Source organism: Salvelinus fontinalis, chromosome 6, assembly GCF_029448725.1.
Source record: "Salvelinus fontinalis isolate EN_2023a chromosome 6, ASM2944872v1, whole genome shotgun sequence".
Taxonomy (NCBI): Eukaryota; Metazoa; Chordata; class Actinopteri; order Salmoniformes; family Salmonidae; genus Salvelinus; species Salvelinus fontinalis.
Window position 1 is genome coordinate 32,144,547 of NC_074670.1, and position 60,948 is coordinate 32,205,494.

Here is a 60,948-nt window from a genome sequence, read left to right on the forward strand (position 1 = left end):
GTTGATAAATATTAGGTAACTCTACCTGTGTGTGTGTGTGTGCGTGTGTGCGCGCGTGTGTGTGTGTGTGTACGTGTCTGTGTGCCTGTGTGTGAACAGGGCTGCAGACAGGCCGTCTGGCCGGTGGTGAGAAGTAACAGAGCCTTGGAGCAGAGTGCCTGTCCCCCAGCCATGCAAACCCTGAGACACACTCAAGACAAGTTAATCCCAGCACAGCTTATCTGCATTCACCCAGCTTCTTCACTCTTGCTCTCTCACTCTATCCCTGTTTTTCACTCACTTTCCCTCCATCTTCCTCTCGCTGTATCTCCCTCGTCCTTCATCCACCCCACCTTTCTCTCCCTCATCCCCTTCCTCACTCGTTCACTAACCCCATTTACCTTTCTCTTCCTCTCACCCGTCTTCACCCGTCCTCTTCTCTCTGACCTACAAGTGTCTCTCCATTCCTTTCTCTCTCATTGTGAATTCCAAATAGATCCCTAACCACTCCTCTCTAGGCACTCCTGTACATCTGAAGGGATTTGATAGGTTTAAGTATACATAAATATGGTACTTGCTTCACCATGCCTTCTGATTGGTTGAATGGATTTGTTTTGCCCTCACCCATCCAATCACATCAGATCTACAGCCAGGAAGGGCTAGGGGCTTATTCCTCTCTTTCCTTATCATCCTTCCCACACACTCTTTACTTTCTCACGCTTTTTATAACTTTTTTTGTTAGCGTACCTGTGATACATATCACATACCCCTCTCTCTCTCTCTCTCTCTCTGTCTCTGTCTCTGTCTCTCTTTCTTTCTCACACACACACACACACACACACACACACACACACACACACACACACACACACACACACACACACACACACACACACACACACACACACACACACACACACACACACACACACTCAGATTTCAGGTTAAACCCTGAAGTGTTATTTTAAGTGAAGATCAGCCAGTTGACTCCGGTGAACTTTCGCGCCTCAACATAGAGGAAGCACCAGTCAGTCAGCCGTGCTGAGCGGGACTAGAGGGAAGGACTGGAGAAGGATGGCTGCATTAGTTTCAGGGCCCTCGTGTCTGTTTCGGCTCCTCCAAAGCGAGGTCACCCGGCCCGCTGACCTATCCTATTGCGCAGAGTTCTGCCTGTCAGCGCAGCCAGCTATGGATGCTCTTCGTCTCCACCCCCCAGAATCCAGACCCTCTCACACGATCCCAGAGCTGGATGCCTGAGGATTAGTGGGCGTGCTGAGTGGCAGATCTGTTCTGTTTCTCTGATGGGCTAAGTACCTGGGAGTAGTGGGAGTGTGTGGCTGTGTCTGTCTGTCGGTGTGTATAAGTGAGAATTCACACACTCACTGAGAAAGTTTGTCTGTGTTTATAGGTGTGTCTAATGGTGGGTCTACGTGTGTGTCTTTACATGGATGTGTGTGCATGAGTGTGTGTGCATGTTTACCTGTATGTGCATGTATGTGCATGAATGTGTGTGTGTGTGTGTGTGTTTACATGTACCTGTATGTGCATGAAAGTGTGGGTGTGTGTGTGTGTACATTTGGCTGATTTGTGCTGGAGTAATAAATACGCTGAGGCTTTGGGGGGGTGTAAACACATCTGCTGTTCCAGAGGGTGGAACGCACCCCTCCAGGCCAGCGTGAGGGGAGTTAGGAAGACAGAGTGTGTTCAACGCCAAGTGTGTTTCCACCTCTCTGCTTTACAGTCTGTTTGTAAGCCCCATGATGTGTATGTCCTCCCACAGAAACGCTTCCCACAGGGAAACGTATTTCCTCTATGTTAAATGAAATATTTACACATGCTTCTGAGGATCACCAGAGGTTGTTTTTTCATATTATACACAACATCAATATGAAGTTGTTGAATTAAATCTCCACTATTAATTAAGGTGTTATGTGTTGCTTATGCATGTGTTGTTGTGCAACGGACTAGGTATCCCCCTTTCCCTTTCCCTTTCCTATTACTGCAGTGTCCATGTTTGTGTTTACACATCATAAATCGCATGTGTTGATATTCAAACTAGTGAGGATCAGGTTTGGATCTCACAGGCACGTTGTTTGTGTGACATCATTTGTACTGACACAGGTTTGTACCTGTTGAGTTGAAGTAGTTCTTCAAAGGCCAATTAAAATCTTACTACAGGGTTTAGACGAATCATCATTGGCCTCTTTTTTGGTAAAACTCTTCAGTCTTCAAGTAGAACTTCTAGGCAGTGCCGGCTCCAGGTATAAGCGACATAAGAGGTCGCTTAGGAACTCAGTCAGGGTCTCAACTTACTATTGAGTGTAAGAATAGTAAAACACACCAGCTGCAATTTGAAACGGGGTTGTGCATCAGATGTTGTTCTATTACGTCAGTCACTGTCACTCAACTAGACATCTAAGCTAAACGTGTAAAATAGCAGGAAATTACCATTAAAACCGCAAACAATTCTCTCCACTACATGGCAAAATGGGTAGAATTGCAGGAAATTTGCTGTGACTGCAATTTCTTTCTCTCTGCCACATAGCAAAGTGAAAATGGTCAAAAAGAAACAAAAATAGCTTGTTAACAAAAGCAATTTCTCAAGCAAGAATTTTGCTAGGACTGTCTGGGAGTGGTCTGAGTAAGGAAGGGAAAAATGAAAATGAGCGGTAATTGGCAGAGATGTTTGTCACTCTTTCTTATTGGTCTATTAACCAATATACCACCTGGTGATGTCACCAGGCAAGCCAAAACTCCATCTGTAACGGCAGCCTTCCTCCTCTTCGTCTGAAGAGGAGGTGTAGCAGGGATCGGACCAAGACGCAGCGTAGTTTGTGCTCAACATATTTAATTAAGACGAATAAACGTGAACACTTACAAATACAAAATAACAAATGTGGCAAACCGATACAGTCCTATCTGGTGCAGAGAAAACACAAAGACAGGAAACAACCACCCACAAAATCCCAACACAAAACAAGCCACCTAAATATGATTCCCAATCAGAGACAACACAAAACACCTGCCTCTGATTGAGAACCATATTAGGCCAAACATAGAAACAGACAAACTAGACACACAACATAGAATGCCCACCCAGCTCACGTCCTGACCAACACTAAAACAAGTAAAACACACAGAACTATGGTCAGAACGTGACACCATCCCACCAAAACAGACAGGAATTTCAGGGGGTCTTTTCAAACAGCTCTTATGTTAAAAGGTTCACAATTTCACAGTATTATTCCAAACTCATAGAGTGGAAATGTACAGTATATAAAACATAGGAAAACCATGTTTTTCATTGCACTGGGCCTTGCACTCTACGCCCATGGCAAAATGTGTAGAATTGCAGGAAATTAACTTTACAACTTAAATTTCTCTCACCACCGTCGAGAGGTGGGCCACTGAAATGTTTTGGTGCGAGATGGGGGGCCCCAACCAAATCTTGCTTAGGGCCCCCAAAAGACTAGTGCCGGCCCTGCTTGTTGGTCAAAGAGGTCTTGTTTAGACTGGATTCTTGTTTGGTGTTGGGAAAGGTTAGGTTTAGGTTAAGGTTAGGACTAATGCTATGAGGCTTCGAAAGTGTGGGGTACATGTGATTATATGATGCAATTGTAACGTTTCACTTATAGGCACTATTTAACGTGGGACTACAGTGTATTGATACAATCATGAATACCGTGCCCAGCACATGGATAAACCTTTGCATTTCAACCAATGTGGAAGAGTATAGTCATGATAAAGATGAACTCATGTTCCAGTTATCGTTCATTGCTGTTAGTGTAAGAGTCAAACACACCAGTAAGTTCCTGAGGCGTTTTCTGAGAACTCTCAGGTCAATTACCCAACGGTATATAAACCAATGCATCAGCTGATTTCAGCGTCCATCCAACTCCGCTTTCTCCCTTCCTCATTCTTCCTCGTTCTTATCATATTTACAAAATTGAGCTAGTAAACATTTAAATTTTCTCCTGCTTCCTGACCAAATCCTATAAGCATTTACAGGGTGAACAAGTCAGAAGGTTTTCAAAGGCCTGTTCCACTTAGAGGGGGGTCATAAATTTGTCTGTGTGTGTTTCCTGTGTGTGTTTATGTGCGTGTTTGTGTGTGTGTGTGTGCTTGTGTGTGTTTATGGGAATGATTACATGTGACGTATCTTCTCCTATGAAGTAGATGGGTTGTCAAGCAGAATGAGAAGGTAAAGGGATCCGTGGCTTGGTTTTGGAATGTGCCTTGGCTCCTCCTCCCCATCCCATAACTACTCCCTGACTGCCAGACTCAGCTGACTGGGTTACCTGTGTGCTGCCCACATAGGTACTCTGCAGACTTTGGAAAGAACTAATTGTGACTAGCAGTGCTTGGGTCTATGTGGATACAGCTTTAGTGTCTGTGTGTGCGTGAGTGAGTGTGTGTGTTTGTGGTGTGTGTGTGTGTGTGTTTGTGTGTGTGTGTGTGTGTGTGTGTGTGTGTGTGTATGTAGGTTGTGTAGTGTTTATGGAGTCTTTTCAGTATCTGCCAGACCATCTCTAAGGATCATCCCTCTGTTACCATGGAAACACGCTGCTCTTAGTTATAATTCAATGTCAATTTGCACAGAATTTTGCAGACATAAACTCTGTACAAATGACTTACAGTCATGTATAGATGACATTATGTTGATACCAGACAACAGATAAACAAGTAGCAGAGTATTCTTCTATGCAATGTAGTGCACAATGTAAACCATCCTCAACTTGAGAGAGAGAGTGTGCGTGTGTATGTGTGCGTTTGTGTGTGAGTTTGCACACCTGTCCCATTAGCGTTTTCTCCCTGTGTGGTTTAATCAGATGAAAGAGGTTGATAACCTCTATGCTAATGCTAATTAGCCACAGTGGTCTGTAACGAACAGGGGAAAGCCCCCCGATTGCGTTACACACCTCCCTCTCTCTCTGATGAGCTGATGACTATCGTGCAGACGGGCTAAAGTTGATTAGATCCTCACGTCTAATGCACGCACGCACACACACACACACACACACACACACACACACACACACACACACACACACACACACACACACACACACACACACACACACACACACACACACACACACACTGGATGGCTGCCCTGTTTCTTGAGTGTTGTGTTATATTAGGTTAGGTAAGGGAGTGCTGGGTGTTCTCACCCACAGGTGTTTGTATTTGTGTTCTAGTCCTTTAAACTTGTATTTGACACTGACATTAACATCCAACAAGCTCTCACAGTCTCACTGCAGAAATAGACGTTTTGGCACTTTTATCCAAAGGTCAAATTTCGAAGTTAAGGTTAAGGGTTAAGGTTTTGGATAGCGTTAAAACATTAAGTTTAGGCATTCATTCCGAATTGTTAAGTTAAGGGTTAAGGTTTGTGATCGGACTTAAGGTTTGTGATCGGAGTGACTACCACTGGGATTGAACACGCAACTTTTGGATCAGGAGTCAATGGATTAGAACCATCTTCCACCCCTGTCCACAACACCCTAGTAAAACCCAAGCCTACTTGATGGAGCCTACTTGATGGTAATAGCGCTCACAGTTGCCCCTAGTGCCGGTTTTGAAGGAACTTAGTCAAGTCAAACTTGATCTATCTGGCTGTAACATCAGTCCTTTCCTTCAGGGCTCACTGACGCCAATCTCTTCATTCAGGTGTCTACTGTTTAAAGGTGCTAAGTGGGTTCCCATTCTCACCCAAATCCCTCCAAATCTCCCCCTCAGTACCCAGCAGGCTTGGAGAGTGCCAGGCCAGTCCCCACAGGTGCAGCCTGGAGAATATGACAGGCTCTCTTCAGCCGGGCTTAACTCCTCCTGTGTGGCTTTCACTGTGGATGAGCCTCCACTCTGTCTCCCCCTGGGGCTAAAACTGTAGTTACACCATCAACTCAGGTACTTACCTCTTTTTCTTCTCTGTTTAAATCCACTCAAACAAAAACTAAAGTGATGTGTTAATGTCTTCAGTGGCGCCCATATTTGGGCTTCGTTTGGATGTCTTTGAAGTGAGCGGTGCACCACAAGGCAGCAACCCCACTACAGCAACTCCATTCATAACTACCTGATCTGTTAACACCCGGCAGACACGTTCTCTCCATTGATAGGTTGGGCACACCAAGGCATTTTGGGAGCGATCAAAGGTAAGTTGGCAAGTTGGCAGTCTGCGGTTTTCTACAGGTGCGTTCTGGGGAGGTATTAATGGTTGGTGTTGGTGTTGAGTGCAGTGGTGATGTAGACTTGTCTGAGGCATGATGACAGTTGTTCGCCAGACAAATTGATATTTCAAACATTTCAGGAATGGAATAAACTCTGTTCCTTAGCCTGAGTTCCACCCAGGCTCACAGCTTGCTGGTGAACCTGAGTAACAGCAGATGGCGGGTGGAAGTAGAATAGAAGTTATGTCTACATGTACTGTATGTTCATTCGGCAAAAGTGACAAGAGGAAAGCAGTCGTCTAACAAACAGCGTTCTCCTTCCCGTGGCGTAAATGAGAGAAAGTGTGAGACGTTACGTATGTTGTTGTTAGGGGATTTTAAGAGTAAGCGGTTGTTGTGTTTGCTATTGCTGTTTTCCTTAGGAAAGGAAAGTGCTCTGTGTCAATAGCGTGTCATGAGCTGTTGGCAAGTTCCCACTCCGGAGCTTTTGTACTTAAATGATCAGTTTCTCATCCATCTGGACTGGACCTGAAGTTTGACAAAGTTATCAACAATACATTCTCTCTACTGCCAGACAGGAAGTGTGCGTGATTGACATCCTGTCAGCCTCAGATAATCTAGAATATAGGGACTCAAAGTAATAGACAATTGCAAGAGCATACCACCAACGATTACCCAAGGCCTATAGCTATTTATTAATTTGTGAGGAGTATCACTACCCGGAATTCAATCATTGTGTCTAAGAATCATGAACCAGAATTTACTCCAACCTTACTCAATGTGCGGGATATTTTATTTTATTTGACAATTGAAAATACATGAAGAAGCCACAACAGGCAACAAATACATGTATCAAAATTACCAAGGATTATATACACAAAAAGTCACAAGGCATTGTATTTGGTATTTTATTAGGATCCCCACTAGCTGTTGCAAAAGCAGCAGCTACTCTTACTGGGGTGCACACAAAACATGAAACATAATACAGAATGACATAATACAGAACATCAATAGACAACAATAGCTCAAGGTTTGTTATAAAAAGAAGAAGTGATGCAGTCAGTCTCTTCTCATCTCTTAGCCAAGAGAGCCTGGCATGCATAGTATTTATATCAGCCCTCTGATTACAATGAAGAGCAAGACGTGCCGCTCTGTTCTGGGCCAGCTGCAGCTTAACTAGGTCTTTCCTTGCAGCAGCACTGGACCACACGACTGGACGGTAATCAAGATTAGACAAAACTAGAGCCTGCAAAACTTGCTTTTTGGAGTGTGGTGTCAAAAAAGCATCTCTTTATTACGGCCAGAACATAATAAATTATAATTTTTCAACAACAGGTTATGGTCAATAATATCAAAGACTGCACTGAAATCTAACAGTACAGCTCCCACAATCTTCTTATTATCAATTTCTTTCAACCAATCATCAGTCATCGGTGTCAGTGCAGCATATGTTGAGTGCCCTTCTCTATAAGCATGCTAAAAGTCCGTTGTTCATTTGTTTACAGAGAAACAGCATTGTATTTGGTCAAACACCATTTTTTCCAACAGTTTGCTAAGAGCTGGCAGCAAGCTTATAGGTCTGCTGTTAGAACCAGTAAAGGCCGCTTTACCACTCTTGGGTAGCGGAATAACTTTGGCTTCCCTCCAGGCCTGAGGACAAAGACTTTCCTCTAGGCTCAGATTAAAAATATGACAGATAGGATTGGCTATACAGTTAGCTACCATCCTCAGTAGCTTTCCATCTAAGTTGTCAATGCCTGGAGGTTTGTCATTATTGATCGATAACATTATGGTCTTCTATAGAGAGCAATATTTATGGCAACTTTTTGTAGTCACTAACTCCGCCATGGTTCGCTGGACAAAGCCTATGGAAAAATAAATTGAGTTTTTGTAGGGTTTTTGGATAAACGCCAAAAATAAGGTCTGTGGTAAACACAGGATTAGGAAATCTTATACGTTTTGTTCTATGAGATAATCTTCATCAGCTAATGTTACTTTTGTGAATTTGTAAGCATTTTGTAAATTTAAAAAAGCACATAAAGGCATCATAATTTATAAAGGTCATGTTAACTGCTTGGTATTATGTCATAGACCAAAATTGATAAGATCTACTAAACCTGTGTATTTTTGGCGTTTATCCCAAAACCCTATTCTTTCCCCACTAATATTTCCCATAGGAATGGATGAATGAACCAGAGGTAACTCATTTCCTGGTTTTAGGACTACAAGCTGGGGAGCTCTATTGGTAGGCAAATGGCTGCAGGGCAAAACAAGTGACATGGGCGCTCTGTGCCATACATTCAATCATACACAATGTCTACAGATTTACATATAATTTACTAAAGAGTCATACCAGTCTGGGTTTAAAACTGCCATTCTCCACAATTCTCCTTCCCAAAATAACATTTAAAGAAGATTTCCTAGCATACAAAGTGTTTCATTACTCTTTATTAATACTTCTCTCTCTCTCTCTCTCTCCCTCTCCCTCTCCCTCTCCCTCTCCCTCTCCCTCTCCCTCTCCCTCTCACTCTCCCTCTCCCTCTCCCTCTCCCTCTCCCTCTCCCTCTCTCACTCACACACAGTCCAGTCCTCTAGGAGACCTGCTGATGACATCACCAGACGGAGCCAGCTGTAATCTGAGGTTGTTCTGTGTGGATGGCACGGCACAGTGTCAGACTTGAGCCTTGGCCGCCCCACCGTGGAGCTGGATCGTGGCTGCTCGTTCTGGCGCTGCCAGACCAGGGCCCAACTGTTTGTGGAGCCAGACTGGAGATTAGACTGACTGCTGCACTTCTCTGGGTTTCCACTTGTTTTTTCTTCATTCAACTTGTCTGTTGCCCTCCCCCTCTCTTTTCTCGTCTCCTCCTCTCTCGCAGCTTGCCCTCCGTGATTTCCAGGCAGGCACCCGTCCGCCTTTTTTGGGTTCTCTTATCGAGGAGCTGGATGCTGAAGTATCGTCATCATCTACAGCTGGGGGGGCAAACGTGCACAGGGGGGGTATGTGTGTGCAGGAGAGTGAAGTGGCAACGGTTAACTTGAAAGGGCACACAAACCCAGATATGGCTGTCGCCAGTGTTGTCATGTCTTGGAAACTCCATCACAACACTACTGTAACCTTATCACAACATTACTATAATGTACAGTAATGGTCTAGAAACATATTGAGCCAGCAGAAAAAACTTTTTTGAAGGAAGAAAAAACGGTATATGTGTGTGTGCCTGTGCATGTGTGATAAGGAGAGAGGAGGTGGTGCCATGTTGATCCTCTACTCAGCAGGACTATGTTCCCATGCCGGCCACATGTTTCTATGAGCCTGTTGTGTGCGTGTGTGTGTATTTGTATGCATGTGTGCACATGGACCAGTGTATACGTGTTTGCTTTTGCGTGTGTGTGAAAAGGATGAAAGTGGTCCTCAAAGAAAGCAAGTGGTAGGTTTTCTGACGAAAACATCAGCTAATACTCCTAAGGTCCTTGGAGCATTTATTGTTAGTTTGGTTATACTTTGTTTCCCATTCAGGTGTCACACCTGGTTACCTCATTAACTCCCACCACCATCAACCTCCATACTATGTTATCCATACTGACAGCAGGTGGTTCAGGCCGTGAATGCTGATGTGGTATATCAAACCGTATAAAACTGTTATTTTTTACTGCTCTAAATACGTTGATAACCAGTTTATAATAGCAATAAGGCACCTCAGAGGTTTGTGGTATATGGCCAACATACCACGGCTAAGGGCTGTATCAAGGCAATCTGCGCTGCGTCGTGCATAAGAACAGCCCTTAGCCGTGGTATATTGGCCATATACCACACCCCTCAGGCCTTATTGCTTAAGTATATATATATATATATATATATATATATATGTGTGTGTGTGTGTGTGTGTGTGTGTGTGTGTGTGTGTGTGTGTGTGTGTGTGTGTGTGTGTGTGTGTGTGTGTGTGTGTGTGTGTGTGTGTGTGTGTGTGTGTACGAGTGTGTGTACGGGTGTATGTATGTGTGTAGGGGGTTGGACGTTGGTCCCTTGAGAGGGACATCCTGATGTTATTGTTAGTGAAATCTAATCTGTCTGTGTGTGTCCTATTGGGGCAGCATTGTGCTGAGCTCTGGGCTTCAGCAGCCTCTTTCTCCATTAATGCTACATTAGCCAAATTAGAGCCCTAATTGGGGAAGCGAGGAAAGCTCAGCACTCTTAAAGGGATGCAGACGCTGGGATCTAAGTGGAGAGGCTGACTTAAAGGGGAGGTTTTGGTGTGGGGGGGTCATTAAAGAGGTGGGCCTTACCTTTAGGGTGATTAATACATGGGTGGTTCTGATAGTTCTGATGGAGGTCAAATCAAATCAATTCACATTTTATTTTTCACATACACATGGTTAGCAGATGGTAATGCAAGTGTAACAAAATGCTTGTGCTTCTAATGCAAGTGCAGTAATATCTAACAATAATATCTAACGGTAATATCTAACAAGTAATCTAACAATTCCCCAACAACTACCTAATACACAAATCTAAAGGGGTGAATGAGAATATGCATTATTTAGAGTGTATTGTAAAAAGTGACTAATGATTAATTTATTAAAGTGTCCAGTACTTGGGTCTCAATGTAGGCAGCAGCCTCTCTGAGTTAGTGATTGCTGTTTAGCAGTCTGATGGCCTTGAGATAGAAGCTGTTTTTCAGTCTCACGGTCCCAGCTTTGATACACCTGTACTGGCCTCGCCTTCTGGATGGTAGTGGTGTGAACAGGTAGTGGCTCGGGTGGTTGATGATCTTTTTGGCCTTGACATCGGGTGCTGTAGGTGTCATGGAGGGCAGGTAGTTTTCCCCCGGTGATGCGTTGTGCAGACCGCACAACCCTCTGGAGAGCCTTGCGGTTGAGGGTGGTGCAATTGCCGTACCAGGCGGTGATACAGCCCGACAGGATTCTCTCGATTGTGCATCTATAAAAGTTTGTCAGGGTTTTGGGTGACAAGCAACATTTATTCAGCCTGATGTTGAAGAGGCGCTGTTGCACCTTCTTCACCACACTGTCTGTGTGAGTGGACCATTTCAGTTTGTCTATGATGTGTATGCCGAGGAACTTAAAACTTTCCACCTTCTCCACTGCTGTCCCTTCGATGTCGATAGGGGGGTGCTCCCTCTGCTGTTTCCTGAAGTCCACAATCATCACCGTTGTTTTGTTGACATTGAGTGAGAGGTTGTTTTCCTGACACCACACTCCGAGTGCCCTCACCTCCTCCCTGTAGGCTGTCTCGTCGTTGTTGGTAATCAAGCTAATTACTATTGTGTCGTGTGCAAACTTGACTGAGTTGGAGGTGTGCATGGCCACACAGTCGTGTGTGAACAGGGAGTACAGGAGTGGGCTGAGCATGCACCCTTGTGGGACCCCAGTGTTGAGGGTCAGTGAAGTGGAGATGTTGTTTCCTACCTTCACCACCTAGGGGTGGCCCGTCAGAAAGTCCAGGACACAATTGCACAGGGTGGGGTTGAGACCCATGGCCTCCAGCTTGATGATAAGCTTGGAGGGTACTATGGTGTTGAATGCTGAGTTGTAGTCAATGAACAGCACTCTTACATAGGTATTCCTTTCATCCAGATGGGATAGGGCAGTGTGCAGTGTGATGGCGATTGCATCGTCTGTGGACCTATTGGGGCGGTAAGCAAACTGAAGTGGGTCTAGGGTGGCCGGTAAGGTGGAGGTGATATGATCCTCTCAAAGTCTCTCAAAGCACTTCATGCTGACAGAAGTGAGTGCTACGGGGGGGGGGGGGGGGGGGGGGGGGTAATCGTTTAGATCAGTTATCTTTTCCTTCTGGGGTACAGGAACAATGGTAGCCATCTTGAAGCATGTGGGGACAACAGACTGGGATAGGGAGCGATTGATTATGTCCATAAACACACCAGCCAGCTGGTCTGTGCATGCTTTGAGGACGTGGCTAGGGACGCCATCTGGGCCAGCAGCCTTGCGAGTGTTAACACATTTAAATGTTTTACTCACGTTAGCCACAGAGAAGGAGAGGCAGGGCAGTCCTTGTTAGCAGGCCGCAACCGTGGCACTGTATTATCCTCAAAGCGGGCAAAGAAGGTGTTTAGTTTGTCTGGTAGCGTGACGTCGGTATCTGTGACGTGGCTGAATTTCTTTTTGTAGTCCGTGATTTCCTGTACACCCTGCCACATACGTCGTTGAATTGCGACTCCACCTTGTCCCTGTACACCCCAGTGGCTTCCTGACAGACTAATTTTCGCGGGTCCTTCCTGTGTGGTACAGGACGGCCATGGTGGGGGTGTGGTCTGGGGCATTCTTCTGAAACATTTCCACTACGTCCTCCTCCAGCCAGACGGGCCCAAGTCAGCTAAATTTAGATTGTTTAGGACACCCGCTATGGTCCTCCACTACTGGGGCCAAGCCTCCTACTACTAGCCTTTACTGCTGGACTGTTTCCTGTCCAAACAGTGGGGCATCCAGGTATTGTGCAGTGGGACAGCAGCAGGGTGAGTTAGTAGCTAGGGGTGGATGCTGTGTTCCTGGAGAGGGCTGTAGAGACAGTCAATCACCATGTGTGGTCATGCGCTCTGGTAGTAACAGGAATGATCCAGTCAGCTGTTTATTTGTTTAGTGGCTGTTGTCCTATTGGTGATTCTAATGAGAAAGAGCAGTCTATTCTTTAACATGTATATGACTATGTTATAGGGTTGCTAAGGTATCTACAGCTGCGCTCAAACCAGTCCTTACATATCTCCATACATTACCAGTACATCTGCGCTCTGGTCCTGAGCAAAACCCCACATTTCCATCATGACATCCATTGATGAGAGGCTAAAAGGATTATGTGCGCATGGGGCTAGTCATATTAAGATTGGAACATGTACCCCCCCCCCCCCCCACTGGCCTGTAGAATGGGGAGGTGTTAACTCCAATGTGGTTCAATAGGCGCTCCATTAGGCCAATCCGTGGTCCCCTAGGCATAATGACAGAACCTATGGGACATTATCTCCAGGCACGTCCCCCTGTTGTGGGACAAGGTTTTGGCTTGTAGCTGATTGATCAATAGTTGTGATGAGCATTCTGACTTCATCTAGAGCTCTCTCAGGGAGCTGACACAAAATGATCCATGATCAGACAATATTGATGCAAGAGTGTAAGAGGCTGATCTCTCACAGTGTAAGGTAAGGATGAGAATTTGATTTTCATCATTGATTGGTAATTCCTGACCTGTGTCTGTAAATGCCACTGTCGCGTGAACTGATTGAGATGGTGGGTGGTCTCGAGAATAAAGACACGGTTTCCATCCCTCCTGCATGCTGCCTCTGTCTGGTCTTAACATTCCTATACTTGACGTTCCATTCACTTTCCGAACAATCTAAATGGCGCGTTACACTATCATCATATATCATCGATATCCTATCAACGCATGTTAGAGAGATCCACCTGTGCTTAAGAATATAGCAACATATTAAGCTACTGTATGAGTTTTTCCGAACCATGTGACTTTACCTTTTTTTTGGGACCCTAGTTAAAGCTTATAACTAAAGCCTAGAAATGTTCCTGGTCAGGAAAAAAGCCAGACCCTGGTCATGTGACATTTATATCCATAGATACAGTAAAAGGCGTATCTACTGGCTCTACTCAGGAAGTCTCTCTTAGAGGCCCAATGGTGGCTGGACTGTGGTTTGCCTTCGGCTGAAATGCTGTCCCCTGAAACCCTGTAGATTTCCAGAAGAACCATGAAGCCTCACTGCATAAGTGGGTTACAGAGCCTGTAATTTGTAAGCAATAGAAGTTGTCCTGGATAAGGGCACATATATATTGTCCAGTAATGTTTTTAAATGGGGAGGGAGGAGGAATCGAGAGAAGCCTCTCCACTTCAATCCTGGTAAACGAGGACAAACAGGATTATCTCAGAGAGTTAGTGGGCTGGGGAGGGGGCAAGAGTGGTGAGGTGGGGAGGGTTGGTGGGTGAGTTGGGACTTTCAACAGCTCTCTCATCATGGGACTTGATGTTGCCAAAGAACAGAGAAGGAGTGGTTAGACTAGAGTAACTATTCTCCTAGTGGGTAACATGGTACGTCCCCATTGGTGGATGGGGATAGCAAGATGAACACTGTTGGTGGGTCAAGAGAGTAAATAGTTGCATGTATTCAGGGGGCACTGCAGCGAGACTAGAGGCTAGAGCAGAGCCGCCCAAACTGGGGCTCGCGGGCCAAACTTGGCCCACTCTTAATGACATTTTTTTTACTTAGTCAGGGTCAATTGACTGTTGAGAGTTAGAAAAGTAGAAGACACAAGATGCAATTTAGAAATCTGGAAGTGCATAATCAGTTTTCCACTTGTTATTTCAGTCACTGACAGTCACTCATTTATCCCGGCCAACCAAATCTCACTTAGGACCCCACAAAAGGAAGTTTCTGTGCCACAACGATTTAAATGTTTTATTCTGGTATTTAGAATGTGTTGTTAGGTGTCAAGTTATATGGCTACAATTTGACTATGTTTTGATTTTATGATTGCTTACTAAAAAGCTATTGTTTAAAGACCCTAAAAATCTATTGTTTACCTTTTCTATTTCTAAATAGATGTCCATTTGTTCGCCCCGCGGCACACCACTCAGATTATATTTTGGCCCACCAAACCCAAAAGTTTGGGCACCTCTGCGCTGAAGGGTAGAGTAGGCTATATAGGGCTAATGGAGAGAGAGACTAGAGGTGGGTACTGGGTACTATCAATAGTGGAAAACACATCACTGATTATAGACCTATTTCATCAATGAACGTACCAATGAAGACATTGCTTATTGTCAGAAACGCATTGTTGCGCTGCCATTGAATCCAGATTGTAATATCCATGTGTGCTGTACCAGCTACTACGTGCTAACAATTTCACTAACAATTTACAATTCAAAGAAAAAAAGCTCCTGCACACTGAACATGTGAGATATCACTTTTTTTTTTTTTTGCGTACATCTCTGCCTCGCGGTCTTCATCAGAGCTAGCTTGCATACGCAGTGTGTGTGCGCTCCATTGGACCTGATTTCTCTGATATCACTGTCTTCATCTGCCATGTTTTCTGCCAGATGCCTCCTCTTCCCGCACACACACTCATCCCCTGACATTCCTGGTGTTCCCGCTCAATTCCGAAAGGTTGCGAAAATGGCTTAGCTCTTCATGTCCAGCAGCGGTAAAGGTAGAGCTATATTTCACTCATGGGGCTTGTAATCGAATAACTCAATCCCTATAAAAGCAATTGTAAGGTTATTATCTTCTTAGGGCCCCATTTGTGCCGAGTGGCACTTAGGAGAGGGGAGTCGGGAGACTAATCTCATATTTGGAGTTTTTAGTCATCAGATTGGCCCTTATGCCGCTCATGGCCAATGTCATTGTACTACTCTGCTATTGCTGGTTTTATCCAGTGTGATGATGAGGATGGGGGTCAAACTGACCTCTCCCACTCTGGTGTTTGTGTGCGTGTGTGAGAGAGGAAGTGTAGCTCGTCAATGAGGTCACTATTGAGTTTGTGGCGGTGCTGCTGGTGTGTGAGGTAATTTAGCACTTTGTCACCATTTTTGGAGCAATGTACTGTATGCAGCAGAGGAAGAAGGGAAAATGAACATTTACTACAACATAATCTAAGGAGAACCTCAAGAGAACATTACCCAATGTTCATCAAACAGGCTTACTTGATGGGAACGCCTGAGTTCCATTGAGTTCCAATATATATCTCGGTGAGTCTTTAGTTTCTGCTTCCTGCTGTTAACAGGGAAGTGTTGGGTTGGTTTGGTGGCAGTAGTTCCAGGAGCATCTGCTCTGCTCTTCCCAAGGTCAAGCTGTCAGAAGGCTGCTCAGACGATGGATGTCAATAGTGTCAGACTAAATAAACGTGGGGCAGCCAGGCTTATTTGTGTGGTGTTAACAGGCCAGCGAAACCCCAAAGATCCCTCGCAAGGGCCAGGGCCGCCACCCAACATGCAGGTAAAACTCAGGGATGGCCAATTCCCACACTGAAGAATTTGCTGGCAAAATATACACTCTGGACAAACACACATATATACACAACCTTGAGCTTGCGTGTGCGTGTGCGCGCGCACACACACACACACACACACACACACACACACACACACACACACACACACACACACACACACACACACACACACACACACACACACACACACACACACACACACACACACACACACACACACAGAGCCACTGGAAAAAGATCATGAGTGGTCCAGCCACTATTGATCTTTGAACATAGGATCATACAGTCTGGCTCTATAGGCTTACCCGCTTTTAATTCCCTCACAGAATAGATAGACTGACTTTGGCTCTATACATATCTGGATCAATGCAAATCTACTTATGCTCAAGCGGTTCAATTTTAAATGAATTCCATTAGCCATAAGTAAAAGTTTTCTTGGGTAATGTGATTAGGGGCTCCTCACCGATGGAGTTTCTCTGCAAGCGGTGAAACGTCCCCTCTCGCTCTCTTTCTCTTTTACAGAATCTCTTTTGCCATCTCCTCTTGCCAGTGATCGGCAATGGACAAGGAAGTGACGATAACGCCGAGAGAGAGTAACAGCCACACACACCCAACCGCACACACACACACTTTTATATACTCCCCTTCTCAAACCACACGCTGTATTTTATCACATGTCAACTCTGTCGTTGATCTGGCATCATAGAAGCTCATCACAGACACCAATGGTTTATGTATGAAACCCTTGTCAATAAATGACCTGTTTCTGTTATGTTTTGCATATTTGTTGCATCTCAGTACATCATGCAATGGGAGTATCCTGTTGTATAAACTGTTCTGGTGTAGCGCAGAGGTCAGATAATGTCAGTTCTCCCAGTGGTCTCTGTTTCAGATGGTTCTTTATGTTCAGATTTCCAGTTAACATTTCATCTCACTTTGTGCTTCAGTGTGTCCAGCAAAGGTAATGAGATTGTCTTTGTGCTTTACTTTACAGTAATGTGGTTGACTGGATCAGTGTGTTATTGTCATGCACTGAGGCTGGGTGATGTTTTGGGGTGTTAGCGATCTCATCTTTAGCACCAGCTGGCTAACTGGACTTCTCTCTATGCTCGGCACTTTGTTGTATTGACAGTCAGACAAGGCGGTTCACTTATTTCAGCAGTGCTACTTTTTTGTAGAGCCCTTTCAGTATGTCAATTATAAGGGTGAATTTGATCAGCTTTGTGTACATGTTATTGTTATTTTTCAGTCTCATCACAAAACAGGCTGTCAGCCTATGAGACACCATACTTTGCCATATGAACATATGGGACCATTGATTTATTGCTCTGAGAATTTACAACTGCACGTCAGTATATCTATCTATAGTTACAATGAACAAAAATATGAATGTAACATGTAAAGTGTTGGTCTCATGTTTCATGAGCTGAAAATAAATTTTCCAGACATTTTCCATAAGCACAAAAAGCTTACAGTGCATTTGGAAAGTATTCAGACCACTTTTTCCACATTTTGTTACGTTACAGCCTTATTCTAAAATGGATGAAATCGTTTTCCCCCCCTCATAAATCTACAATACCATCATGACAAAGTGAAAACAGGTTTTTAGAAATTGGTGCAAATTTATAAACAATTAAAAAAAGAAATACCTTATTTACATACGTTTTCAGACCCTTTGCTATGAGACTCGAAATTGAGCTCAGGTGCATCCTGTTTCCATTGATCATCCTTGAGATGTTTCTACAACTTGATTGGAGTCCACCTGCGGTAAATTATATTGATTGAACATGATTTGGTAAGGCACACACCTGTCTATATAAGGTCCCACAGTTGACAGTGCATTTCAGGGCAAAAACTAACCCCTAGTTATCCCTAACTATAAAACTAACACCATCCTTAATTCTTACCCTAAACTTAACCCCTAAGCCTAAAATTGCCTTTTGGGGACTTTTGGAACCAAAAATGTTAGTCAAGTCCTAACTTTTTTTGTTAGCGTACCTGTGATACATATCACATCTCTCTCTCTCTCTCTCTCTCTCTCTCTCTCTCTCTCTCTCTCTCTCTCTCTCTCTCTCTCTCTCTCTCTCTCTCTCTCTCTCTGTCTCTGTCTCTCTGTCTCTGTCTCTGTCTCTCTGTCTCTGTCTCTGTCTCTGTCTCTGTCTCTGTCTCTGTCTCTGTCTCTGTCTCTGTCTCTGTCTCTGTCTCTGTCTCTCTCTCTCTCTCTCTCTCTCTCTCTCTCTCTTTCTCTCTCTCTGTCTGATGCAATCAAACCAGTGCTATGGGGTTCACCCTCAGGCACTGCCCTGACATGGACAAACTAGAGATGCCAAGGGATACAATCAACCAGTGAGCGTTGTCCCCGACAACAGGCGGAATGAAAACAAACATGAACTGGCCTTCGGAAACAGCCAAGCAGCCATCCAGCCCGGAGAGAGAGAGGGAAAGAGAGGTTGTTGTGGTGGTCATGACAGCTGATGTCAATCCACTGTAGAACTATCGTTTAACACGGCATCATTTACAGTAGAGAGCTGGTTGGCTATGGTTATAAACCTATCTATTCTAAATAGTGATTTGTGTAATGACAATTTAAAGTGTCCTAAGCTGACACAATCTGTCACCTTCAGCGCCTTGTGTGTGAGAAAAGTACTTTACAAATTAAAAGTATTATTATTATTAATATATATTAAACCATTACAATGATAGTGTATAACAAGCCGTAAGACAAAAGGTTCATGTACAGTATAACTATTTTACAGTAAAACTGCTGGTTGTCAGTACTCCACAGGGCATCTCTCTCACTGTGTACTGGGCTGACGGGAGCTCATAGTAGAGCTCTGAAATACTGCAGTAAAACTTTAACAAGCTGCTGACAGGCCGCTGAATCAGAGGCAGAATCAAGAAAAACGTGGAGATGGATTTAAGTATGCCTCTTGTCATTAGCCTCAACATAATCAAATCATTTTACTCTTTCAGAACTTCTCAGACTGCTGTGATGATGACGAACGCTGTGGAGAATGGTTGACTTTGGCTCTCTCCGTGCCAGGAGAGCTGGCTATTGTATTTAAGAATAATGTGGGCCTAGTTGCCAAATAAGTTCACTTAAATAGCTCTTAATTTAAGTTACCTGTTGTTAAACACTCACTAATATGTTGGCAGATACTTGGAAAATCCTAAGGTTTAATGTCTCTAAATTCAATTTCGATACATGCCACTCAAATAATTGAAACAGTGAAAAGGAAGCAGATACATTAGTAGCCATTAAAGAAGCACGGACAGCAAAATGTGAGTGTTTCTTATATATCTGGTAATTGTCACGTTTAGCCCTAAGCCATACAGAGGTGACTGTGTGCTAAAGTAATAGTTCATTCCAATAGCAATGACTCTTAGACATTTTCAGACCTCCAAAGTGTTCTACTGTCAAGACAAATCCATGTCCTTTGCCGTGGATAGTGTGGGACATCCACTCATCTTGACGTAAGACCTCGTTAGAAACATGACAAGAGCTTTTTCTTGCTCTTACAACCTTTGAGTTTTCCCTGCCATCCTACTCTGCGTATCCTATGGTCGCCCCCTAGAGTTCAAAGTCCAATGTTGCAACTGCTGTTCAGAGGTAGACAATAAGATGTGCTGCTGTGTTGCACATACGTTGGGAAACAGTATAAAGGTCTGTGCAACAATGCCTATGGGTTTGGATAACCAGAGGGGAATGTAGACGTAGCGAAAGGAGAGACAGAGGTGTGTGTGTGAGAGAGAGTAGGACTTTGTACATGTGCTAGAAGTGTGTGTGTGGACAGTATGTGTGCTATACAGTGTGTACTGTCCCTGTTTTGAGTATAAGTGTGTGTATGTGTGCGTGTGTGTGTATGTGAGAGAGTGAGAGAGTGAGTAGATGAAGTCTCTGGTCCAGCTGCATGTGTTTGTTTGTCTTTGGTCTGAGGGCGCAGGGACCGGCCCAGCCCAGTGACAGACGTGTGCAATCCTAGCTCTCTCCCGCCTTGGGCTCTGAGAGAAATATGGTTCCGTGTAACTACCAGTTCCCATGAATCCAAGCTGTGTGTCCCAGGCTGGCAAGGGAAGCACAGCCCAGCCCAGCGCATCAATTCATCAACGCCACCGCCCTCCCAATCACATGTGGCTATCTCCTTCCAGTGTACCAGCGATGTGTGTGTGTGCATGTGTGTGTATGTGTGTGAAAGCTGAAAACACAGCCCCTTTGTCTGTGTTCGCTTGCATATCTCCTCTTGACTCCCTGACTCTCAGTGTCATTATTACAGTGGTGAAAGTGATGGCTGAGTGTTTAGCTGTTGTCTGTTTATTTATATTTTTCTACAGTGCTTTTACAGAGCTGCAGAGACAGTGACAGTTTCAGTGTGTTATTTTTTTACTGCTCGTGGAGTTGGTGGATGGAGTTGTGTGCTACATTGCTAGACACTCATAGTGTCAAAATAAATGTAATGACGGTTTTCTCATTGCATTTTATTGCAATCCCACTGTCAGTGATGGAGTTAAAGTGTCAATTGATGTGACACGACACCTTGTGGTTTATTTATTTGAGGCTGGGAGAGAAGGAAGGTGTGTTCAGTATGGCAGGTATGAAACAAACTGTATAGTGTTTTGTACTCCAGACTCCATGTTATGTTTATGCCGTTGTACAGACCCTTATGTAATGGATATGACTAAAATTAATTAAGATGAGGTGACAAAATAGCTGCTGTTAGAGGTAGCCTTTTGTGACTTTAGTAGAGTAGGGGACAGACATAAAAATCCTATTAAATGACTATTATAATAATAATAATAGTAATAATAAATAATACATAATATAGTATTCTAATTCCTAATTCTATGGGGACAGGTGATGAAGTGAGGAACAGCTGCACTGAAAATGCTTTTTTTTAAATCATCAAGCTTCCTATAAAGGACCCCTACTAAGTTCATTTCATGCAATTATATTTTGCACTTTAGATGTCCATTTTCCAACTACCCAATATCTTTTGTAAACAGTCAACTCTGCACAATTTCGATTTGAAACACACTTTCCAGATTAAACTCGGAACTACAGGGAAAGAGTTAATTGGTTTTCCTTTTGATAAATGTAGGAAAGGCCTTGCTCCTTTAGGAATGTTTGTATTGACTGTTTTTCTCCTCAGTTTAAGCCCTCATAATTTGTACTAATTAACTCTGAATTAATTGTCAGTGTCACCGCTAACTACAGATTTACATTTGTGTTAGATGGAAGCAGAAATCAATTTGTTCTCTTTATGGTGTAAGGCATTTTTATTTATTGTACTGTGTCAGGCACTTGTAGGCTTAGGCCTTGCATTTTTGGTAGGCTAACAATTAATTGTGCCAATAACAAACCAAATACTTTATAAATTAATTCAGATTTTTTTTTTAATCTATGACATTTAAATAAATAATTATGCTTTTTAAAATGTATTTTTTTTAATAACAAACTAAGATTTTATGACACTAATGATTAATCTAGCTTCCATTTCAAGTACAGAAAAACTACCTCCACAATTCTGAAAGCCTTTCTAAAATAAGTTTGTCAGTCTCGCTCTCTCTCTCTCATTCTGCTTACACTCAAAACAATCATCAGTATGATAAATATGCGCAGTGAATAGATATCGTAAAATTGCATTGGTTCCGGGAATGGCAAGCAAACATAATCCGTTCCGCTTCATCATCCGTCCAAAATGACAACGATAACCGTCAGGCAAGGGTCGAACCGGAAAAAGACTCATTTGGAGGGCTGACTGCTGCTCGTGCTCCCCGGCTGCTTGGGGCTCGTGCCTTGCCGTGGGACTGCTGGCCGGCGAAACTAAATAAAGATGTGTACTGACAGCCTAATGAACGGATGGGCCCTCTTGGTTTAACCTTGATGAATGGTTGGCCCAGGTGTTTTCAATAACGACAATAAGCACTGCAAGCCACAGACCCACTGATACTGGTATAATGCATTATTAGACCATTAGAGGCAGGGGAAGGGAGACCACTTATGCACTAGCCTATCAATAATGCTGTGTCCCAGTCTGCATTTAGGCCTGGGGAATTAGTCATACTGATATTCTATTTAATAAAAAATCACAAGAAGAGGCATAAAGAATCTCATTACATTTTAACAGGGTTACAGTAACCCAGGAGGACCGCAAGTTTAATTTTCATAAGAGCATCCATTCCTCAATTATGTCAAGCAGAGAAAATGTAAATGGCAAATGGAATGCTAACAATATCTCTACCAGCGCATTGGCAGATAGGCGAGCCGGGGTTTGGAGAGCCGCACAGGGAGGGGAGTAGGAGTGTGAGTGTGAGTGTGAGTGTGAGTGTGAGTGTGAGTGTGTGAGTATGTGTGTGTGTGTGTGTGTGTGTGTGTGTGTGTGTGTGTGTGTGTGTGTGTGTGTGTGTGTGTGTGTGTGTGTGTGTGTGTGTGTGTGTGTGTGTGTGTGTGTGTGTGCGCGCGCGCGTGTATGTGTGTGCGAGAGAAAGCGAGATTCTGCCAATACTGTCTTCCCTCTCTCCCACTCTGACACAGACCGTCAGAGACAGTGATATCTCTGGTTATTTCTGCTCTACTGTATGTAGCCCTCTAATCAGAGAACATCCCAAACACCTGCAGCCTGACAATATCTCCATGTGCTAGTTATAGAACCAACAGATTGTAACACCAATACAAGTGTTGATGTAAGCAAGAGCACCGAAATGAATACCATTACTAGTTCACCATCCTTTCAACTTTAAAGATAGGATAGATAGGATAGATAGGATAGATAGTTTTACATTTTAGAGACTCAATGTGATACTACATGCTACGTACCCCACTCCGCTGTGTGACACACTGGCACCTCTATGGCACCTCTATCAGGAACACAGACTGACGTACTAACAGTGTAAGAACTGTACTGCATAGAAACATGTTTACCTAAATACCTCCACCTCTGATATGAGTGAAAGGTGTCACTCTTCACTTTCGCCCAGCACACACACACACACGCACGCACACCCACGCAGGAACACACACACACGCACGTATATGCACACACACACACCATCACACACACTCCAAAGTGTCAGTAGCGGTATTGGCATGTGGCTATCAGCGCCTTGTGCTGGGGCCTCTGTAATAATAAACTGCTAATTGAACGGCTGCTCTGAGCGGCCTGTTAGCAGGGAGCCTGGCTGCCGCTGAAAGATTACTGCAGCACACAGCCGGCCCGCCAACGTGCTGAAAGAGGCTATTAGACCTCGCCTCTGTACCTGGGAGTGTTAATAGAAACTCTCTCTCTTTCACACTCACACTCATGCACGCACACTGGTTCTCAGGGAATACACTGGTAAACAGGCCTACTGTGAGTCACAGCAAACATGCATAGAATAACCTGTAGGATAGACACTTGCTTGACAGAACACAAACTCCATGCACGGAGAGTACATTTAGCATAAAAAAGTATACCAGAAATGAACACAACTTTGACTGAAAAACTCTTTCAGATCCAAGTCTGCGTGAAAAGGTCTGGCATGCATCACCTGTGGAAGAACAGTAAAAATCCCTCTCCTCGTCCCTTAGCCTGCGCCCTAGATCTTACATCTAAGATCTACATCGCCCCTGGAGAACAGGCCCTTATGTGGCGGCATGAAGCCATGCAGAAAGCTCCTCATCATTTTATGTGCGCACAGGCAGGACAGATTAAAACATTAGGGTGTTGACAAGTGACAGAGAAACCTCCTCAAGTGTGTAAGCTGCTCTGAAGAAGTCACACTCCATGGGGTCTCAGCGATCAGCCAGGACTCTTCACCTTAATTAAACTAATTGGCTTTCCAGATTGCTTTCCCAATAGTCGATCAGGTACGTCTTTCTGAGTAAGAGGCTTAGTGGAAATATTTCTGGTAATGAGAGAGAGAGGGCACAGCCCGGGGAGAAGAGGGTAGGGTTTGATCAGGTGTTTGAGGGAGACAGAGGGAGACAGAGACAGTGCAGTGTGTGCGAGTGTGTGTGCGCAGGTTAAATCTTTGACTTATCCTGGAATCCATACTCTTTCAACACCATAACGTTGCTAAATAAAATTGATGAGCATATTGATGTATGCTTCAATGTCCAGCACCTGCTAGAAGCTATTGAATGTGCATATGTTCAACCCTCTTACATACTATAGCTACCACAAAGCCATACTCATTTTTGACAATGTCTCTATTTGACGGACAGATAGACTCAGAGTACTGGCTGATTGTGTCTCCATTAGCTAGCAGGGCCCAACTGGGTCAGTGGGGAGAGAGGGGGATGCAGAGGGGAGGCAGGGGCCCCTTGGTACTGTGTAGAGTCTAAAAGAGAGTCTAGTGTATTGGGCTAATTACATTACAGTCCCTACTCAATGCCAGTTAAGTCTGTCTGTCTGTGTGTGTGTGTGTGTGTGTGTGTGTGTGTGTGTGTGTGTGTGTGTGTGTGTGTGTGTGTGTGTGTGTGTGTGTGTGTGTGTGTGTGTGTGTGTGTGTGTGTGTGTGTGTGTGTGTGTGTGTGTGTGTGTGTGTGTGTGTGTGTGCGCGCGCGCGTGTGTGTCCACATAGTATAAATGATACATGTGTAACTACTATCTCCTATCTCAATGAGCTGGATGGATTCTATAGGTCTGGCTGATTGTGTACTGGCTGATTGTGTCTCCGTTAGCTAGCAGGGCCCAACTGGGTCAGTGGGGAGAGAGGGGGATGCAGAGGGGAGGCAGGGGCCCCTTGGTACTGTGTAGAGTCTAAAAGAGAGTCTAGTGTATTGGGCTAATTACATTACAGTCCCTACTCAATGCCAGTTAAGTCTGTGTGTGTGTGTGTGTGTGTGTGTGTGTGTGTGTGTGTGTGTGTGTGTGTGTGTGTGTGTGTGTGTGTGTGTGTGTGTGTGTGTGTGTGTGTGTGTGTGTGTGTGTGTGTGTGTGTGTGTGTGTGTGTGTGCGCGCGTGTGTGTATGTGTCCACATAGTATAAATGATACATGTGTAACTACTATCTCCTATCTCAATGAGCTGGATGGATTCTATAGGTCTACAATTGCATCAAACAGCAGCGTCATCATCCGTTTATAACAGAGCTATGCTAGCACTGGGGGGCTCAGGGCCCGTGTTAATATGTAGAACATAAGTTATGTGCTTTTTCTCCGGGGCGCTCAAAAGCTAATCCTGTAGGCTGCCCTGCTCTGCTTCGCTTCATTTCTCTCCACGCCCTGCCAAGGCCCGGCCCAGTGGCGTAGGCCCATCATATGACTGCATGCTCTGCACATCGGCCTAATCATATGGAAGAGATGATCACAGGGCAGGAAATCGCAGCGCAGGGCCAAAGGAAACAATCTTTCTGCACAGTTTAAAGCCAATCATGTCCTTTCTCTCAACTTGAAGCTGCTGGCCTTCTCTCACCCTTTCTCTTTCTTTCCATCTTTCTTTCTCTCCTTCTCTCTCTGGGATTCAAATCTATGTGATTCTTGGTCTTCCCTATACTTTTTGTTCTTCTCCATTTGAATTAGCTCTCTGTCTGCTTGTTGATCAGACCTGGGGCTTCAACCTTTTTCTTTCCCAGGGACCCCCTCCTAGGCAAACCGGCAACCCATCATGCGTTAGCAAAAAAAAAAAATGTCACGTCTTGTCTTATCATCAGGTGAATGATAATGGCAAGGGGAAGAAATCAACATTTTAAAATTATTTGGTATATTGTTTTTCATTAACTCCCCACATTATAATTGGAAGAGTACGTGTAAACGCTGACACAGCCTATTAGCTTGAAAGGTAAGTCCAAAAACATTTTCACTAAGAGCAACTGTTTAGCTGATTAAACAAATGTTAGCCATGTGTTGGCAAAATGTATGTCTAAGTCAAGAAAGACAGAGGCACTTGCTGCACTGGTAGCCTATTTGCTGGTGGTTTTTCAACCACGGACCCCCGGTTGAATAACCCTGACATAGACAAATATGGTTTATTGTATGTATATATGCTCCACTGTAAAATAATTACCAACCAAAAATGTATATGTCTCTCATGTCCTTTCCATGATACTAGGAAAGAGGCAAACAGGAAAGAAACCTCACATTTAATCCTCCCAGTTAACAACCTTGTTTTATAGACCTTCACATTTTTATTTACTTTTTATTGTATTTCACCTTTATTTAAACAGGTAGACCAGTTGAGAACAAGTTCTCATTTACAACTGCGACCTGGCAAAAATAAAGCAAAGCTGTGCGACAAAAACAACAACACAGAGTTACACATAAACAAACGTACAGTCAATAACACAATAGTAGAAAAATCTATGTACAGTGTGTGCAAATGTAGAAGAGTAGGGAGGTAAGGCAATAAATAGGCCATAGAGGTGAAATAATTACAATTTAGCATTAACACTGGAGTGATAGATGTGCAGATGATGATGTGCAAATAGAGATACTGGGGTGCAAAAGAGCAAGAGGATAAATAACAATATGGGGATGAGGTAGTTGGGTGTGCTATTTACAGATTGGCTGTGTACAGGTACAGTGATCGATAAGCTGCTCTGACAGCTGATGCTTAAGTTAGAGAGGGAGATGTAAGACTCCAGCTTCAGTGATTTTTGCAATTCGTTCCAGTCATTGGCAGCAGAGAACTGGAAGGCGGCCAAAGGAAGTGTTGGATTTGGGGAAGACCAGTGAAATATACCTGCTGGAGCGTGTGCTACGGGTGGGTGTTGCTATGGTGTCCAGTGAGCTGAGATAAGGCGGGGCTTTAACTAGCAAAGACTTATAGATGACCTGGAGCCACTGGGTTTGGTGACAAATGTGTGGTGAAGGCCAGCCAACGAGAGCATACAGGTTGCAGTGGTGGGTAGTATATGGGGCTTTGGTGACAAAATGGATGGCACTGTGATAGACTACATCCAGTTTGCTGAGTAGAGTTTTGGAGGCTATTTTGTAAATGACATCACTGAAGTCAAGGATCGGTAGAACAGTCAGTTTTACGAGGTTATGTTTGGCAATATGAGTGAAGGAGGCTTTGTTGCGAAGTAGGAAGCCAATTCTAGATTTATTTTGGGATTGGAGATGCTTAATGTGAGTCTGGAAGGAGAGTTTACAGTCTAACCAGACACCTAGGTATTTGTAGTTGTCCACATATTCTAAGTCAGAACCGTCCAGAGTAGTGATGCTAGTCGGGCGGGAGGGTGCGGGCAGCAATTGGTTGAAGAGCATGCACTTAGTTTTACTAGCATTTAAAAGCAGTTGGAGGCCATGGAAGGAGTGTTGTATGGCATTGAAGCTTGTTTGGAGGTTTGTTAGCACAGTGTCCAAAGAAGGGCCAGATGTATACAGAATGGTGTCATCTGCATAGAGGTGGATCAGAGAATCACCAGCAGCAATAGCGACATCATTGATACATACAGAGAAAAGAGTCGGCCCGAGAATTGAACCCTGTAGCACCCCCATAGAGACTGCCAGAGGTCCGGACAACAGGCTCTTCGATTTGACACACTGAACTCATCTGAGAAGTAGTTGGTGAACCAGGTGAGGCAGTCATTTGAGAAGCCAAGGCTATTGAGTCTGCCGATAAGAATGCAGTGATTGACAGAGTCAAAAGCCTTGGCCATGTCGATGAAGACGGCTGCACAGTACTGTCTTTTATCGATGGCGGTTACGATATCAATTAGGACCTTGAGCGTGGCTGAGGTGCACCCGTGACCGGCTCGGAAACCAGATTGCATAGTGGAGAAGGTACGGTGGGATTCGAAATGGTCGGTGATCTGTTTGTTAACTTGGCTTTTGAAGATTTTAGAAAGGCAAGGCAGTGGGCCTCCCGGGTGGCGCAGTGGTCTAGGGCACTGCATCGCAGTGCAAACTGCGCCACCAGAGTCTCTGGGTTCGCGCCCAGGCTCTGTCGCAGCCGGCCGCGACCGGGAGGTCCGTGGGGCGACGCACAATTGGCATAGCGTCGTCCGGGGTAGGGAGGGTTTGGCCGGTAGGGATATCCTTGTCTCATCGCGCTCCAGCAACTCCTGTGGCGGGCCGGGCGCAGTGCGCACCAACCAAGGGGGCCAGGTACACGGTGTTTCCTCCAACACATTGGTGCGGCTGGCTTCCGGGTTGGAGGCGCGCTGTGTTAAGAAGCAGTACGGCTGGTTGGGTTGTCCTTCGGAGGACGCATGGCTTTCGACCTTCGTCTCTCCCGAGCCCGTACGGGAGTTGTAGCGATGAGACAAGGTAGTAATTACTAGCGATTGGATACCACGAAAATTGGGGAGAAAATGGGATAAAAATTATTTAAAAAAAGAAAAAAAAAAGAAAAAAAAAGAAAGACAAGGCAGGATGGATGTAGGGCTATAACAGTTTGGGTCTAGAGTGTCTCCCCTTTGAAGAGGGGGATGACCGTGGCAGCGTTCCAATCTTTGGGGATCTCAGACGATACGAAAGAGAGGTTGAACAGGCTAGTAATAGGGGTTGCAACAATTTCGGCAGATAATTTCAGAAAGAGAGGGTCCAGATTGTCTGGCCCAGGATCCAGATTTTGCAGCTCTTTCAGAACATCAGCTGTCTGGATTTGGGTGAAGGAGAAGCGGGGGGCTTGGGCAAGTTGCTGCAGGGGACGCTGAGCTGTTGGCCGGGGTAGGGGAAGCCAGGTGGAAAGCATGGCCAGCCGTAGAAAAATGCTTAGTGAAATTATTGATTATCATAGATTTATCGGTGGTGACAGTGTTTCCTAGCCTCAGTTGGGAAGCTGGGAGGAGGTGCACTTATACTCCATGGACTTTACACTGTCCCAAAGATTTTTACAATTAGTGCTACAGGATGCAAATTTCTGTTTGAAAAAGCTAGCCTTAGTTTTCCTAACTGACTGAGTATATTGGTTCCTGACTTCCCTAAAAAGTTGCACATCGCGGGGGCCATTCGATGCTAATGCAGAATTCCACAGGATGTTTTTGTGCTGGTCAAGGGCAGTCAGGTCTGGGGTGAACCAAGGGCAATATCTGTTCTTAGTTCTACATTTTTTAAATGGGGCATGCTTATTTAAGATGGCGACGGAAGCACTTTTTAAGAGCAACCAGGCATCCTCTACTCATGGGATGAGGTCAATATCCTCCCAGGATACCCGGGCCAGGTTGATTGAAGTGTTTTAGGGAGTGTTTGACAGTGATGAGGAGTCGTCGTTTGACCGCGGACCCATTACGCACTCAGGCAATGAGGTAGTGATCGCTGAGATCCTGGTTGAAGACAGCAGAGGTGTATTTAGAGGGCAAGTTAATCAGGATGATATCTAAGAGGGTGCCCATGGTTACAGATTTAGGGTTGTACCTGGTAGGTTCCTTGATAATTTGTGTGAGATTGAGGGCATCTAGCTTAGATTGTAGGACGGCCGGGGTGTTAAGAATGTCCCAGTTTAGGTCACCTAACAGTACAAACTTTGAAGATAGATGGAGGGCAATCAATTCACATATGGTGTCCAAGGCACAGCAAGGAGCTGAAGTGGGTCTATAACAAGCGACAACGGTGAGAGACTTATTTCTGGAAAGGTGGATTTTTAAAAGTAGACGCTCAAATTTGTTGGGCACAGACCTGGATAGTATGACAGAACTCTGCAGGCTATCTCTGCAGTAGATTCCACCTCCGCCCCTTTTGGCAGTTCTATCTTGTCGGAAAATGTTATAGTTGTAGATGGAGTAACATAGAACTTCACAATGACATAGGTCTTCACAATGACATAGGTCTTCACAATGACTGTCTCATAGACCTCCCATGTGGCCTCACTTGCTTCATGAGAGCACAGTGACCTTAATGTTCTTCTGGGCTAAAGGCTGATACCTCTTCTTTTAGGCTGATATATAGTGTGTCCTTGATTATCACTCTGTTATCTCTCCATCAGCAACCATGCAGGTGAGGCAGGCTAGCGCTTTGTCCTAGGAAAAGAGGAATACGAAACATGGAGGTTGAGGCTTGCCAGTGGTATTACCAGGATTAAGACGAGGGCAAGGGCTCCATAGTCAGCCTGAACAGGTGTGACTGTTACCATGCCACAAGCTGCCATGACAACCACAGGACCAGCTGAGCTCTTGTAACCGATTGGCTTCAAACCTGGTTTGTTTGCTTTCTGCACTCTAAAGTCAGGTTTTGTTCACATGCAGTAAGAGACAGAGATCACAACTGGAACGTTGTAAAGGCTGGAATGGACAGCAGTAGTTGAAGCTTTCAAAAGTGGTCAACAAAGTGGGCAATATCACAAAAGCCGAGCAATAAGAAATCCCTTTTCTTCAGGGGATCATAGACAAACTCTGGACCTACGCACCGTCCCTCTGCCCTTCAGACCACCCATTCACCCTAAACCCCCTCCCTCTCTCTCTCCCCTTGGGTGAGTGACAGAGTTCTGTGACGACAAACCCCCACGACACCCCTACCTCTACACACACACACACACACCCATGCACTGATTTGACAGCCGCTCTCCCTCTCATTCAGATTGATGCTGTGTTGCGGCCCCAGGCCCCTGTAGAGGCCTAATTGAATTGGTTTCCAGAGAATACTAATGAGGCGTAATGTTGAGATAACTGATACCCAAAGAATAAGTGATCATTGACAGCATGTGTTTCTTGTCAGTAATAAACATGTCACGGAAACAGGGAGCCAGTTGAATTTCCTCTGAAATTCTGTCTCACCACACACACAGCATGCAATACATTTTATGGTTTAGTCCTGTAACTAGTGACTAAGTAAACGGGTTGCGAACTTGCACTGCTGAAATGACATATGTAATCCTATAATATGTTGTGTATTATATTTAATAATTTGACTGTCAAGATGTCACTATAGAAACCTCTAAAAGCAATTTTTTTTTTGAGATGCCACAGACTGACACACGCACACACTGCTTGTGATCACAGATCTCTTCCCACTGTCCCGTGGTTACTTTGGCACCCATGGGCTGCCTTGGCCCAGATGCCTCCCTCAGTTCTCTGGCTGCTCCATATGGGAGATGTTTGTGTAGTGGAGACTTGGGAGAGCTTCAGTGCTCTGAAAGCTCAATACATAAACACTGGTCCCAGATTCACACTTCAGACTGCCGACTGTGTGCTTACCTACTGGACCAACCAAAACCAGCCCTGCTATCATTTAATCTAGGGAGCCTGACTGTTGTGGAGAAGGGAAAAGGCTAAAAAGATGACATGGTAGCATGAAACTCTAAAATTCTCATGAAAGACTCCAATGGGACAATTATTTGTAAAACCAAGATGGCCAACAATTCCGAGAAACAGAGACCCAAACGCCCTTCCTCTTCCCAGCACGGCATTTAGCCTCTGCATTGGGCGGCCGGGCCGGGGGCGGCTGGCTTCAATTACCCCGGGACAGTCAATAGGAGGTGTCATCAGCCACACTACACTGCACCGAGCTGTCCTGCCCGCACCACCAAAACGCCTGCTCCCTGTCCACCTCTACCCCCACTCGCCCTCCTTCCAGCCAGCCCAGGCCAGCGGGCGCTGCTGCAGCGCTCTGTTTGGTAAAAAAACAAATTCCCTCAGTGTGGCCGCAAGCTGAGCTAACAGCAGAGCAGTTTTCAATGACTCGTCCCCTCACCCCAGTCCCCCCACCCCCAACCCACGCCCCTGTTTCTGAGTCCTGATGGGCACTCTGCCCCTGTTATTGTATTTAGGCTCAGTCTGGCACAGATGAATCAATCAGGGGCCCAAGAAATGCCACCCTGAGCTTGGCATTGGGATAGGGGAGGCAGAGAAGGGATTTGGGTGCAAGGTTGAAAGCTTGGCATGTAGGGTCCTTAGTTAGGGTATCATGTGATATATACATGCGTCTGTGAAGGCGTGGCTTTGGCCAGTCAAGGGAGAGGACTGGGGCAGACTGGTGGTGTAAGAAACTGAGGTGCTCCAAAGAAAACTGTTCCAAGGTGGAGTAACAATAAGCATCCTGTCACGTGTATGTGGAGGTCAGTGATAGGGTGTTGGAATGGGTTCGGGACGTTATCTCTTATCTAAATATATCTATTAGCCTATGTGTATTCACTGTTATTGTGCTGATATTGTTATCCAGAGTTTATTTAGTTGTTCCATGGGCCAATAAGGCTAAACCCTAAAAGGGACATTTTATGCCATTGAGGTCCACATAGTCCATGTACTCTTGTTTAAACTTTTTGATACATTGCTTGCTCTCTAGAGAGTTCTAAGAACCCTTTTGGAACCCTTTCTAAGAATGTAGGACAACATTCTGAGGCTTGCTTACATTGAAGGACATTAGAATACTCTGAGGCTCAGCACCCTGATAGCCTGTCAGCATCAGAACAACATTCCCTCATTCTGCACCTGTACCAGGCAGGCCTCTGTGTGGGCCGGTCGGGGTCCTCACTCCTCTCTCTTCCTCAGCCATGTTTCCCAGAGAAAGCAGGAGGCTCCTGGGTCCCAGGGCCAACACGACGGAGAACACCAGGGAAAATAAACAGAGCGCTTCCCTCCTGCCCCTCATCCTCTCGTCCCACTCACCCACCAGCCACCGCCCCCGCCGAGAAAGAGCACACCAAGCCGACGTGTTTGTTTGTGGAGATGGTGAGAAGCTGTCATGATGTCATCACCAGAAGGCAGCTTTTCCCTCTAGTGCCCTCTGTCCCTTTCCAAGCCAAACAGATGAGATCAGATCATCTTTCTTGATGTTCCTGTCTGTGTGACCAGCCACCCTTACTCCCCTCCGCTGCAGCTTTGGTAACCATGTCTCTGTCCTCGAGGGTTGCCGCGGCCGCAGAGTGGCTCTAAAGATACACAGTTCATCTGGTCACCTGGCATACATGTGGTATCTCTGGTATGACAGCAAATATAGTTCTGCACATTATTGGTCAGTTATTTTATCTGATAACCTTCAAACAAGAACATTTTGTATCTAGAGGAAGGCATCTTGATCCGTCCAAGATTAATCTGAAGACTTATAATGAAATAAATACATTTAATGAACCATAATTGAACCATTGTGATCACTACATCAGATTTATTCAAATTAAAAAACTTGAAAGAGCGACAACAAAAAGGTAACACAAAAGTAGCACAAATGATTTAATACTACATGTGTCCATTAAACTCTCATAAAGTAGTAGTGTATATAGTTTTGTAGTCAGCTACTTTTGTGAGATACAGAGGCCATTAGGAATAAATTATCAGGTCAGACAGTACATGTGTAATAAATGGAATGCCATTTTGGCTAGTTTAGTGGCAAACATGAACGTTCTCAATTCATACCTGAAACTGTAGTGACACCTAGTGGTTAAAACCAAGACAAGTGTAAACCAGCAAGCATTGCCTTGCTGGTGAAGGGATGCCATTACTGTAGTTTGTCAATTTCTTGTAAACCTATGCTTTACATTCATAATTCACAGGGAAATATCCTGGGGCTCTGTTCACAAACACAAACAGACCCCACAGAGCCCCAGAACAGCAACACAATTAGACTCAACAAAATCATGAGAAAACAAAAAGATAGTTATTTGACACATTGGAAATACATTTTAAAAAACAACAGAGCAAACTAGAATGCTATTTGGCCCTAAACAGAAAGTACACAGCAGCAGAATACCTGACCACTGTGACTGAGCCAAATGTAAGGAAAGCTTTGACTAGGTACAGACTCTGTGAGCATAGCCTTGCTACTGAGAAAGGCCACCTGGCCCTCAAGAGAAGGCCGGCTATGTGCACACTGCCCACAAAATGAGACGGAAACTGAGCTGCACCTTCTAACCTCCTGCCAAATGTATGACCATATTAGAGACACATATTTCCCTCAGATTACACAGATCAGAGGGAAATTACACAGATCCACAAAGAATTCGAAAACAAACCCAAAAACAAACTCTGATATCTACTGGGTGAAATACCAGTGTGCCATCACAGCAGCAAGATTTGTGACCTGTTGCCACAGAAAAGGGCAACCAGTGAAGAACAAACACCATTGTAAATACAACCCATATTTATGTTTATTTATTTTCCCTTTTGTACTTTTAACTATTTGCACATCGTTACAACACTGTATATAGACATAATATGACATTTGAAATTCCTTTATTCCTTTGGAACTTCTGTGAGTGTAATGTTTACTGTTAATTTGTATTGTTTATTTAACTTTTGTTTATTATCTACTTCACTTACTTTGGCAATGTTAACATATGTTTCACATGCCAATAAACCCTTCAAATGAATTGAAATTGACAGAGAGAGACCGAGACAGAGAGGGGGGATTCTGCTGACATGTGCCACTGTCGCATTAGGATTATATTTACGTTAGAAAAACAAAATTTTGAATTGAAGCGTTCTAGCTACCAACTGACATACATGTATGTGTGTTACCATGGCTACTAACGCATGCAGTCTGTATTAACTCCAGTTGGGGGCGAACATTTCAAAGATTTGTGCAGTGAACACATCATCACTCAGGTAGCTAGGTGTAGACTCTGAGCGGTGGATAGAAGGTAACCATCCAGTTACTTCTACAAAACGTATTTCACAGCCGAAGATTTACGATTATGAAAACATGGTCGTAAAAACTAGAAAACAAAACGTGAAGGATCAACCGCCGCAGCCCAACGTCGACGACAGAGACAGGAGTCCGCTTGTATCGCCAGGCATCTGGAAAAGTAGACGAGCAGGAAAAGGCACCCCTTTCAACAGCTTGCTTCACAATAAGAATGGACTATTTCCTGGGTTTTCATTCATCAGAAGTAAGCTTGGCCTTACTCCGTCTGCTTTTGTGAAACTCGGAATCACTCTGGTTCTTGGTAAGTGTCACACAACACATATACTGTAGCTAGCTAGTTAGCTAACGTTACCAGTACTGTAACGATGTTGCTAACGTAACCAGACAGCTTACGTTAACTAGCGCTAGCTCAAACAGCACAACCACGACGACAGCTAACGTTACTGAGGTTGCTGGTCATTGGTGGCTAGCAAATGATGATAGCCAATTTAACGTTACTGTAGTTAGCTAACGGTCATTATATTATTAACTAGCTGGTTAACTAATATTAGAACAATGAAAGTTGTGGGGTTAATACTAATAAACCCCACAACTTTCTTAATATCATTAACGTTTCTCTGTATTTTCTTCATAGCTGCTCTGGCTGGGTATTTACATTGGTAAGTTAAGTAACTAACCTCAGTCTAACAACATTTCAGGTCACTGACATGCACTTCAAAGTCTTGAATGTTTCCTGTGTACATTGATTGTAGATAACTAACGTTGGCTAGTTAGCTAGATGTCCTAAAGCCTATTTGTTGTTTCTGTAGGTACCATCTCTCATGCCTCTTTGAAAATGACAGACACTTCTCACATCTGTCAGGACTGGAAAAGGAAATGGCATTTCGGACAGAAATGGTAAGTCTTGTGTTGTTGAAAGATGAAACGAATGAAATAATGATGACCTATTCTATGTGTGTGTGATACTGTGTCTTGCAAAATCTTAGCCTTGTTTCTGTAGCAGGCCATGAGCCAATACCTGATAAGGGCTTTTGTGTTAGAATTGAATCCAATTGTTATATGATCCTGTTCTAGGGCTTATACTACTCCTACTTCAAGACCATCATTGAGGCCCCAACCTTTCTCAACGGTCTTTATCTGGTCATGAATGATCGGCTTACAGAGTACCCACTGGTTATAAACACACTGAAGAGGTTCAATCTCTATCCAGAGGTAACATTTGTGGAAATGGACATCCTTGGCATTTGATTGGACAACAGACTTTGTTGAGGGTCTTCATGCTGAAATCCTTCCTCCACTGCTCTCTAGGTGGTCCTGGCCAGCTGGTACAGAATCTACACAGATATAATGGAATTCTTTGGACTCCCCACCAAGATGTGTTGGTCCATCAATAGAGGAGAGGGTATGGCTGCAGTGGACAGCTGTGAAGGTACCAATGCAGTCTTGTTGGACCTGAACACACACACACAACTCTCTAGGCCGGATGCAGTCAAACCAGCTCTATGGGAAATCATAAAGAAAATGAGTGTTATTCCTGTGCCACCCAGCTGCAGTGGTTCATCTGAACTATTAGTTGTAAAAATCTCATTATTGCTGCATATGAAATTGAAAGTTGGCATAACACCAGTGTTCCGCTCTGTAGAGAGAGAACTGCTTGAAGACACAAAGCCAATCTGTTTGATTTTAATTTCAACATATACACTGCTCAAAAAAATAAAGGGAACACTTAAACAACACAATGTAACTCCAAGTCAATCACACTTCTGTGAAATCAAACTGTCCACTTAGGAAGCAACACTGATTGACAATAAATTTCACATGCTGTTGTGCAAATGGAATAGACAAAAGGTGGAAATTATAGGCAATTAGCAAGACACCCCCCAATACAGGAGTGATTCTGCAGGTGGTGACCACAGACCACTTCTCAGTTCCTATGCTTCCTGGCTGATGTTTTGGTCACTTTTGAATGCTGGCGGTGCTCTCACTCTAGTGGTAGCATGAGACGGAGTCTACAACCCACACAAGTGGCTCAGGTAGTGCAGTTCATCCACGATGGCACATCAATGCGAACTGTGGCAAAAAGGTTTGCTGTGTCTGTCAGCGTAGTGTCCAGAGCATGCAGGCGCTACCAGGAGACAGGCCAGTACATCAGGGGACGTGGAGGAGGCCGTAGGAGGGCAACAACCCAGCAGCAGGACCGCTACCTCTGCCTTAGTGCAAGGAGGTGCACTGCCAGAGCCCTGCAAAATGACCTCCAGCAGGCCACAAATGTGCATGTGTCAGCATATGGTCTCACAAGGGGTCTGAGGATCTCATCTCGGTACCTAATGGCAGTCAGGCTACCTCTGGCGAGCACATGGAGGGCTGTGCGGCCCCACAAAGAAATGCCACCCCACACCATGACTGACCCATCGCCAAACCGGTCATGCTGGAGGATGTTGCAGGCAGCAGAACGTTCTCCACGGCGTCTCCAGACTCTGTCACGTCTGTCACGTGCTCATGTGCTCAGTGTGAACCTGCTTTCATCTGTGAAGAGCACAGGGCGCCAGTGGCGAATTTGCCAATCTTGGTGTTCTCTGGCAAATGCCAAACGTCCTGCACGGTGTTGGGCTGTAAGCACAACCCCCACCTGTGGACGTCGGGCCCTCATACCACCCTCATGGAGTCTGTTTCTGACCGTTTGAGCAGACACATGCACATTTGTGGCCTGCTGGAGGTCATTTTGCAGGGCGCTGGCAGTGCACCTCCTTGCACAAAGGCGGAGGTAGCGGTCCTGCTGCTGGGTTGTTGCCCTCCTACGGCCTCCTCCACGTCTCCTGATGTACTGGCCTGTCTCCTGGTAGCGCCTGCATGCTCTGAACACTACGCTGACAGACACAGCAAACCTTTTTGCCACAGTTCGCGTTGATGTGCCATCGTGGATGAACTGCACTACCTGAGCCACTTGTGTGGGTTGTAGACTCCGTCTCATGCTACCACTAGAGTGAGAGCACCGCCAGCATTCAAAGTGACCAAAACATCAGCCAGGAAGCATAGGAACTGAGAAGTGGTCTGTGGTCACCACCTGCAGAATCACTCCTGTTTTGGGGGGTGTCTTGCTAATTGCCTATAATTTCCACCTTTTGTCTATTCCATTTGCACAACAGCATGTGAAATGTATTGTCAATCAGTGTTGCTTCCTAAGTGGACAGTTTGATTTCACAGAAGTGTGATTGACTTGGAGTTACATTGTGTTGTTTAAGTGTTCCCTTTATTTTTTTGAGCAGTGTATATTCCACTGCACTGGATCAATGTTATTTTTCTGAATTGTGGTTTTCCAAATGTGTAAGTTTGACTGAATACCAGTTAATTTCAGGAAAGTAGAGGTCTGTGTCTCCCAAAGGAATTCCATGCAGTTGCTTAGCTTATGAATAATTGCAATCCGTGAGGCTATTTCTTGCTTTCGTTGCATTTTAATTAAGCTGCTGCACAAAGGGAAAGCTTTGTTTTCTTATTTCACATAACACATTTCACATGTATCTGGGCCAACTTCAATGAAATCTATGAATAAGGGGAAGGTGTTTTGTAAAGGGGAGGTTGTTCCCCTTTTCTACTTGTTGAACTGTTCTCTTGATTTGTCATTGGCACTTCATAGCATGTAGTACTTCTCAGTGTTATATAGCCAAGACTGGCGCAAATTACACTTCTTTCTAATTAAAGGTTTAAAGGTGTGAATTATTAAGGTGTGAGTTATGTGAAAGCACACTCTCTATGTAGTTTGAAGGTGCTGTTGTACATGTAAGTGCCGCCTGCCTTTTGTTCCTGTTTCCACAAGCTGAGTGCGCAGCAAATTAGAGCAGACTCAGAATAGCCCTTTATCCTCAGCAGTTCTATGGTAGTGAAATGAAAGAAAGCCTCCCACTTCAGGAAAGCATTAAGAAGGCGACTCACTGAAGGCTTCAATGTTTCCATTAGGCCTATGTCTTTCACTATGAGCGAGCCATGTGTTAGGTATCAATCAATATTACATCATGCTTTCAAGCATCTTATTTTGAGCCATTCCATCAGTTGACTTAACATTTTCTGAAAGTAAGTTAATTTGTTTGGTACAGTAATACAGCAAGCAAACAATATTCTCACTTTCATTTTTGTCCAGGACTTCAGGCCATGGCCATAGAATAGCATATAGTATTTGAATAGAATCTCTGGTCATGAGAATCAGTGTTTTGAAGTTATGGTCTTTGGCTATTCGAGGTCCTTGCCATTGCCAGTCTCAATCCTAATAGTCTCTCTGTCTGTGTGTGTCAGGTATGGGTGACCCTGCATACTTCTATGTGACCTTTGTGTTCCTCCTCAATGGTCTGATGATGAGTCTGTTCTTCATCTACGGGACCTACCTCAGGTAACTTAACCTTTATCCTCCTTTGATTCTGCATCGGTTGGGCTCAGATTAAGACTTTAAAGTAATTTTGTCACTTTAATGTTCTAACAAAGACTGCTAAAATAAGAAAGGATGAATTTTCTCCCTTCCTCTCTCTAGTGGCAGTCGGCTCGGGGGTATGGTCACGGTGCTGTGTTTCTTCTTCAACCATGGAGAGGTGAGTTTGTACGGTACAGAACCGTGGGGGTAGACTGATGAGGGTGGAGATGGGGGATGGATACAATGCAGGCAGCCATCAAAAGGATATCTGTCTCAGCCAGTATCAGACAGGCTGAGTAGTTGCTCTATTGTATTATTCACACCAATCGATACTGACATTTCAATCATACTCTCCTCTCCCCAGTCGCCACCCACTTGTCTCCTTTACCTTCTCAGTCTGTGCTGGTTTCACGCAGAAGTGTGAATGTATCCGAATCATTATTATAGGAGCATTGGTGCAGTGTGGGTGTAGGATGAAGACTAAATGTACTGGATGAGATTACTGGATGCATTTTTATGTACAAATAGCTTTTTGCAGTTGTCATTGATTGCGTAGCGGTACAGAAAAATCCCCTCCTACGCAGCAATGTGTTGTCGCAAAATAAAGTAGGATTGTGTTTGTTTGTATGTGTGTGTTTCTGTGTCTCAGAGCACCCGGGTCATGTGGACTCCGCCCCTGAGGGAGAGCTTCTCCTATCCTTTCCTGGTCCTGCAGATGTTACTCCTCACCCACATCCTCCGGTAACTCACCATCGCTCTTTCCTTTCTCCTTCCTTTCTCTCCTTCTCTTTTCAATACTCTCTGGCCACCTCTTCATGTGCTAGTGATATGTAATCTAAAGCAGCGATTCTCAACTGGTGCTGGATAGAGGTCGACCGATTATGATTTTTCAAGACCGATACCGATTATTGGAGGGCCAAAAAAAAGTCGATACCGATTAATCGGACGATTTGTATATATTTTTGTAATAATGACAATTACAACATTACTGAATGAACACTTTTGTTTTAACTTAATACAATACACAAATAAATAATGAAACATGCTTAATTTGGTTTAAATAATGCAAAAACACAGTGTTGGAGAAGAACGTAAAAGTACAATATGTGCCATGTAAAAAAGCTAACATTTAAGTTCCTTGCTCAGAACATGAGAACATATGAAAGCCGGTGGTTCAATATTCCCAGTTAAGAAGTTTTAGGTTGTAGTTATTATAGGAATTATGACGCGTTGACTATTTCTCTATACCATTTGTATTTCATATACCTTTGACTATTGGATGTTCTAGTAGGCACTTAAGTTTTGCCAGCCTAATCTCAGGAGTTGATAGGCTTGAAGTCATAAACAGCGCTGTGTTTTAAGCATTGCTAAGAGCTGCTGGCAAACGCAGTAAAGTTTGAATGAATGCTTACGAGCCTGCTGCCGCCTACCACCACTCAGTCAGACTGCTCTATCAAATCATAGACTATAATATAATAAACACAGAAATACGAGCCTTTGGTCATTAATATGGTCAAATCCGGAAACTATCATTTCAGTGAAATCAGGAACCGTTACGTATTTTATCTAACGGGTGGCAACCCTAAGTCTAAAATATTGCTGTTACATTGCACAACCTTCAATGTTATGTCATAATTATGTAAAATTCTGGCAAATTAGTTCGCAGGCGGCCCAAACTGTTGCATATACCCTGACTCTGCGTGCAATGAACGCTAGAGAAGTGACACAATTTCCCTAGTTAATATTGCCTGCTAACATTAATTTATTTTAACTAAATGTGCAGATTAAAAAAATATATACTTCTGTGTATTGATTTTAAGAAAGGCATTGATGTTTATGGTTAGGTATATTCGTGCAACGATTGTGCTTTTTTCGTGAATGTGCATTTGTTAAATCACCCCCCGTTTAGCGAAGTAGGCTGTGATTCGATGATAAATTAACGGGGACCGCATAAATTAAATCAAAGCAGGACAAGCTAGTTAACCTAGTAATATCATCGACCATGTGTTAACTAGGGATTATGTGAATATTAATTTGTTTTTTTGATAAGATAAGTTTAACGCTAGCTAGCAACTTACCTTGGCTCCTTGCTAGACTCGCGTAACAGGTGGTCAGCCTGCCACTCAGTTTCCTCATGGAATACAATGTAATCAGCCATAATCGGCATCCAAAAATGCAGGTTACCGATTGTTATGAAAACTTGAAATCGGCCCTAACTAATCGGCCATGCTGATTAATCGGTCGACACCTAGTGCTGGCCGTCTCCAACAAATTTTGGTTGTAGAAGGTTTTTGATAGTTTGCGGCTGTCTGAGTAAATTGTATTTATTTTTGTATTAAAAAATACTCCAGTCTGAACTTAAACCAGGTAGATAGTGTGTAGAAATGATCATGTACTTACATGTTTTTATAATTTAATCCCGGAACACCTTTTCTTAAATCACAATATTTCAATATAGAGCTATTAGCAGCACTATTTTGGTAGATTTTTGTGGTCTCAAGCCAGTGAGGTGACTTTTTATTAACATTCTTCATCAAGAATACGTGCAAAATGTAATTATTGACAATGAAAGAGGTGGTTGTGAATGTTGTTCCCTTGTTATATAATTGCTACATTAACTATCAATATACCATTGCTTTTTTTTTTTTAAGATTGGATTTGGCGATTCTTTATCGCGGTGCGAATATTGAGTTGCGACTGAGACAACCTAGTTCAATTTGGATCCCGAGGCAAAACCATGGGAGAACCACTGATGTAGATTATATGGAAAGCTCTGCAATTGTTATGATCTCAATTATTTGTGGTCCAGATATCTGGTTTGTAAAGCTTGATGTTGGCAATACCAAGGTTGTTGGTTCCGTTCCTGCATTGATCACATTTTTTATTCACTTGGAGTCAAAGTGTCTGCTCTTCAACCCCTTTAACTTGTTCTCTAAAGCTGTGAGTGGGCTTGGCGGCTGATACATTCTATCTAGAGGCAGCCTGAATGGGAGTGTCAGTGTGTGCCTGTGTTAATGGATTTCCTTACCTCTTGCCTCCTGCCCTTTTCCACATCTATCTCTCCAAAGGACACGCAACCCCAGCAGAAAGGTCATGTGGGCATTGGCCATCTCCAATTTGTGCTTCATGCTGCCCTGGCAGTTTGCCCAGTTCGTGCTGCTTACCCAGGTAAGAGAAAAAGAGGGAGAGATAAATATAGAGAAGGGTGGAGGCTGTGAGAGCAGTGGAGAAGTGGAAGACGGAGTGAGGAAGAGATGGGAATAGAGTGAAGGGAGGCTGTGAGAGATAGAGAAAGAGACTGAGCAAGGAGAAAGAGAGATTGAGAGAAAATGAGAAGAGTATACTGGTAAAGGGACAGTGTAAGAGATGGAGAAGAGGATAACAAAAAAAGAGCAACAGACAGTGAAAAAGAAGGGAGCTTGTGAGACAGATGGAGAAAAAGACTAGAGGAGGTGGGGAGGCAGACAAAAGCGTTTAAGGTTAGTCTCACACAAACAGGATCTGCTGGCATCTTTGCTTAGCAACAGCTTTGCTATCAGTCTGGCTAGATTACATTAGCAAGTGTCCCTCTGCTAGCTAAGTAGAGCCTTATATATGGGGATTTTACCACAAACGGTAATCTAAGTACTTATAACATCAATGTGTTGTGCTCGAAAATAAGCATGCACCCTTTATTGCAATCATTTCAAGGTTGTTGTATACACTACTTGTTGCTTGTGTTTACACTTGACTACTTGTTTCAGGTGGCCTCGCTCTTTGCCTCGTACATCCTGGGATACATCAGCCCCACCAAAATGCAGTCCCTCCTAGTGACACACATGGTAAATGTATTTTCTGGTTCCTAACTAACCTGTACTTGTGAGCGTGCATCGTAAAACAGGGCTGTGCGCTCTGCCAAGGAGTGTGTTTTGGTCCGTAGCTACATTACTCCTCTCCACCACAGTTCCAGTTCTCCTAATGCTCTAAGCAACACAGGCTGTTAGTGTGGCTAGCGTAGGGAGCTGGGGTCAGTGTGCTGGGGAGAGAAGAGGCCCTTTGTATTAAGATGATGCTGGAAATTTGTATCGGAGGTGGAGAGAAGAAAGGACATATGGCTGTGAATAATTTATCCGCCTGGCAAGAAGTGGCAGCGTGAGGAAAACGGGGACACACACAGGCTTGTGTCCTCGACGACTTACAGCATTTTTAAGCCCACTTTGGCTGTAACAAGTTTGGTGTGCGTGTCAATGTGCCATGACAACAGTAAAAATATTTAATAAAAAATAATACTTTCACACACAACTCTTTTGATAGTCCCAGTCGGTATTAGATTGAATGTTGCAGCCCTGCCCATCTGTGGGGGAAAACAACCGGTGGTTGCCTAGGTTACCCCATTGGCTCACAGCTGAAACGTAACCTTTTTCAAATGCAATTTCCTTGTTGTCAACCTGTTTTCGTCAATTACAAAACTACATTTAAAAAAGTACAACGTCTAAAGATTACTTTTCAAAATTGCCTACTCCGGAGCGTTCTCACTACTGAGAAAAACATAATGTAGAGTTCCCTCATACACGTTTTCATGAGGGTGCAAATAGCCACGTGAGTGCTACCGACCAGAACATTAAGCTAGCCAAGACCAACAACACAAGCAAACGGACTATAACGGACTATACAGCTTCAAGTAGTAGCATTAAGACTGACTGAAGGCTTCACGTTTTCCGTTGGGGTAAGTGGAGTTACAAACAGACTCTACTAAACAAGTTAAATGTCTTTGAATGTGATAATGTTTTCCACACACATACTGTAGCTTACTTGGACACTGGGTCCCCATATTTTCACTGTCCTACACCGAATAGCCTGAAGCCATAGGGCTCTTCTGGCATGCTCTATTTCCCTATGTGGAAGCATTGCGAACCGTCTGGATTTTTGACCTGGTTACATGTACATTGAACAACACAGCAGGTTTTCTGCATTTATTTTTCTGTATAACAAATCTATGACGAAGTTGTCTCTCGCACTTGAGGTCAATGGTAAAGAATGTTTGTTTTCCACAATTTGTAGGCTTGGTCAAGGGGAATTCCTTATTATTATGTGAATATCGACTCGGACTATGTCACCAAACTTCTTTCCGCCCCACTCCATCTCCAGATCACACTTGCTGTGTGCTTTTTTCTGATGTTTGGAAACTCCATGCTGCTGACATCATTCTACGCCTCCTCGCTGGTCTCCATTTGGGTGAGCTGGACTAGCACTCTCCTCATGCTTTCAATGTGTAGAGGATGTCTTTTATGTTAAGCATGGTGTGATGTTGAAAATGGTATGGTGTTGAAATCAGTTCCTTCCTGGTTGCAGGGAATAATTGCCCTGCGGGACAAATTTGCAGGAGCCTTCAAACCTGGCCTCATCACATGGGTAAGAGGTGTGTGTGTGTGTGTGTGTGTGTGTGTGTGTGTGTGTGTGTGTGGACATGTTTAACTATACCTGTGGGGACCAGAAGTCCCCACGAGTATAGTAAACAATCAAAAACTGGGGACATTTTGCCGGTCCCCACAAGGAAAAAAGTATATTTCTAGAGGTGTTAGAATTAGTGTTTTAGGTTAGGGAAAATATGATTTTGAATGGGAATCAATTGTGTGTCCCCACAATGTTAGTAAAAGAAGACTGCGTCTGTCTGTCTGTCTCCTGGTTGACTTGTCGGTCTGCTCTCAGGTCATGCAGGGCCTGGTATGGGTTGTCTCCACGGTCATTCTCAAGTTCATGCTGTCAGCCATCTTTGGAGCCTCTGATGATGTAAGTCTTTGAAAATAGCCCTGTGCATTTGAAACAAAATGCCTTACATTTTGGTGCCTTTTCTGGAAGAATCACTGTGCATTTTGAAACAAGCCATCACTCAAAAGTATGATAGTAATACAAGTAAATAGGAATATGCTAACTGTATTTGAAATTGCGGCTACTTTTACAACAATTTCTCTTCCAGGCTCACATCAGTAGCTTAATAAAGTCCAAGTTTACCAGCTACAAGGACTTTGACACCATGATGTATACCTGTGCTGCTGAGTTTGACTTCATGGAAATTGAGGTATGAAAGACACTTGGCCGTATTTGGCATAGCAACATGGCACTAGTGTTAGAAGGCATCCTTTCATAGTATTTTTATTTTATTTTACCTTTTATTTAACTAGGAAAGTCTGTTAAGAACAAATTCTTATTTTCAATGACGGCCTAGGAACACTGCCTTGTTCAGGGGCAGAACGACATTTTTTACCTTGTCAGCTCGGGGATTCGATCTTGAAACCTTTCGGTTACTAGTCCAACGCTCTAACCACTAGGCTGCCTGCCGTCCCATTTGGCAGCTCATTTTGTAAAGGTCGTGTGTGGTATGTGTCAGAAATAACAGTTTTTCTCCAGTCGATCTGACGTGTGTAACATTGCTCTTCTCAGACCCCACTGCGCTACATCAAGACACTGCTGCTTCCCATCAACATGCTGGTGGTTGCTGTCATAGCAGGACGGGTAAGACTTAATTTGTGTGCCATACACCAGGCACTCGACACAATCCACTGTTAGAGAACAAGGCAGGCATCCTTGAAATGTCATTTCTCCCGTTCTGCTTTTGACATGCCTGTTGAGCTCAATTTGTCATATTTGAGGCAGGCTTGACAAACGGCAAGATAATTATGTTCCAGAAATATTCAAGAATCTCCTCGAGCGTGTCCAAATGTGTCAGTTTGATCTAATTGTGTGTCAAATGCAGAATTAATAAGACGAGTGCGGGCCTCCCGAGTGGCACAGCGGTCGAAAGCACTGCAGTGCTTGAGGCGTCACCTCAGATCCGGGTTGGATCCCGGGCTATGTCGCAGCCGGCGGCAACCGGGAGTCCCTTGAGGCAACGCACTATTGTCCTAGCGACATCCGGGTTAGGGGAGGGTTTGGCCGGCCGGATGTCCTCGTCGCGCTCTAGCGACTCCTTGTTGCGGGCCGGATGCATGCACGCTGACATGGTCGCCAGTTGTACGGAGTTTCCTCCAACACATTGGTGCAGCTGGCTTCTGTGTTATGCGAAGCAGTGCTGCTTGGCAGGGTTGTGTTTCGGAGGACACGTGGCTCTCAACCTTCACCTCTCCCGAGACTGTACAAGACTAACTACCAATTTAGATATCAAGAAATTGGGGAGATAAAGGGGTAAAAAATTATTATAATAAAAAATGACGTGCCATTTTGATTCTGTTTGACTTGCTTTGCTAGTGAAGAAATGGAGGGCTTCTAAATAGTGATACTGGTAGAAATGAAAATGGTTAATTATTTGCTGTGAGTATGCTCACTGTTAGCATATAATAGAAGGCGGAATCATCCTGGTCAACGTTATATCCCTTCTGAGGTTCGTCTTTAAAAAAAAATTGTGACACTGTTTGTCCCTTCTCCTACTCTGCGCAGACCATCCAGGATGTTGTGAGGTTCCTGAGGGAAGGAGAGAAGTATTCTGTCAAACCTGAAGACGATGACGACGATGAACAGTGAGTATATTTCCCTCTGTCCTCTGTTATAAAACTCACCCTCTTAACAGCACAAGTCAAAAGGCAAACTTCCATGTGCATTTTGCCCATTCATTCCTATAAAGACAACACAACTTGACATTTTGACAACTCATAACTTTTTTCACATTTTTCACAGCCCAGAAATGTTGGCAAAAGGAGAGGTAAGCAAGCATACTGATTTCCCTGAATGTTACTGCTGTGTACACCGTGCCTGAGTCTCCTCACGCCATATGATTCAAGCCTTCTTTTTTTTCTTAAATGTGGTAATGTTCATCTGCTTCAGCTACAATAGTAATGATCGTCTAAGTGATTTTCATAACCTGCATACAGAGGCAATTTTCTCCAGCCAGTTAAATTGCTCACTTTATTACCACTTCTAGCTCTAACCATTTATTTCTCTCGCTTCCTCCATCCATCCCTCCCCCAATCTTGTTCTCTCCTGTGCCCTCCAACCCTCATTCTCTACCTGAGCTCTTTCTCTCTTTCTATGTATGTATCTCTCTTTCTCTGTCATGGTGTCAGCTGGTGTACCATAGCCTACAGTTGATAGCGTTTGCAGTGCTGGCGATGCTCATCATGCGTCTCAAGCTCTTCCTCACGCCCCACATGTGCATCATGGCCTCCTTGATCTGCTCCAAACAGGTCAGTCCCCGACGCCATTCAACATGACACGACGCCACTCGACACGACACGACGCCACTCGACACGACACGACGCCACTCGACACGACACGACGCCACTCGACACGACACGACGCCACTCGACACGACGCCACTCGACACGACGCCACTCGACACGACGCCACTCGACACGACGCCACTCGACACGACGCCACTCGACACGACACGACGCCACTCGACACGACACGACGCCACTCGACACGACACGACGCCACTCGACACGACACGACGCCACTCGACACGACACGACGCCACTCGACACGACACGACGCCACTCGACACGACACGACGCCACTCGACACGACACGACGCCACTCGACACGTCGACACGACGCCACTCGACACGTCGACACGACGCCACTCGGCACGTCGACACGACGCCACTCGGCACGTCGACACGACGCCACTCGGCACGTCGACACGACGCCACTCGGCACGTCGACACGACGCCACTCGGCACGACGCCACTCGACACGGCACGACGCCACTCGACACGGCACGACGCCACTCGACACGGCACGACGCCACTCGACACGGCACGACGCCACTCGACACGGCACGACGCCACTCGACACGGCACGACGCCACTCGACACGGCACGACGCCACTCGACACGGCACGACGCCACTCGACACGGCACGACGCCACTCGGCACGACGCCACTCGACACGACGCCACTCGACACGACGCCACTCGACACGACGCCACTCGACACGACGCCACTCGACACGACGCCACTCAACACGACACGACGCCACTCGACACGACACGACTCATCGCAACTCGGTGAGATTCAACACACCACAACACAATTAGCACTGACACCACACAGATACCGCAGAGTACATAACGTTACAAAAGATGGCTCACAACACCACTACCACTAGAGACCTCCATCACAGATACACTGCAGACCAGTGTTCTCTGTGATGCTCATGTGTTGTCTGTCTGTGTGTCAGTTGTTTGGCTGGATAGGGGAGAAGTTCAAGCTCCACGTGATGGTGTTTGGCATCTTGTCCATCATGGCCATGCAGGGTGCGGCCAACCTGCAGGCCCAGTGGGGCATCATGGGAGAATTCAGCAACCTACCCCAGGAGCAGCTGCTGGACTGGATCAGAGACAACACACGGCCCAGTGAGTAACGTCTTCATCCTACCTCTGAAACCAGAGGCTCGAGAAACACATTTTTTTTTAAATCATTCTAAATGACATCCTTCGTTATGGAATTGACTGATCTGACTAGGTTGGATTGGTGAAAGCAATTGGCTGGTAACCTCACTTTCAGGTATCCAGTCCCTTTCAGATCAGTGATCATGACCCATGCCTCTGTTGACTCTTCTCTTAGATGTACTTTGTTTTGTGTGTGGTGCAGACGCTGTGTTTGCTGGAGCCATGCCCACCATGGCCAGTGTGAAGCTGTCAGCCTGCCGGCCCATCGTCAACCACCCACATTACGAGGACGCTGGACTGAGGTGTGGACAGAACATTGATACACTGTACTCGCTATGTGCTAGGCTAACACCAATTCAGCGTTGTCTAAACGTTGTGGTCTGTTCCACTCAGGGAGAGGACCAAGCTGGTGTACGCCATGTATAGCCGCAAGTCTGCCGAGGTGGTGAAGAGGAACCTGATGCAGATGGAGGTGGACTACTTTGTCCTGGAGGACTCGTGGTGCACCCGGCGCTCCAGGTAACCCTAGGTGACCTTCCTGTCAGTCACCAACTGCTGTTTACACTGTCATATGTTCTTGTGACATTGTCAACAAGTCATTCCAGTCAGTACAGGGCATTTTTCCAACTCACTCTGAAATTACTCAGAATTGAACTGAACCCAATTCTGCTGCCAAGTGACCATTTGAACCATTTGATCTGTTTCGCAGTCCGTTAATCACACAATGTTTTTGTTCAGTTTGTTTCTTTGCTGAAATATTTTCTCTTTCTCTGCCCCTTTCTCTTTCTCCCTTCCTGGCTTTTTCTGTGCTCTCCAGGCCTGGCTGCAGTATGCCTGAGATCTGGGATGTGGAGGACCCTCAGAACGCTGGGAAAGTCCCCCTCTGTACGCTCATGTCCAGGGACTCCAGGCCCCACTTTGCCACAGTCTTTCACAACAACGTTTACAAAGTTCTAAAAGTTCCCAAAGCAGCTAAAGAGCTCAGATAACAGCAGCGTCGGCCTGTTTTTGGTGCTACCTTCTAGTGTTTCCATCAGCGTGGTGCGTGTTTTTATATAGTTCCTTTTCCTGTTGGTCTGTCTCCTTTGGAGGTACCACTGCCACAGCTGCGTTTTACGTCTCCCTTTTTTGAGGCTCTGTTAGAGCAGTGGACTGATGTGATGGGCTAAATAAGAGTCCCCACTTGTGTTGTGTAAGCATTTCATTTAATTTTATGCGAGCTTATACTGAAAGTTGTTCTTAAAGAAAGAAATTCATTTTATTTTTGTGTATTAGTACATTTTGGATGTCAGGCATATTTACTTTTTGTACTTTTATGCCCTTTTTTGCATATTAAGAATTGTCATTATTTAGTGTCATTTTTTTGATTCACTGATGTGTGTAATAATTTTGTTATTTGCCAAAGCAAAGTGTAGTTAGTATAACTACTAGTGTTACAGCTGCAAGTGTCAGCTTAATGTAGCACACCTGAAATGTCCTTTTTAAGAGAAGTGGAATATGATCATCTGCAAACAGATTTTTCCCAACAACCCATTGCAACTTGTAGCAGTGCATTATTTTAAGCATTAGCGTAATGACCTACCACCATATATCAGTGGTTTAGGACCCTGTATTGACATACAGAAAACACTTTTAGGCATCTTTTTGGAGTTGTTAAAGTCATACCAATTTAGCGTTATTGCTTTGGACTCCACCACAGGAAGTTACGTCATTAATTTGTAGCCTTTTTTTGCACCTCAGTGGCCTTTGCACATGTCACAACATAATTGAATTCAACAATGTTATGACAAAAAAAAACATTTTTTTTTTAATGATTTGAATTGTAACCCGCTTGCGGTTACTTCCCCATTTTATTGTGGGGACATAGCTGTGAAAGACTACGCCACTCTGGTCTCCACTTTACACTTGATAGCACTGGTGTGCTCTAACCACTTCCCCCTTTTGTTCATGCAGCTCTGAGTTGTGACTGTGAAAGTCCCTTTGCCACTCTGATGAGGTCAAGGGTCAAACAGGAGAGTCGTTCTCATTATCCCTGTGACTCATTCGGCCTTTACCAGTGTGGCTTTGAAGTTACTTAAAACAACCCCAGTGTAATCATTCCAGTGTGAAAGCTACAGTATTGTTGGGTACAAATCATCTCACCAATACAGGTGAGGCATTTTAGCAATAAGCATACTGTTAGTTACTCAGACTTCAAGGTTTATACATATTATACAACATTCATCAATTGTAATAGTTTCAAGCAGCAGTTTCAATTAAATGCAAGAAGTTTATTTCAATGTGTTCTGCTATTTCTGTGACTGTTCATGAATAGCACAGCAAGTGTTTTATGCTAAGTTTATTTTTGGTTATGTCCAAGATATACAGTAAGGTACTGAAGTGATCTTGAAAGCAAAATGCCTGTTTTTAGTGGTGGGGCGGTGACCACACAATTTGAAATATTTTGACATCAACATTTCTTGTGACAGGCCTAGCTTTGTCTAATGCTTGTTGACTTCATCTGTATTTTGAAAAAAGGTTTATCAGCATCTTTCTTTCTCTTGTTTTTGATTAACAGTGAAACCAATGCGAGTTTTTGCTGGTTGATCATTTGAGAGAATTGGATATTAAATTCATTAAATGGTTTCGGGATGCACAGTAACAAGCCTTTATTAATAGAATAGACACCTGAATACAAATGTGACTGTTTATAATTTGGCTATAATACGGCGTCCGCCTTCAACAAAGAAAACAATTTGAGGTTCCACTGGGTTATGACAAGAAATAGTGAGTGACTTTCTCCACACTTCTCAAAATATTAAGTGATTCTGTAGTAATTATGCAGTTAGATGGTAACTATGTTGGCCTTATTTGGACTTTCCTGTAAAAGGAATCATTTCGGATTGGTTAGGGTCATCACTTTCCCCCGTACACCTCTACCTCACACAGTGCCAGGTACTTCTCTCTGCCTGGGAGAACGATAGTGACATAGTGTCCCTCCATGTTACATGGAATATCCATTGGCTGCCCTTCTCCCATCTCGGAGATCACAGCACACCTGAAACGCACACATACCAGTAAGTTAGAGCATACAGCCAGAGGTTTTTCCTGATCATGAAACCTGCAATCATTGATGTAAACTGGTAAATTCGCCACAACATCTCCAAAACATGACTGCTGTGGATCATCTAAGCCAAGGCTTCATGAATCATATCTTCTCACAGTGGATTGGTCGTGCCGTTGTTCTCCAGGGAGTTTCCAATGCGGATCTCAGCCCCGTTGATCCTGTGGAGACAGCAGTCCCCTCTGTTGGTGATGGTGACAAAGGTGACTTGGTATATGTCCAATAGGTCCACTCTCCACCAGGGGTTGGTCTCTGCCTCCGTGTGGCTGCAGGAGCCAGCATGGTACAGTGGGTTACGCTTTCTGTCGATGGCATTGCTGGCAGCACCGTGGCTGTCGTACTGGGAGGAATGGACCGCTATTCCACCGGAGGCTAGATTCTCTGAGGGGGACACAATAAGAATTAGGGGGAAAAACGGTGCCTTCAGAAAGTATTCATACCCCTTGACATATTCAACATTTTGATGTGTTACAGCCTGAATTCAAAATGGATAAAACTATTTTTTTTAAATGATAATCTACACACAATACCCAATAATGACAAAGGGAAAGTTAAAATGACATACAGAAATATTTAATTAACCTAAGTATTCAAACCCCTGAGTCAATACTTTGTAGAAGCACCTTTGGCAGCGATTGCAGCAATCAGTCTTTCTCGGTAAGTAAGACAGGGATCATCAAATTAGATCCATTGATTTATTTTAAAAATTCAGTGGGCCGAAACATAATTACAAATCATTTGTAAACTGCAAATTGACCGCAGGAAGTACAAACAGATATTATGTTTAATTAAAACATATTTTCAAACCATGCGTACATTTGTATACGGTCACAATATCTATTATGCGTGGGAATACTTTGGAACAGATTTCTAAAACTAAAATCACTTGGAACTGATTTTCTGGTATTTTTAAGGTATTTTATGTCAAAAAAAAAAAAAGAATAATATATACAATACCAGTCAAAAGTTGACACACCTACTCATTCAAGGGTTTTTTGTCATTTTTAACTATTTTCTACATTGTAAAATAATAGTGAAGACATCAAAACTATGAAATAACACATATGGAGTCATGTAATAACCAAAAAAGTGTTAAATCAAAATATATTTTATATTTGAGATTATTCAGCTACCCTTTGCCTTGATGGCAACTTTGCTCACTCTTGGCATTCTCTCAACCAGCTTCACGAGGTAGTCACCTGGAATCCATTTCAATTAACAGGTGTGCCTTGTTAAAAGTTAATTTGGGGAATTTCTTTCCTTAATGTGTTTCAGCCAATCAGTTGTGTTGTGACAAGGTAGGGGTGGTATACAGAAGGTGGCCCTATTTTATAAAAGGTGCGCGTTTGACCTTCATGTTTTAAAGTCATGATGGACTGTCATTTCTCTTTGCTTATTTGAGCTGTTCTTGCCATAATATGGACTTGGTCTTTTACCAAATAGGGTTATCTGCTGTATACCACCCCTACCTTGTCACAGCACAACTGATTGGCTCAAACCAATTAAGCTTTTAACAAGGCACACTTGTTAATTGAAATGCATTCCAGGCGACTACCTCATGAAGCTGGTTGAGAGAATGCTGAGTGTGTGCCAAGAGTGTGCAAATCAAAATATATTTTGATTTTTTTAACAACTTTTTTTGATTACTACGTTATTTCATAGTTTTTATGTCTTCACATTAATTCTACAATGTAGAAAATAGTAAAATATAGAAAAACCCTTGAATGAGTAGGTGTGTCCAAACTTTTGACTGGTACTGTATATTATTTTGTTTGTTCAGAAAACTTGGGGAGCCAAATAATATCACCCTCAGGCCACCAGTTGGGGAACTCTGCTCTAAGAGCTTCTACACCTGGATTGTGCATCATTTGCCAATTACTATTTTCAAGATTCTTCAAGCTCTTTCAAATTGGTTGTTGATCATTGCTAGACAACCATTTTCAAGTCTTGCCATATATTTGTCTTGCTGTAGATTTAATTCAAAACTGTAGCTCGGCCACTCAGGAACATTTACTGTCTTCTTGGTAAGCAACTCAAGTGTAGATTTGTCCTTGTGTTTTAAGTTGTCCTGCTGAAAGGTGAATTCATCTCCCAATGTCTGGTGGAAAGCAGACTGGACCAGGTTTTCTTTTAGAATTAGGTCCATTCAATGTATTTTTTATTCAGAAAAACTCCCCAGTTCTTAACCATTACAAGCATACCCATAACATGACGAAGGCACAACTATGCTTGAAAATATGGAGAGTGGTACTCAGAAATGTGTTGTATTGGATTTGCCCCAAACATTACACTTTGAATTCAGAACAAAAAGTTAATTGCTTTGCCATTTTGTTTGCAGTATTACTTTAGTGCTTTGTTGCAAACATGATGCATATTTTGTATTATATTTGTATTCTGTACAGGCTTCCTTCTTTTCACTCTGTCAGTTAGGTTAGTATTGTGGAGTAACTAGAATGTTGTTGATCCATCCTCAGTTCTCCTTTCACAGCCGTTAAACTCTGTAACTGTTTTAAAGTCTCCATTGGTTTCATGGAGAAATCCTTCCTTCCTTTCCGGCAACTGAGTTTGTAGTGAGTGGGTGTATTGATACACCATCCAAAGTATAATTAATAACTTCGCCATGAACAAAGGGGTAACTTGTTAAGCAAATGTTTACTCCTAAACTTATTTCGGCTTGCCAGAACAAAGGGGTTGAATACTTATTGACTCAAGACATTTCAGCTTTTTGTTTGTCACTAATTTGTTTAAAAAAACGTTATGGGATATTGTGCCAGTGACATTTTTTTGTTTGTTTTTATCCATCTTAAATTCAGGCTGTAACCCAACAGAATGTGTAAAAAGTCAAAGGGGTGTGAATACTTTCTGAAGGCACTGTAAGTGTAATAGGCTGCATTGACACAGGCAGCCCTATTCTGATCTATTTCCCAGTAATTTGTCTTTTGCCCAATCACATCAGATCTTTTTCAAAGATCTGATTGGTCAAAAGACATATTAGTGGAAAAAAACAGATTTTAGCTGCCTATGTAAACACAGCCTTAGTGACACACAACGCAAGCAAAAGGGTTGCTTGCATTTTGCAGACTATGTGGGTAACTTACCAGGCACTGTATCAACTGGATGTTGTGTCTCAAATGATATTTTCTCATGATCAAATGTTTCTTCGTCTGTATTGTTTTGATTGTAGGTCTCTTCTTCAGTCGAGAAATAGAAGACGAGAAGTAAGGGAAATCAATGCAACAGCAGAGTTGAAACTAACACGTCAACTCATTTCAGGGCTAATCCTAATGCATGAAACTTGAGGTAAATACATAAATTTGAAGTTAGGATTCGGCCCTCCATGAATCAACTGTGTTGAAATGTAATTGACCCATTGTCCAAAAGCCTATTTTAGCATGTGCAGCGCCATTGAGGACTTTCACCATTTTGAAGTAGTCAACTGGCTAGGACTTGCTATGGGTTAAGGAAGGATCACAGTAGGTCAGTAGGAGAGTTCAGCCAATGAATATTACTCCTGAGCAAACATTCCATAACTGCAGGTGGCAGTACATCTATCTGTTCAAACTTTACACACTCCATCAAAGTAGGTAGTGGTATGCACCTTTTCAGTTTATTTTTGTACTGCGAATACACTCAGAAGAAGAAGAAATTAACTACTTTAAAATAGGGACAGCCCTCAATGGCGCTGCCCATGCTCAGAAAAATGACTTGGTGAGTATGGAATATTGTGTAAAATCCAAGCCTCTGGTTAAGGATTTCTGATTTCTGGTCCCAATTTTAGCCTGGAGGGGACTGTATGATTGGATGTAGGAGTAGCTGACCTTTCCGAATAGCAGACCTTCCGAGGGATCTCAGAAGATCCCATAGCCAGGCCAGGTTTAGGTTTGGAGCTGTAACAGCTGTCTCGGGGGCAGTTGAAGGCAGGCCTGGAAAAAGGAGGATGGAAGGGAGTGGAGTAAAAAATGTATATCGGTAAACGATAATAAAAAAAGGCATCTGCTGGAGAAGGTGTACATTCTGAATGATGGAGCCCATACCTGCCTGAAAGGTGCTTGCTTGCACTTCCACCTCACACAAAGTCAAGTACTTTTCTTTTCCTGGGAGGAGAATGTTGACATAGCGCCCCGATATACCACCGCACGGAAATGTCCTGCTTTGCCCAGCAGGGATGTATGGAATCCTGGCACACCTACAGGCATAGGAATCTTGAGCATTGTTATATGTTATAAGAGGATTACAGGACAAACAGTATTTGCTCAAAATAATGGATCAGGGACGAGTTTCCTGAAAGCTTAAAGGGGCAATCTGCAGTTGCTACATCCATTTTGGGATGTATAAATCAATGATATGTACCCAATGATTCTTGAAGAACATAACTTAGAAATGCCTCATGAGCTTAGTTCAACTGTCATAGCCCATCAGAACCAAAAATATAATCTTGTTTTATCCAATGTTCTTAAACAAAGTAAATGTAAACAAACTATATAGCCTCAAAACATGGTTCCAACTATAATTTTGATATCATAGCTGGTCAGTCATTGTATCCATAGCTACAGTTGAAGTCAGAAGATTACATACACCTTAGCCAAATACATTTAAACTCAGTTTTCCACCATTCCTGACATTTAATCCTTGTAAAAATTCCCTGTCTTAGGTCAATTAGGATCACCACTTTATTTGAGAATGTGAAATGTCAAAATAATACTAGAGAGAATTATTTATTCCAGCTTTTATTTCTTTCATCACATTCCCAGTGGGTCAGAAGTTTACGTACACTCAATTAGTATTTGGTAGCATTGCCTTTAAATTGTTTAACTTGGGTCAAATGTTTCGGGTATCCTTCCACAAGCTTCCCACAATATGTTGGCTGAATCTTGGCCCATTCCTCTTGACAGAGCTGGTGTAACCGAGTCAGGTTTGTAGCACTCCTTGCTCGCACTCCTTGCTCGCACTCCTTGCTCGCACTCCTTGCTCGCACTCCTTGCTCGCACTCCTTGCTCGCACTCCTTGCTCGCACTCCTTGCTCGCACTCCTTGCTCGCACTCCTTGCTCGCACTCCTTGCTCGCACTCCTTGCTCGCACTCCTTGCTCGCACTCCTTGCTCGCACTCCTTGCTCGCACTCCTTGCTCGCACTCCTTGCTCGCACTCCTTGCTCGCACTCCTTGCTCGCACTCCTTGCTCGCACTCCTTGCTCGCACTCCTTGCTCGCACTCCTTGCTCGCACTCCTTGCTCGCACTCCTTGCTCGCACTCCTTGCTCGCACTCCTTGCTCGCACTCCTTGCTCGCACTGATTTCTTTGAATTTTCCCATGATGTCAAGCAAAGAGGCACTGAGTTTGAAGGTAGGCCTTGAAATACATCCACAGGTACACCTCCAATTGACTCAAATGATGTCAATTAGCCTATCAGAAGCTTCTAAAGCCAAGACACCATTTTCTGGAATTTTCCAAGCTATTTAAAGGCACAGTCAACTTAGTGTATGTAAACTTCTGACCCACTGGGATTGTGATAGTGAAATAATCTGTCTGTAAACAATTGTTGGAAAAATGACTTGTGTCATGCACAAAGTAGATGTCCTAACCGACTTGCCAAAACTATAGTTTGTTAACAAGAAATTTGTGGAGTGGTTAAAAAATGAGTTTTAATGACTCCAACCGAAGTGTATGTAAACTGCCCCTTTAAGTCTGATTAAATCCTCATAGCTGATGAGTTATGGAGATGGCTGGGTTGTTTAAGGGAGAGTTGTGTTGTCGGGATGACACATAGTGGGTTTTAGGCTGGGTTTCTGTACAGCACTTCGAGATATTAGCTGATGTACGAAGGGCTATATAAAATAAAATTGATTGATTGATTGATTGTGTAGCCAGCCAGAAGTTGTGTTACAAAGATAACTCACAGTGGGTTGCTATTGCCGTTGTTGAACAGTGAGTCCCCAACGTGGATCTCTGCTCCACTGATCCTGTCTGAGCAGCAGTCCCCTCTGTTGGTAATGGTGACGTAGGTGACGTTGTGGGTCTTGCTCAGGTCCACCCGCCACCAGGGGTCGACCTCTGCTTTTGTGTGGCTGCAGGACCCCTTCAGATACTGGTTGGTCCAGTTCAAGTCAATGGCATTGTTGGCATCTCCAAACTTGTCCCACTGCGACGACTGACTGGCTATCCCGCCAGTGGCTGCATTCTCTTCACAGAACAAACCAGATTAAAATCATGGGTTTACAAATGGTTCATTGTCAGTTCAAGATGCAGTACATAGCTGTACTAATCAGTGATCTCAATGAAACATTTTCTAAAACAGTGTTGCATTCTCTATAATACAACAAAAGTAAAAATGTTGTATATTGTGTTACCATATCGAGTCTTATGGTCTGGGCATAGAATGTCTTGCCCTCTCTTCATATCTTGCACGCTCCTGTCTACAGGAAACATTACAGTACATAAGGGTTTGAGTCACAGGCTTTTGACCCACACTGTTAAGAGACAGTTAGCCATGGCTTCAAGTCATCTAATAGCTACCATGTAGGCAAGTGTAAAAGGTAGTTGTTGTGAAATTGTTAGATTACTTGTTAGATATTACTGCATGGTCGGAACTAGAAGCACAAGCATTTCGCTACACTCGCAATAACATCTGCTAACGATGTGTATGTGACCGATAAAATGTGATTTGATGTCCAACAATAACACATCAGAGATATTATAAATAAAACCCTGTACATACCAGAGGAAAGATGTTCGTCCACATCTGTAAAAGGACCAAGACATTTGTTGTAATTTAGAGGAATAGGTCAAGTTTGACCAGATGTCATGATTTTGTCACCCTAACAAGCTTATAAACTTAGATGAAGTGATCATATATTGCCCCTTCCGTTAATAGATGACAATACCATATAATGTCTGCTCCTCACCTGGACGGCTGCCCACATTCACCTCCACCTCACACAGTGACAGGTGTTTATTGCAGCCCGGCAAGAAAACGTTCACATAGCGACCCTCGATCCCACTGCACTGAAAGGTCATGACCTCCCACGCGGGATATGAGGAGATCACAGCGCACCTAAAGAAGGAAATCGAACGAAAACACATTGTATAAACAGGCTTTTGATCTCAAATCTTAAACATCAAATGCGCTCTGTGTTATATTTGCTAATGAGGCTCCTCACAATGGATTGCTGTTGCCATTATTCTGCAGGGAGTTTCCAATGTGGATCTCAGCACCATCGATCATCTCTGGATCAACGTCTTCAATGTTGGTGACTGTTATGGAGGTGACGTTGTAAGGTCGCTGCAAGTCCACCCTCCACCATGGGTTGACTTGGGACTTGGTGCGGCTGCATGATTTGTCTTTGTACATGGAGAGGCGTATTCCATCTACGGCATTGTTAGAGCCCCCCATGTAGGAGTACTGGGAGGATTGGCGAGTAGTTTTCTTTAAGGCAACATTGTCTTTAGGGAAATAGAAGGTTTACACTTACCAATGCAGTACAACGATCCATTAATTTATATAACATACTTATGTGGTATAGATCTGGGTTTACCTGTAACAGGAACAATTAAGTTGAGTTCTGAAGCTTGAGTTGGTCCCATTTCTTCTTATAAGACACAATGAAACATACATGAGATGAACAGTGAAGTTATAATGTACAGGTCTTATCAACCATTTATAGCTAATAAAAAAGGAAAACTACCACACAAATGGATCACCATCAAAATATTTATCTCAATATGTGTATGATCACTCTGTTAGGTTCTTTTCTTCCAGGTTTTGATGCGTACTAATAGGAGCAGGATGAGCATTCACCTCCACCTCACACAGAGTTAGATATTGCATGTATCCTCTGAGGAACACATTGACGTATTGCCCCTGCATCCCGTGGCATTGAAATGTGGTGGAGCCCCCTGCGGGAATGGAGGATATCAACGCACACCTGGATGGAACAGTAAGACGTATTAGGAGGTGGATTCCTCGTATCCTCTATCCTCGCCTCCTTTTTAAAACCCAGGTGTGGAATATGTACCGAACAGTTATACTTGAGTAAAAGTAAATATACTGCAGTAAAAAAGGTAGAAGTAAAAGGGAGAGTCACCCAGTAAAATTATCTTTACAAGTGTGTGAATTGGACCATTTTGCTGTCCTGCCTGAGTACTTTTGGGTGTCAGGGAAAATGTATGGGAGTGAAAAGTAAACATAAAATAGGAATCTAGTGGAGTAAAAATTGTCAAAGGCATTTTTACTAAAGCTACTTTACACAACTGTCAAAACCCATTGGATAAAATAAGTCCTAGTGGAGGCACTTTGAACCTTCTCAATACTATTGAGAAGCAGGTGAAGAGATAGCATGTGAGGAATAACAGAATTGTGACATAGCAGACACCTGGGCTATCAGCCTGGGCATACAACATCATTTTCTTCAAATGCTCAAATGCAGGATGATGGGTAGTGCCATACCTGTGGTTACTATTGCCATCGTTCTCCAGGGAATTTCCAATGCGGATCTCAGCCCCGTTGATCCTCTCTGCTAAAGTATCTCTGTTGGTGATGGTGACGGAGGTGACTTGGTAAGTCTCCAGCAGGTCCACCCTCCACCAGGGGTTGGTCTCTCCCAAAGTGTGGCTGCAGGAGTGATCTTCGTAAGTCGGGTTCCATATTCCATCAATGGCTCTTTTTGCAGGGCCTCCGTAGATTGTGGAGGATTGGGCTGCTTTGCCCCTCAGAGCTACATTCACTGTGGGCCAGAAGGAGAATAGTGAGGATAGCTATTCAGATCAGAGATGAACCATAAATCATGTTACCATCTGATAATCTCCTTACATGTTATAAAATCATTTTTAAATACTGTATTTAAATATCCACATTTGAAATAATGACACTATTTTCATGCGTTAACTTTACATATAGAACAATAGAAAATAGATTCCCATGGGACCCAACAAGGTAAAAGCGTTGACCAACCTAATTCATCTTTAGAGCACCTTCCCATTCCCAGAATCCCCAGTAGGGAGAGTATAATTACTTCTTTCATCTTGCTGATAGAAACAAATAGGAGAGGTTCACAGATTAACATCAACAGATTCAGATATTCTGTTAACCAGCCAGTTCTTTGAAATGTCACAGATCAGATAAAACATATGACTGACACATTTTTCAGTAGGCTACTCAAAATGAAGTTATCATATACATTTGGGAACTTACCGTGGATGTAATGTGTTTGCATGCTCTGCATTAGAGGGGATTCCTTTAGGTCCTCAGGGACTGGCAGAAATGGATTGAACATAGGAAGGGTCCATTGACCTCCGAGTCACTATGTTTGCAATGTACAAAGAACTGTTTGCTTTTCAAAAGTGGCAAACAAGACTGTGCCATGGAGCATTACATATACAGAACCCTGACACAGGCATGTCACATGTAGTCATCTTGTACTTTTTGTGTGAACTGCACTTTTTGCATTCCTTGTACAGTATGCTTATGAGTATGTTCATAAGACATGATGAAGCTTCACAGACACACTAAGACGGCCTTGATTGTTGT

The 60,948-nt window shown here is 43.8% G+C and overlaps 2 protein-coding genes across 5 annotated transcripts; one reads left to right on the forward strand and one right to left on the reverse strand.

The window, feature by feature from the left end:
• The first annotated feature begins 34,454 nt into the window (after positions 1-34,454).
• LOC129857688 (probable C-mannosyltransferase DPY19L1) lies at positions 34,455-50,598 on the forward strand. Of its 2 annotated transcripts, XM_055926177.1 has the most exons (22): positions 34,455-34,863; positions 35,197-35,221; positions 35,372-35,459; positions 35,637-35,774; positions 35,871-35,991; positions 38,850-38,943; positions 39,082-39,139; positions 39,611-39,702; positions 42,030-42,129; positions 42,705-42,782; positions 44,089-44,175; positions 44,293-44,352; positions 44,650-44,730; positions 44,918-45,019; positions 45,382-45,453; positions 46,375-46,454; positions 46,612-46,636; positions 46,998-47,117; positions 48,115-48,289; positions 48,528-48,627; positions 48,719-48,844; positions 49,143-50,598. In XM_055926177.1, exons 1-22 carry the CDS (start codon positions 34,620-34,622, stop codon positions 49,312-49,314), a joined length of 2,238 nt encoding a protein of 745 aa, XP_055782152.1. In that variant the 5' UTR covers positions 34,455-34,619; the 3' UTR covers positions 49,315-50,598. The 2 variants fall into 2 exon arrangements, with proteins under 2 accessions (XP_055782152.1, XP_055782153.1); XM_055926178.1 differs by lacking the exon at positions 44,918-45,019 and having other exon boundaries at positions 34,457-34,863.
• Positions 50,599-50,956: 358 nt separating this feature from the next.
• LOC129857690 (uncharacterized) lies at positions 50,957-60,730 on the reverse strand. 3 transcript variants are annotated; one of them, XM_055926184.1, is made up of 15 exons: positions 60,613-60,730; positions 60,373-60,446; positions 59,869-60,145; positions 59,196-59,347; positions 58,958-59,008; positions 58,583-58,865; positions 58,328-58,476; positions 58,141-58,164; positions 57,773-57,838; positions 57,323-57,605; positions 55,463-55,614; positions 55,247-55,351; positions 54,527-54,616; positions 51,527-51,809; positions 50,957-51,362 (listed from the first exon to the last, which is right to left on the reverse strand). In XM_055926184.1, exons 2-15 carry the CDS (start codon positions 60,440-60,442, stop codon positions 51,221-51,223), a joined length of 2,127 nt encoding a protein of 708 aa, XP_055782159.1. In that variant the 5' UTR covers positions 60,443-60,446; positions 60,613-60,730; the 3' UTR covers positions 50,957-51,220. The 3 variants fall into 3 exon arrangements, with proteins under 3 accessions (XP_055782159.1, XP_055782158.1, XP_055782160.1); XM_055926183.1 differs by having other exon boundaries at positions 54,527-54,619; positions 60,613-60,729; XM_055926185.1 differs by lacking the exons at positions 59,869-60,145; positions 60,373-60,446; positions 60,613-60,730 and having other exon boundaries at positions 54,527-54,619; positions 59,221-59,239.
• Between the last annotated feature and the right edge of the window lie 218 nt (positions 60,731-60,948).

Excerpts from the sequence above, each read along its gene's own strand:
- LOC129857690 (XM_055926183.1), bottom strand. The coding sequence starts at position 60,442 with ATGAAAGAAGTAATTATACTCTCCCTACTGGGGATTCTGGGAATGGGA. Across the intron at positions 55,615-57,322 it reads AACGGCAATAGCAACCCACT|GTGTGCCAGGATTCCATACA; the intron begins GTGAGTTATCTT and ends CTATGCCTGTAG. Across the intron at positions 55,352-55,462 it reads AGCAAGCACCTTTCAGGCAG|GCCTGCCTTCAACTGCCCCC; the intron begins GTATGGGCTCCA and ends TCCTTTTTCCAG.
- LOC129857688 (XM_055926177.1), top strand. The coding sequence starts at position 34,620 with ATGGTCGTAAAAACTAGAAAACAAAACGTGAAGGATCAACCGCCGCAG. Across the intron at positions 45,454-46,374 it reads TTGCTGTCATAGCAGGACGG|ACCATCCAGGATGTTGTGAG; the intron begins GTAAGACTTAAT and ends TACTCTGCGCAG. Across the intron at positions 46,455-46,611 it reads GACGATGACGACGATGAACA|CCCAGAAATGTTGGCAAAAG; the intron begins GTGAGTATATTT and ends CATTTTTCACAG.